Source organism: Panulirus ornatus, chromosome 7 (assembly GCF_036320965.1).
Source record: "Panulirus ornatus isolate Po-2019 chromosome 7, ASM3632096v1, whole genome shotgun sequence".
Lineage (NCBI taxonomy): Eukaryota > Metazoa > Arthropoda > Malacostraca > Decapoda > Palinuridae > Panulirus > Panulirus ornatus.
The window spans coordinates 24,417,214-24,489,302 of record NC_092230.1 but is presented as its reverse complement, the minus strand read 5'-3'; the positions used below and the strand labels follow the sequence as shown (position 1 = coordinate 24,489,302).

Below are 72,089 nucleotides of genomic sequence, written 5' to 3'. Positions count from 1 at the left end.
GCTGCTTCCGTCCCCACACTACTAGGATTCTTCATAGTCCCAAACTGGTGCACGGCACGACCCCCCCCACTACTGTACGACCTTAACTGGTGCACGGCACGATCCCTACTGTTGCACGACCTGAACTGGTGCACGGCACGACCCCCACTGTTGTACGACCTGAACTGGTGCACGGCACGACCCCCACTGTTGTACGACCTGAAATGGTGCACGGCACGACCCCCACTGTTGTACGACCTGAACTGGTGCACGGCACGACCCCCACTGTTGTACGACCTGAACTGGTGCACGGCACGACCCCCACTGTTGTACGACCTGAACTGGTGCACGGCACGACCCCCACTGTTGTACGACCTGAACTGGTGCACGGCACGACTCCCCACTGTTGTACGACCTGAACTGGTGCACGGCACGACCCCCACTGTTGTACGACCTGAACTGGTGCACGGCACGACCCCCACTGTTGTACGACCTTAGCTGGTGCACGGCACGACTCCCCACTGTTGTACGACCTGAACTGGTGCACGGCACCAGCCAACTATCTCCTTTATCTCTTAAGTCTACATGAAATTACAAAGATTTCCATCTAAGTTCATTAATAATAATGATAATAACAATAATAATAATAATAATAATAATAATAATAATAATAATAACAATAATAACAACTAAAAACAATGATCAAAAACAACAGTATAACTATTATCCATACTACTACAACTTATGATATTAATGATAATAATAATAATAGTAATAATAATAATAATAATAATAATAATAATAATAATAATAATAATAATAATAATAATCAGCTGAAATCCTCAAATATCTCATACAAGAGTGGTACAATCAACCACAGTTTCTTTGAAACGGTAGCAGCTATGTACAGTATGCACCAGGATAATATACAATAGACACAATCACCGTAAGGCGTCGTTCACTTCCACTACCTGGAAACCCCTGAAGTGCGTCGGTACGACCCTTAATGATGCCCTGGTCTCTGACCTGACCCTTAAGACTCAGGTCAGAAGTCCTGACATTATACGAGCACGCTCGAGAGGCTGGGAATACATGCGAATCTTCCCCGCTTGGTGGAGGAGTCCAACGTGCAAACAACATTCAAATTTACCATCCTTGGTTAGCAGCTTCGCCAGCTTGGGTCGCGTTTTGTACGGTCAACTAGTTCGGGCGAGACCATACACCTCCGTCGATGAACTTCCGTCAATTGTTTCAAGAGTATTTCCCTACAGTCATGAGTAAGTCAAGAGAAATAGTTACGAGTTCAATAACAACAAACTTTTCTACTAAAGATGTTTGGTAAACACATACACATGTACAACTAGGGAGAAAAAAAAAAAGAAAAAAAGTATCTCCTCGGATGGATCCGATGAATATAGAAATGATCAATATGACCCGTGTTGTATCGGTGGAGTCGGTAACCGTCACCGTGAAACAAATTTCCTAATAAGTATGGTAGTCCCACTTAGTAGTTACTGCCATGGAAATATGAAGTCAATACACACACACACACACACACACACATATATATATATATATATATATATATATATATATATATATATATATATATATACATACATCATTTTTTATTTTGCTTTGTCAATGTCTCCCGCGTTAGCGAGTTAGCGCAAGGAAACAGACGAAAGAATGGCCCAACCCACCCACATAGACATGTATATAAATACACGTCCACACATGCAAATATACATACCTACACATTTCAACGTTTACATATACATACACACACAGACATATACATATATACACATGTACATAATTCATACTGTCTGTCTTTATTCATTCCCATCGCCACCCTGCCACACATGAAATAACAACCCCCTCCCCCATCATGTGCGCGAGGTAGCGCTAGGAAGACAACAAAGGCCCCATTCGTTCACACTCATTCTCTAGCTGTCATGTAATAATGAACCGAAACCACGGCTCCCTTTCCACATCCAGGCCCTACAGAACTTTCCATGGTTTACCCCAGACGCTTCACATGCCCTGGTTCAATCCATTGACTGCACGTCGACCCCGGTATACCACATCGTTCCAATTCACTCTATTCCTTGCACGCCTTTCACCCTCCTGCATGTTCAGGCCCCAGATCACTCTAAATCTTTTTCACTCCATCTTTCCACCTCCAATTTGGTCTCCCACTTCTCCTCGTTCCCTCCACCTCTGACACATATATCCTCTCGGTCAATCTTTCCTCACGCATTCTCTCCATGTGACCAAACCATTTCAAAACACCCTCTTCTGCTCTCTCAACCACACTCTTTATATTACCACACATCTCTCTTACCCTTACATTACTTACTCGATCAAATCACCTCACACCACATACTGTCCTCAAACACCTCATTTCCAGCCCATCCACCCATTTGCGCACAAGTCTATCCATAGCCCACGCCTCGCAACCATACAACATTGTTGGAACCACTATTCCTTCAAACATACCCATTTTTGCTTTCCGAGATAATGTTCTCGACTTCCACACATTCTTCAACGCTCCCAGAATTTTCGCCCCATCCCCCACCCTATGATTCACTTCCGCTTCCATGGTTCCATCCGCTGCTAAATCCACTCCCAGATATCTAAAACACTTCACTTCCTCCAGTCTTTCTCCATTCAAACTTACCTAATAACCTTGCTTTTATTCACATTTACTCTCAACTTTCTTCTTTCACACACTTTACCAAACTCAGTCACCAGCTTCTGCAGTTTCTCACATGAATCAGCCACCAGCGCTGTATCATCAGCGAACAACAACTGACTCACTTCCCAAGCTCTCTCATCCACAAGAGACTGCATACTTGCCCCTCTTTCCAAAACCCTTGCATCCACCTCCCTAACTACCCTATATATATATATATATATATATATATATATATATGTGTGTGTGTGTGTGTGTGTGTGTGTGTGTGTGTGTGTAACACTTATCACGGCAACTGACAGTATACGTGGCCAGCAATCGACATGAAAGCATAACTGCCAATGTGAAAAAGGTCAATCGGTATTTTTCAAAATTCTACGTTGGTGGTGTCATATTGTTTCACACAAAATGTTAAGAAACTACATTTACTGTGGGTACGTATGTGGAAATTAAGATTATAAATTACCTGAAAAGCGAAAATCTATATTTACAACATTTACAAAATTTACAAGTTTACATACCTAATTATCTTCACGAAAAGCGATAAAACACATCCATTTCTCTGACTGACATGATTCTCCCGTTATTCAGCCTAAAGTCTAAACCTCCGTAAGCTCATTTAATCTTTTCAAGTTGTTCAACTCACTGACAAAGAAAACTGATTCCGCAATCAGCTACATGCCAAACGTTCGTGAAACGCTACTGAGACCATTCAACACCTGGTTTGGCGACGAGGGATGATGGGGAAATAGATATCACAGGAGGTGATCATGATGTTAACTCGGGAGAGGCCCAGCATAACAATACATGTGTGTGTGTGTGTGTGTGTGTGTGTGTGTGTACTAGAACTGTAAGGAGAGGGAGTTCGACATCCGTAGGCCCCCAGTCTTCTAACATTTTCTACCACCATACATCTTCATACATATATGAATACTATTTGTTTTAATCATGTCCTCAGCCATTCTATGCCATTCATCCATCCCTCTTAAATTAAAGAATATATTCTTTATATCTTTTCTAACAACTATCTTGCTTCATTTCAGGTTATGTCCTCTGGTTGCTCTAACACTACATTTCTCGAAGAACTGTTCACTGTCCATGTCATCAATCTATTTGAAAAAATCAAAGGTTGTGCTCAGGTCATCCCTAACTCTTCTCTCTTCATAAGTGGGCGAACTTAAAGGCTGTAGCCTTTCCCTGTAACTTAGCTCCCTTAATTCTGTTATCACCTTTGTTGCCCGTCTCTAGACCTTGTCGATTCACCCTGTGCTTCTTTCTTGAGAAGTATATTCTGGTTTTGGCTTTAAGTATCTTAGAAACAGCTTGGTAAATATTTCCTCATCCATGTAACGGAAAGCTAATCTAACATTTGCCAACAGATAGTTTGTCTCCTCAACTATTTTCCTCACATGGCACTCTGGCGACAGGTTGGGGCTAATGTCGACTCCCAAGTCCTTTTCACACACACACACACACACACACACACACACACACACACACACACACACACAATTCTAATGCTTAACTTCTGCTAGATAACAATCATGTTGAGGTGTTCTTTCACTCTGTCCCATCCTCATTACTTGAAATTTGTATCCAGGTAGAAGCTCATACAGTAGATCAAAAAAGAGCAATGGTCTCAGAACAAAAGCATGCTGTGACCCCGACCCATTTGGACGAGGATCCTCGGACATACACCTTTATTCCCTACCGTAGAAGTTTTCCCCTTATCCCTGCCAGGAGATCCATCTTCTTAATCAGCCTACGAGTGTGGCAGTGTCCAATGCTTTCTGTCAGCCCAGATACAAACAATTTAACCAGCCTTCCTCTCTGTCTCGGAGCTCTCGTCGAAATCTCACGAGGTTCGTTACAACATGATTTTCTATAACGAAAACAGTGCTATTCCTCATCCAGGTAATTATTTCATCTTTAGTTTATCACCCATTTCCTTTCTGGTTATCATTTCCAGAACCTTGTTGATGGCACTTGTCAGTAAAACCGGTCTGTGATTCAGTGCCTCTTCCCGGCATCTTTTCCATTCCCCTGGAATATTCTCTTTTGCCAACATCAAATTTCATCAGAGACACGAGACTTGTATGGGTCAAGACCTTCAATAACATCTTGTTAATGTCTAGATATCTGAATGTTTTCTAAAACCTCCTCCCCATTCCATTTCACTGGTGTTAGGGCTAAAGTGTCTTCCACTATGAAAACACTTTTGAACTTGTTATTCAGTTCCTCGTATATCCTTATATCACTCAGCCATTCTTCCACTGAAACCCTGAAACCGATTAGCTGTTCTTTCATTCACAAATAATTCCGAATGAATTTCTGAAGACTTAATTTTTTTCCCACCAAGTGCACAATAATTCTTTCAAAGTTTCACTATTCCACCTTTCTTATCCTGGTACACATGTTCCTTTCTCTCTTATTCCTTGCAAATGCTGGCTGGCAGGAGTGCACTCCACATCTTAGTCACTGCACATCTCGAAGCTACTTTGCTTTTTGACATCTTTAACTTAATCATTCTTTCATCTTTCTTAACCTTCCCTCTGTTCTTTAAGCTACAAGTACCCATGTTCATACTGCTCCAATGTAAATTTCATATACCACCTCACGACAAAGCCCCACTTCCTGGCTACTGAACTCCATTTCCCAACCTAAACTATCACAGAAACGTTCGAGGTTTTTGTGTAGCTTCCAAGATTATTTCTCCTCTCTAGGTGTTACCTCGTCCATGTCTTTTCAACATCTTAATTCATCATCATTATCCAAATTAGAATGTGTGAGAATAATGTCTACTAACGAAGATACATTAAGTCTCCCTAATTCCTAGTGTGTTGACTGACAAGTTGGTAAACGAAACGTTCCTCTATAAACTCTACAAATGATCAATTACAAACCTCCGAGCCACTTAATTTTGTGTATGTATATATAAAATGGGGGAGAGGGCCGAAGCCTGCAGTTCCCCTGTTCCTCACCTAACGGTAATTTACATCACTAAATATCATAAATGCACAAGTGGTAACAGTGATAACAAGAGGCAAGTCTAGTTACTAGCGGTAGTATTCATCTACGAACAAAAACTAAAACCTTTTATGTAATAAATATGAAAGATTAAACCTCATGTCCAAAAAATAAAAATCAAATTCTTATATTCATGAGTAAGTTTAAACCCCATATTTAGAAAATAAGAAAGATTAAAACCATATGTTCATAAAATGAAAAGACTAACCTTATACTTAAAAAAAAATGAAAATACCTTTAAGAATGATACATGACGGCATATCCTAAAGTCCTATCTCTATGCGTCCCGACCGTCACACTCAGATCCTTGTGTCGTGAAGAATTAACCACACTGAACTGGACTGCCGAGACAGGAAACAGGTAACCAAAAATAGCTCGTTCATATCTTCTTTTTATTCACTGTCAACAGTAGAATTCTGCTATTGTCGATAATAATGTCAACCCGAACAAACACCGAGAAGGAGATTCATTAAACTAACGAGGATTCCATCAAACTAACGAGAGGGCAAATCGCATATCAATAAATGGTCCGACTTTGTCCAAACAAATCCCGTTTTCTTTTTATTTCAGGCAAGCGGAAACTTACTTAACATGAAAATCCCTCGTGCATCAATAAATAACACCGCATATGATGCGTGCTCAAATGTCTCATTCACTAAAGAAAAAAAGAGGGGGTGGGCCAGCAACGTATTCACAGAGTTGAGAAAATCTACTTCACTGTCTGTATGAGAAAGCTGAAGGGGGTGTGCTGAAATGGTTTGGGCATTTAGAGAAGATGAACGAGAAGAGGATGACTAAGAGGATATACATGTTGAAAATAGAGGGGAAACCAAGCAAGAGGTGGAAGGAGGCGGTGAAAGAGACCTTAAGTGTCCGGGGATTGAATATGCGGAAGGGTGTAAAGCATGCAAAGGATAAAGCTAATTGGAATGATGCTGTATATAGGGAGTAACGCGCTGTCAATGGGCTGAACCAGAGCATATGAAGAGGTCAAGCAAAACCAAGGAATGGTCTATGGGGCCTGTTTGTGGAAAGGGGGTTCTGGTTTCTGTGCATTACACACACACCTTGAGAGTGGATGTGAACGAATGTGGCCATTTCTTCGTTTGTTCCTCACGCTATCTACTAAGGCGGGAAACGACGAAAAAGTATAATATACATACATATATATATATATATATATATATATATATATATATATATATATATATATATATATATACACACAATGCAAAAAATGCTATTTCAATGCGCTAACTTTGACAAGGACCTTTTGAGTCAACTCACCCACGCAGCACTCACAAAACGCACATTGCAAACTTTCAATAACACTGAAACTGGCAGCTTATTAATATTTGGGAAAAAATTTCCCGGTGCAACATTAATAGCATGAGCTGCATAAAGGTCGTGACACTGTTATACAGGAGTGGCATAACAAATATTGATACAGAAGTGGCAGAAACAACGGTAGTAGTTAGTTCCAGCAGCAGTGGTATGAGTGGTGGTGATGGTGGTGGTGGCATCATAGCAGTAGAGGGAGTAAGCAGCAGCTAGTTTCTCCTCTGACAGACACAGTAGCCGCAGGTGTCAATCTTGTTCTGCAGGAGTAGCAGTCGTCTTTTGTTGTTACTGCTGTTTGCAAAGCACTGATAGTTGCTGGAACAGAGCCTTTACACACACACACACACACACACACACACACACATGGGTCTCCGTGGTGTAGCGGTTGGCGTTTCTGACCATGACATGCCAAAAGCCCACCCGGAATCGGGCCTGCATATGTTCGAATCCTGGGCGCAACCTCATCCAACCGATCATTATCATTTCTCACATGCCTACCTCCCACCCTGTACATGTCATCTGCTCCTTTAATGCATGTAAGCACTACTTCCACAAATACCTCCCAGTCCTCGCCCACTCCATTAGTTTTGTTTACGCTCAGCTTCGCCCATTCTTCACTTAATCTCTTCTCTCTCACGCAAGCCTCATTTCCAAGTTTCACCATCCTCTTCCCACCCACATCATTTGTTCTTCCCCTAAAGCCTCGACAAATGTTCAGCCTCCCCTCAACCAACCAGTGATCATGCACCTCACCAGCTACTCCTCTGAGTACATTCACATCCAAGTGTCTCTTTTGCATGCCTATCAATCAGTACACAATCCAAGAATGTCCGCTTACCTTCTGATCCACTTACCCCCGTATATTTATGAATATCCCTCTTTTTCAACCAGGCATCCCCAATCATTGGTCCTTTTCATCACACAAATCCACAAGCTGGTCACCATTTTCATCTATAGTGCTAGCTATCCAATGCTTCCCAATCATCCAATCAACTATCATACCATCCACTCTCGCCATCAAATCACCCACCACCAATACTTGGTCTCTCATAAAATTGATGTCACACCCACTCAGCTCCTCCAAAAACACTCGCCTCTCTTCCTCACTCCTCTCGTACTCCACATTCATTCTTACCCACAACAGTGTGTGGGGTAACCTTTCTTACACTTTCACACACCCATAACACCCTTGGAAGAGGTGCCATCCTTTACTTAGCTCTCGCCCTCGCACTAACCCCTGACTTTATCCAGAAAATATTACCCGTTTCTCCTAAGTTTACTTTGACTCAGAGCAAAAACATCCAAGTTCTTCACTTCAAACACACTATACGCACACACACACACACACACACACACACACACACACACACACACACACACACACACACACAATTTTTAGCAATATTCAGATTGTTGTATAATTCTGGAGGTCTTATTTCATTTCAAATGAGCCCGAAATAACGCCATATGTGTACTTTTAGTTTGGCTGTCTGGAAGTACACATATGGCGTTATTTCAGGCTCATTTGAAATAAAATATGACCTCCAGAATTATACAAGAGTCTGAATTTTGCTAAAAATTAGCCCAAAAAGGATTTTTCTTTCTAGGATGATTTGAACTGGTTCGAAATCATCATGCAACTGCTGTGGACGTGGCCTGGCAGCTTTAACATTACGTACTTGCTTCCATTCCGTGGATCCCCGGGAAAACCCTCGGTCACTGATATAATAAAACATCATTCTCAAGCCATGACATCACCTCAGTTTCAGTATATTCATATTTCCGTAACTACCGACCGGGACTTTACCAGCACGTGTATCACCAGGAGGGTCCACCTCCCCCCCATAACGCCACGCTGCTGTATAGGAGACGTGGAGGAACACCTCATTCCACTGTTGCTTGTCACAATGTCACCATCACCGTATACAACCTATGGTCATTCGTAGGCCTCGGAGTGGTAGGATTTTAGACCATGGAACATCTCTCCTCTCAGGTCATCACCGTAGTAGTAATGCCATCAGTATGAGTAGTAGAAGCAAAGAAATAGCTGTAGAAGCAGCAGCATGAGTGGTAATACTCGTTGTAGTACTACTAGGTACAGTAGATACAAGTAACAACAGAGGTAGAGAGAAGGGGAGGCAATGCCGGTGGCTGTAACAACAAGAGCTGTGACAGGAGTAACTCCTGAAGTACCAGTAACAGTATGATTAATGCTGGAAGCACATGGTTCCTTGATTGGAGGAACAACAGCAACAGTAAAAGTTCAAGCAACAGCTCAAGACATATCATTATATTCTGACTATCATCATTATCATTATATCCACACAAACGCATAAAAATCATATAATAATAATAATAATAATAATAATAATAATAATAATAATAATAATAAACTATGTCATTATTTCTATGATTATCATTAATAATATTTAGAGTAGGAGAAGGATACGAGAGAGCAGTAGTAGCAGCCATCGTGAGCGGCGGTGGGGTGATAGTAAAGGAACCAGCAGCATGATAAGCTCATCACGGCGTTAACAGGGTTCTGCACGGGCCATCCTTTCGTACAGCGGGCAAGAGTGTGTTGAAATATGAAGGTGGACGGACACGCATGTGACATCAGAGAGCAAAGTACGGAAGTTCGAGGGTCAGAAACGTCATCTGGAAGCGGCACAAGGCAAAGTTTCTCCAAGTGCTTTACTCACTGGAAATGTTTAGATCAACTTTGTCATGCAATGATATAAAAAGTACGCTTCCTATAACTGCATTTCTATCTGTACACATATAACAAACATGATTCCTTTACTGACGTATGAGTTCCACATAATAACCCAACCTCTATACATGCTAAACATGGGACAGTTAAAGGTGAGTAAGACGCCTTTCCTTCCCATCTTTCGAATATTTCCCCTCAGCACTCACTTCTTGTTTGACCAACCCTCATGACCCACGATGTCCCTAGCGTGGACACAGCGATGCAATGAGACAATGGATTATCCATTAAGTGCATTTCACGATGCAGTAAATAAGTCTCAGATGGGCTATCCCTTCAAGATAGGACAAACTATCGCGTGGATACGACCTGACGTAAGAAAAATGCAATACGACGGAATCCAGCGTTTGCAATCTGGTGAGGTGCACGTCTGCCTCACAGGCTAGTGTGTGTGTGTACAAGTTTCAGCTGTTTGCTTCCCAGTCTTTCTGAAAGAGGACAGCAAAGACTCCACTGTGATAACTACTGAACAAAAGGAAGAAGAATGTTGTAAAATACAAACAAGAGAACGTGCTTGTCAAACACAGGCCCTCTGTATACGGTCCTGTACCCAACCCTGAAGCCCAATGTGAGAGCCACCTTGTGCCTTTGCCCTCTAACCCCGACCTCCAAAGCTTAATCACGTGTAGAACTCGACTCCCATTAACGTGAAATGGATCAAATGAATACAGCCTCTCAACTCTCACGTATCCTCAACCTGTGTGCAGTATATCAGAGTGACTTGTAATAATTACTAAGGCGCTTCTCCCTTCATACTCTCTTACACCACACTGGCACAGTGCTTCTCAGTTATTCATTTGGCACACCAGGATGATTTGGTATCTGCAGGACACCACTTGACTGGCGTAAGTCACCTTGGAAACCAGAAACAAATAATCTTATAGTAATGCTTCTTTATGTGTCAGCAATATAACGTATGGAGCACATGCAGGACTGATAATAAGACTCACTGTTTTTCCTAGTGTGCAAACAACGCTAAAAATTTCTATTAAGTCAATCTCGTTCCTTTAGCTGACAACATGACTGGCTGTTATTGTGAAAGACTAATGTCAGTTCCTGGTTATTTCCAATGATCATCTAATTCTGACGAAAAATAATGAAAGGCTTTCCTCGACACCTTGGCAGTTGGCAAGCCTCCCTACAACGAGGCTTCATATATACTATTAGTTCGAATAATCCTCTGGATGAAGCCGTACATATGTACTAATTTTTTCAAATTAAAAACTATATGAAAATATAGAATCTGTGAAAATCAACTAACAGTTTGTGGGTAAAACTACGGAAAAAATGGAAATCCATTTCCTTACCTTTATCTCAGGAAATTAAGTGACGTGTGTGTAGAAACACTGCTCAGAGATACCAATGAAAGCACGCGCCAAAATGCTTGTCTTCCACGATGTGTTTCCACCAAATCACAGAGAGAAAAACTTTTGTCTCTCTGTACACGGATGAGCATACGCCATTCTTGAACCGCCAAGCATAGTTATCAAAATTTTGAAAGACATAATATTCCAACGAGAAAAAATTCCTTTGGTAAACTCGAAAGAGGAAATCCCACTCGCTGACCATCCTGCCAAAAGCATTCACGGCATCTTAATATACCTAACAATCTGGAGTCGCGCCCACATAGTCTTCCTACGTCTTGTTATGGACTACTAAGAGGTCACAAACTAGCCTCAGTACAGGTGTCCTTCACATCCCTTTTTCTTCTCACACGAAGCCCAAACTCAAACAGTGATACTTCCCCACACTGACTCAGACATTTTACATTTCTTATATGTTGAAGGCTCCAGTCACGGACAAAAGTCACATCAAGGCCAGGCCTTATTAAATGAAATATAGAATCATAAAACGGAAAAAGAAAAGACTAGGGAAAGTAATTATGAACTTTTGAGAAGGTGAAAAACCTATCTTTTGAAATAAGCAGGTTATAGTTACTGGGGAAGACACGGGAAGGTAGGGGGTTCCAAAGCTTCGACGTGTAGGGAAAGAAACAGGTATCAAAACGGCCCACTCATGAGTTGCTGATGGCCACACAATGGCCATGCGACGTAGCAGCTTGCCGGGTATTGCGAGGTTTAACTAGTGGTGTGGGTACACAAGCAGCCAGCTCTTGGGGGCAAAAATCAAAGTAATACCTATAAAAGAGGAAAAGTGAACCAACAATGGGGCATAGGGCACGGGGGTCAAGTTTGGGAGTTAGCCTGGGACAGTTTATAAGGCGGACCGCTTTCGACTCAACTCTGTCAAGTAAGGATGCAAAGTTCGAACCACCCCAAATGTGAGCGCAGTACTCCATACAAGGACGAATCAATCCCTTGTGTAAACGAAGCAACTGTCCACAAGAGAAGAAGTTTCGACATCTCAATAGGACACCCCAGTTTCTTAGAGGCAGACTTAACTATTCCTGTGATGTGGAGTTTCCAAGAAAGAGTGAATGTTAAAGTAATTCCAAGTATGTTCAATGAGTCAAGAGGTGGAATTACAGAACCGTCAAAGGAGAGACGAGAGTTGTGAGAAGTTTTCGGTAAAGAGATGGGTAGAAACTAAATATTGAGGCATTAAACTTAGCAAGATTTTGCCTACCCCACTGAGATATCCTGTCGAAGTCTGAGTTTACTGAGAAAGCTGTGTCGAGATGCAGATCGAGTGAGACGAGGGAGCAAAGTTAAAGGATGTTGATGCATGCAGCGTTGAGTCGTCGGCGTATGAGTGCAATCGATTATTTGTGGAGAGGAAATCGTAGAAAAACGGAAGAATAAAATGTAGGGGATAGGACAGAACCTTGAGGGACACCGCTGCTGATGGAGAAAAAATAGGAGGCTGATCCATCAACAACCACAGAGAAAGATCGGCCAGAGAGGAAGCTAGATATGAAGGAGCAAAGTGAGGGAGGAAAGCCAAAAGAGCGGAGCTTAGAGATGAGACCCCGATGCCAAACCCAGTCAAAAGCCTTACATATGTCAAGGGCAACTACACATGACTCCCCCAAATCTTTCTGGGATGATGACCATACATTAGTAAGACAGGAAAGAATAATCACCAGTGGATCTCGCCTTGCGGAAGCCATACTGATGATCAGGGAGAAGATTGTGATTTTCGAGGTGTTTAAGGATAGGGAAGTTGAGGAAGGATTCAAAGACTTTAGAAATGGGAGATGTCTAAGCAATAGGACGATAGTTAAGAGGGGTCAGAACGATCACCTTTCTTAGGGATGGGATGTATCAGTGCATGCTTCCAAAGAGAACGAAAAGTTTTGGTTTTTAAACAGAAACGAAAAAGACGAGCAAGCACAGGAGCACGTTCAGAGGCACAATCTTTCAGTATACCGGGATGGATGCCTTATTTGTTTCAAAAGAAAGAAGCGCTTTTCGGACAGTCCGAGACGAGATTACGGGAAGGGGCATAGGATAGGTAAGAAGAGCATCAGGGGGTGCAAGAATTTTAAAGTCATCCAAGGTGGAGTTAGAGGAGAAACAGGAACCAGAAAGAGTTGCTCTGTCTACGGGAGAGACAGCTGTAGTACCATCAGAGCGGAAAAGTGAAGAGAAGGTAGAGCGACAGAAGTTATTAGAGATACCCCTCGCTATAGATCAGAAAGACCTATCAGTGGATCACTAGGAGAGTTTATCCTTTGAAGAAAGGAACACCTCGCCTCACGGATAACGTGTTTGCAGCGATTACGGACAGTGATAAAAGCTGAATGGAAGCCAGAGGAAGAGTTTTTCCAAACCCGATATGACTGATCCCTTGCCTGAATGGCCTCAGAACAGGAAGGGTTGAACTTGGAAGAAGAGCAGATAAATGCTTCTATTCCCGAAAGAATAACCTGTGCTATGCGTTTGGCGGAAGCAGAAGCATCACCACATAAGAGACCCAAGGAAAGTCAGAAAAGAAGTTACTTAAGTTATTCCAGTCAGAGTATGAACAGATGAACCAACTGGGGGCGAGATTGTGCATTTACAGCGGGATGGACTAGAGGCGAAAAACAAAGCCAGAATATCAGGAGTGGTCACAACGGTCAAGAATATGGATAGGGTGGGAGATAATTTGCCCTAAATCACTGAGAATGAAGAATGTGAGGGTTTTAATCCCTCCACCATCCGAATGAGAGGAATTCAACCATTCCCTACGGTGAACGATGAAATCCCCGATGTAGAGGATCTCGGCTTGCGGGTGAGAGGATGTCAGTGTCATGGCAGGAGTTTAAATACTCGAAGGATCTAAAATTCGGAGAATCAGGAGAGTAATAGATGAAACAGGGGAAAAGTGTGGAAGTAGAGAGACAGACCTTGAGCCACATAACATCAAGGTTAGGAGACTCAAGGTCCTTGAAGCGTGCACCAGTGAGCTGATGTTGGAATAAGCACAAACACCACCTTTGAACCGGAATCCTGGATGGAGGTTATAGTTAGATATGAAAAAGGGACAAGTGAGACCATCATTAAACAACTGGGTCTCAGAGAGAAGTTAAGATATGAGGAGAGGTATTAGATAGATGGTGTTCAACTGCTACACAATTTCAAGTTCAAGCGACTAAACACTTCACATGACTGCCCGATCCTGAGAGCAGAAACAGTGGATCGATGGTCATGCTGCAAGTTCCAGGAACAGCGTGTACACCCAACATGATAATCTCTCGGTCACACACATCCATCACATTCTAGTCTCTACCCTGAGCTGAAACACTCTACCCCTAAAACTTTATGGATATCCGGTCGAAACCCGAATTCAAATCCTCTAAAAAACATATTCTTCAATGCAACCCTAACGAGAATATCATTACATCCTATCACCACTGCATTATCAATCACTGCATTATCTCGGTCATATAGACTCGTCTCCTCAACAATGATCGCTCCCAAACTTTGTCTTGATGCATTATCATCACAATACCTTCACAATATTTCACAAGCATTCCCATGTGTACAGACCAGTTATTAATGTGTATATGAGAAGAGCAACCAGGAAAACCATGACGCACTTTTGTTTACCAAATGTTATAGGACCTGAGAGAGAGAGAGAGAGAGAGAGAGAGAGAGAGAGAGAGAGAGAGAGAGAGAGAGAGAGAGAGAGAGAGAGAGAGAGAGAGAATTTCTATACACGGCTGCTTCTCCCGTCTAAGCGAGATAGCGTCATGAACAGACGAACAACGGCCTCATTTACACACATCCCCGCTCTATCTGTCATGTACAATGCACCCACAGCCAAGCCCCACACACTATTCTATGCTTTCCCTTGACTGCTTCATCTGCCCTGGCTCAGCCCCATTTCCAGCATGTCGTCCCCCATCCCACGATACCATATCAATCCTATTCATTCTATCCCATGCTCGCTTGTCGCCCCCCTCAATAATTAAGCCCCCAATACTCCCACAGCCTCACTCCATCCCTCCCTTTCTTGGTCTCCCACTCCTTCCTCCGTCTACTTCCGACGACACATGTATCCCCTTAATCTACTTAAACAGACTGCGCTTTCTACCGCACTTCTCTCTTACACTATCAAACCGCCTCACACTACATAATGTCCTCAGCCATGTCATTTTTAAAAGATTCAACCTCTTCCATACCACACTATCGGAACTACTCTGCCTTCACAAATACCACCAGTCATTGCTCCAGCAGACATTAACCTCTCCTTCCACACACTCGCTAGTGCATCTAGGGGTTATGCCACCCCTCTCCATCCCTATGACTCACTTCGGTCCCCCTGATCCCAAACGCTGCTATGTCTATTCCCGGGTACCTAAAGCACTACACTTCCTCCAGGTTCTTTCAACTCAACTTATATACTCTAAACATCCTGACTCATTCCCCCGCTACACCTCACTACATTTCCTCATTTCACATACTCTCCCAAACGCTATCACCACCTTATTCTTTAAAGTCTGCTAACAGCAACTGATTGACCTCCCATGCAAGCCCACCCCCCGCGTACCATAAACCTGTCTCATGCTTTAGGACCCTTACTTACATTCACCTCCCTCACCATCCCCGTCCGTAAACAGATTAAACAACCACGGCGGCATCACACATCCCTGACACAGACCAATCTTCACCAGGAACCACTTACCCTCCTCCTCCTTACTCACAAACATGTATCAACAGTAGTATTAACACTACTACAATTATGTGCAGGCGAAGCTGCAGAAGCTCTGGCAATATCAATAACAAAAGAAATGTACGTTAAAGAAGCGGTTTAGCGGTTACTGCTGCTGAAAGGATAGATGAGACAATAGCAGCTGTACTAGCTAAGTAGCAGTAGCAGTAATAGTACCAGTATTACTACTAGTTACTGTTGTTACAGAAATAGTGGTAGATGCAACAGCATGGATGACAGTCCTATGAAGAGCAACGTTATCAATCACATCTGAAGGAGCAGCAGCAGTAACAGGAAAAGCTTTACGTTGGTAACACATCCGGTTTTGAAATGGCACTTGTGGTGATGACAGTGACTGTGAAGCTGGCAGTGTTGGTGACAGTGGCTGTGAAACCGGCAGGGGTGGTGACAGTGACTGTAAAGCTGGCAGTGGTGGTAATGGTGACTATAAAGCTAGCAGTGGTGGTGACAGTGACTATGAAGCTGGTAGTGATGGTGACTGTAAAGCTAGCAGTGGTGGTGACAGTGACTGTGATGCTGGTTGTGGTGGTGATGGTGACAGTAAAGCTAGCAGTGGTGGTGACAGTGACTGTGATGCTGGTTGTGGTAGTGATGGTGACTGTAAAGCTAGCAGTGGTGGTGACAGTGACTGTGATGCTGGTTGTGGTGGTGATGGTGACTGTAAAGCTAGCAGTGGTGGTGACAGTGACTGTGATGCTGGTTGTGGTAGTGATGGTGACTGTAAAGTTGGCAGTGGTGGTGACAGTGACTATGTAACTGGTAGTGATGGTGACTGCAGTACTGGAAGCAGTGGTGATTCTGGCAGACAACTTCAGCAGGTGTGGTGAGTGTGATTTGGTGAATGGAAGAAAAGTGGAGAGTTGGAAGGGGTAGTGATGGTAACTGTGGTGACGGTTGTAGTTATGGTGACGGTGACTGAGGTGACGGTTGTATTTATGGCGATGGTTGTAGTTATGGTGGTGATGGTTGGGGTTATGGTGGCTGTGATAGTGGTGACGACTTTGGTGATGGTTTTAGTTATGGTGGCGATTGACTGTGGTGATGGTGATGGAGTTATGGTGGTGCAGACTGTGATGATGGTGATGGTTGCAGTTATTGTGGTGGTAACTGTGGTGATGGTGATGATTGTCGTTATGGTGGTGGTGACTGTAGTGGTGATAATGGGTGGGGTTATGGTGGTGGTGACAGCGGTGATGGTGATGTTGGGGTTATGGTGGTGGTGACTGGTGATGATGATGGTGACTGTGGTAATTGTGATGGTTGTAGTTGTGGTGATAGTTCTAGTTATGGTGCTGGTGACTAGTGATAGTGATGATGGTTGTAGTTATGGTGGTGACGACTGTGGTGAGGGTTGTAGTTATGGTGGTGACTGTGGTGATGGTGATGGTTGGGTTATGGTGGTGGTGATAGGTGAGGGTTGTTATGGTGTTGACAACTGTGGTGATGATGACTATGGTTGGGGTTATGGTGGCCATGATTGTGATGGTTGTTGTTATGATGGTGACGACTGTGGTGATGGTGATGGATGGGTTATGGTGGTGGTGACTGTCTGTGGTGATGGTGATGGTTGTAATTATGGTGGTGGTGAGTGTGGTGATGGTTGTAGTTATGGTGGTGATGAATGTGGTGATGGTGATGGTTAGGTTTATGATGGTGGTGACTGTGGTGATAGTGATGGTTGTATTTATAGTGGTGGAGTGCAGTGATGATAATTGTTGGGGTTATGGTGGTGGTGATGATTGTAGTTATAGTGCCAGTGACTGTGATGGTTGTAGATATGGTAGCGACTGGTGATGGTGATGGTTGTAGTAATGGTGGTGCATACTATGATGTTGAAAGCTGTAGTTATGGTGGTGGTGAGTGGTGATGTTTAGGGTTGTAGTTATGGTGGTGACGATTGTGGTGATGGTGATAGATGGGGTTATGGTGGTGGTGATGGTGATGGATGTAGTTATGGTGGTGGTGACTGTGGTTATGGCTGTAGTTATGGTGGTGACGACTGTGGTGATGGTTGGGGTTATAGGGGTGGTGACTGCGGTAATGGTGATGGTTGTACTTATGGTGGCGATAACTGTGGTAATGGTGATAGTTGGGGTGATGGTGACCGTGGTCTTAGTGATGGTTGTAGTTATGGTGGTGGTGACTGTGGTGATGGTGGTGGTGATAACTGTAGTTATGGTGGTGACGACTGTGGTGATGGTGACTGTGGTCTTGATGATAGTTGTAATTATGGTGGTGATGACTGTGGTGATGGTGACTGTGGTCTTGGTGATGGTTGTAGTTATGGTGAATACTGTGATGGTTGTAGTTATGGTGGTGGTGACTGTGGTGATGGTTGAGGTTACGGTGGTGGTAACTGTGTTGATAATGATGTTTGTAGTTATGGTGGCGGTGACTGTGATGATGGTAATGGTTGAGGTTTTGTGGTGATGACTGTGGTGATGGTTGGGGTAATGGTGGTGGTGACTATGGTGATGGTTGTAGTTATGGTGGTGGTGATTGTGGTGATGTTGATGGTTGTAGTAATAGTGGTGGTGACTGTGGTAATGGGGGTCGTAGATATGGTGGTGATGACTGTGGTGATGGTTGGGGTAATGGTGGTGGGGACTATGGTGATGGTTGTAGTTATGGTGGTGGTGATTGTGGTGATGTTGATGGTTGTAGTAATAGTGGTGGCGACTGTGGTAATGGGGGTCGTAGATATGGTGGTGATGACTGTGGTGATGGTTGGGGTAATGGTGGTGGGGACTATGGTGATGGTTGTAGTTATGGTGGTGGTGATTGTGGTGATGTTGATGGTTGTAGTAATAGTGGTGGCGACTGTGGTAATGGGGGTCGTAGATATGGTGGTGATGACTGTGGTGATGGTTGGGGTAATGGTGGTGGGGACTATGGTGATGGTTGTAGTTATGGTGGTGGTGATTGTGGTAATGTTGATGGTTGTAGTCATAGTGGTGGTGACTGTGGTAATGGGGGTCGTAGATATGGTGGTGATGACTGTGGTGATGGTTGGGGTAATGGTGGTGGGGACTATGGTGATGGTTGTAGTTATGGTGGTGGTGATTGTGGTAATGTTGATGGTTGTAGTCATAGTGGTGGTGACTGTGGTAATGGGGGTCGTAGATATGGTGGTGATGACTGTGGTGATGGTGGTAGTTATGGCAAAGGTGACTGTCATGTTGGTGATGGTTGTAGTTATGGTGGTGGTGACTGTGATGATGGTAATGGTTGGGGTTATGGTGGTGGTGACTGTGGAGATGGTGATGGAGGGAGTTACGGTAGTGGTGACTTTGGTGATAGTAATATGGTAGTTACAGTCGTGGTGACCGTGGTGATGCTGATACTTGTAGCTATGGTGGTGGTGACTCTGATGATGGTGGTAGTTACAGTGCTGGTGACTGAGGCGATGGTGATGGTTGTAGTTATGGTGGTGATGATGGTGAGTTACGATGCTGGAGACTGAGGCGGTGATGGTTGTAGTTATGGTGGTGATGATGGTGAGTTACGATGCTGGAGACTGAGGCGGTGATGGTTGTAGTTATGGTGGTGATGATGGTGGTAGTTACAGTGCTGGCGACTGAGGCGATGGTGATGGTTGTATTTATGGTGATGGTGATGATGGGAGTTACGATGCTGGTGAGTGAGGCGATGGTGATGGTTGTAGTTATGGAGGTGGTGATGGTTTTAGTTATGGTGGTGGTAATGGTGGCAGTTACAGTGCTGGTTATGGTGGCAGTTAAGGTAGTGGTGACTGTGATGATGGTAATGGTTGGGGTTATGGTGGTGATGACTGTGGAGATGGTGATGGAGGTAGTTATGGTAGTGGTGACTTTGGTGATAGTGATGGTGGTAGTTACGGTAATGGTGATTGTGGTGATGGTGATACTTATGGTAGTGGTGACTCTGGTGATGGTGATAGTTACGGTGCTGGTGACTGTAGTGATGGTGATGGTTGTAGTCATGGTGGTGGTAATGGTGGTAGTTACAGTGCTGGTCATGGTGGTAGCTAATGCAGTGGTGACTGTGACGATGGTTAGGGTTATGGTGGTGGTGGTGACTGTGGTGATGGTGATAGTTATGGTAGTAATCACTGATGCTGATGGCTGTATTTATGGTGGTGGTGACTGTGGTAATGGTGATACTTGTAGTTATGGTGTTGGTGACTGTGGTGATGGCTGCAGTTACGGTGATGGTGACTGTGATGATGGTAATAGATGGGGGTGATGAATGTGCTGATGCTAATGGTTGTGACGGCTAGGGTAGTTGTGTGGTGACAATGATGATGATGGCTGGGGTGGTGGTGGTTCACTCACAGCAGTGGTGGTGGTGATGGTGGTTCTCTTAAAGCAGTGGTGGTGGTGATGGTGGTTCACTCACAGCAGTGGTGGTGGTGATGGTGGTTCACTCACAGCAGTGGTGGTGGTGATGGTGGTTCACTCACAGCAGTGGTGGTGGTGATGGTGGTTCTCTTACAGCAGTGGTGGTGGTGATGGTGGTTCACTCACAGCAGTGGTGGTGGTGATGGTGGTTCTCTTAAAGTAGTGGTGGTGGTGATGGTGGTTCACTCACAGCAGTGGTGGTGGTGATGGTGGTTCACTCACAGCAGTGGTGGTGGTGATGGTGGTTCTCTTAAAGTAGTGGTGGTGGTGATGGTGGTTCACTCACAGCAGTGGTGGTGGTGATGGTGGTTCTCTTAAAGTAGTGGTGGTGGTGATGGTGGTTCACTCACAGCAGTGGTGGTGGTGATGGTGGTTCACTCACAGCAGTGGTGGTGGTGGTGATGGTGGTTCTCTTACAGCAGTGGTGGTGGTGATGGTGGTTCTCTTACAGCAGTGGTGGTGGTGGTGGTGGTGGTGGTGATGGTGGTTCACTCACAGCAGTGGTGGTGGTGGTGATGGTGGTTCTCTTACAGCAGTGGTGGTGGTGGTGATGGTGGTTCTCTCAGAGTAGTGTTGGTGGAGATTTGTGGTGTCTGTGAAGGTATTGCCCATACTACCACTGGAGATGGCGGCTTCAGTACAACTGGAAATCATTAGTGTTTAGCCTTGTGAGGAGCAGCAAGAACGGGAAGGGAAGCAACAGGGAGGGAAGGATAAGCAGACGAAGAGAGGAGAAATTAATGTGGGAAACTGAGAGATGAGGAAAAATCTGGTGGGATGGTAACGGGAGAGGAGGAAGTGAGAGGAGAAAAATGAGGCAGCAGTATTTGTGTCCCAGCTGTGGGGAAGCGTAAATACATACAGCAGCATCAGCAGACTGACAGGCAGGTGCAGCAGATATATCAGCAGCAGCAGCAGCAGCAGCAGATATACCGACAAGTGGGAAAATTTACAGCAGTAGACGTAGACGCACGACCAGCTGTATCTGCCGTAGTAATCGTGTCGAGGCACGTGTGTATATTCTGTCATGTTTATGTGTGTGTGTGTGTGTGTGTGTGTGTGTGTGTACAGGTGTAGTGTCACCTGCAGCCGGCACCAAGGGTCAGCAGGGTCGGGGCGGGGCTTGAGAGAAAACCCGCCTATCTGCTGAGGTAGCCAATGGGCGTGAAGCTAAGCAGTGACGCCTCAATGTATAATGAGGTGTGTGGGCGCTGTCTGAAGGGCGGACGCCGACTGGCCAGAGGGGAACGTTAGCCCCGCCCCCTGCGCTTGGCCAGGGTATGTAAGGCGGTGGGGCAGCTGTAGGAAGTAGACTTGTGCAGAACTCGCAGTGAAAGAAGCAGTGTAGACAGACTCCGCATAGCAGCGGTGAGAGCACCTTAGAGACAGTGAGCATGTACTCCCACGCACTGCTAGCCATGGTGGCTCTGACCACCACAACCACCCACGTCCTCACCTTCCCCACGGAAGACCACCGCATCCCACAAGAGTACAACATAGACCTTAGTCAAGAGACCCCTACGCCCGTTCACGAAGACTACCTCTACGAGTATATGACGGAGGACGACGAAGAGGAGCAGGACTTCCGTCGAATACTATACGACACCTTGGTCCCCACCATCCCAAGCCGGGACCCCCTTGCTGAGTAAGTACCTACAACAAGGCCACAGACCATGTCACTCACCACACGCCCTGTCCCAGCACACGTGCCCACTGCCTCACCACAACCTTAGTCTCACCATTCCCCTTGGCTAAACATACGAAACCCACATGCACAGCACGCCCCTCGCCCCACGAAGTCCCCCGCAACCAATCATCATGTTGCCAGTGAGTCATCACTTGTCCCCTCCACTCACACACCGGCCAGTGGCTGACCACGCCTGTGGTTCACTAAGTGTCCCCTGACCACCTCAACAAACTCAGCCATCAGCTTGCCACACGCTCACGATGCCTCCCCACTACCTTTCCTGCATCATTACGCTTCCCTTAGTGGCTCACGGCAGCCTCCCAGACTTGACACACCACGCGCTCTACACACGCTCTTTCACTATCATTTTCATTACAGAAAATATTTACAATTACTACTCCCTAAGTGGACAGTTTCAACTCTAAATATAAAGAAATACGGAAATCACTGTATTTTCCATCACTGTAATTTGCAGCAGAGCTTCTCCCTGACTCTCCTCTCGTTCAGTGCCCCTCTGCCACTCTCTATCTCTCTCTTACTTCCAGGCATCCTCGCTCTCACAGCCGTGTCATCCTCCCCTCCCACGCCGCCTCCACACACACACACACACACACACACACGCACACACCATCCCCTACGCTACACAGTTTACTAACATCCCTCCACACTTCATTCATTCTAGTCGTAACAAACTCATATTATTTAAGCTCTGTCAAAGCCTTTGAAAGAGAGCAGGCTTTTTTCGTGCTAGGTTTATTTTGGTGTCCTATTTTTATGACCATGTACCAATAGTTCTTATATTTTTATACAATGATTAAAAATGGAACCATTCGGAACAAAAGAAAACGGAAAATCGTATTTGGTATGTTCGAGGCACGTTACGGGTTCTGGCTGAATCACTTATAATTGTCGTAATCCTTTCAATCCAACAACACGAATACAGTATAGAAAACAGAATCATAAGCCTCGAGTTCACTGTCCCATTACTTCCCCCACATGTGAACACAAGAGAAGTGTATAAATACAGGAAAATTACTCATCGTTGCTCAATAGGCAAAAACTACAAAAGTAAAATACGGTAATTATAAAAGACAACCAAATTACTCTTCAATCCATATGCGTACATACATAAATACACATTATATATACATATATATATATATACATATATGTATATATATATATATATATATATATATATATATATATATATATATATATATATATATATATATATATATATATAAGCACAACGAGTGAAAAGTCACCTTCTTACAAGGCTGTATCATCATTAGAACGAAATAATATGTCGTCGAAGACCTCTTCGCCCTAAGAAGCCCACTTAACCTTGCTCCTACATGGAGCGCAGTCTCGAAGCTGCAAAAGCCCCAAAGGATGGAGTTTGTATGTGTGTGCCCATATATATATATATATATATATATATATATATATATATATATATATATATATATATATATATATATATATATATTGACAGTGTTTAAGAAGTGACAGTATGAGAATACACTAACATTCACTCCACAAGCTTGTTGTTTAGCAAGTAATAATGTACGTACACCACCAAGAACTCATACCCGGACAGTGTCTGCAGGTGACATGACATCAGGTACTACAGCTAATCTCTCTGGTTGCCAATGCAGTGAGGCATGTAGCTACGAGGGTGCTGCTCACAACCCTCCCTCCCCCCCCACACACACACACTGTTTGCAGTACGAGGTTCATAAAAGTCAAATAACGTTAGAGACTAAATTGTCTATTTAAACTTAGACACACACACAACAAAAAAGTTAGGCACTTGTCTATAATAGTAACTCTCTCTCTCTCTCTCTCTCTCTCTCTCTCTCTCTCTCTCTCTCTCTCTCTCTCTCTCTCTCTCTATCTATCTATCTATCTATCTATCTATCTCCATTATCCTCTTCCGCAGTGCCTATTATTCTTCCCTTCCATCATCCCTCTCACTCCGCTTCTCTGTCATCTTTTACCTTTGGTACATCCCTCTCACAGAGCCTCGCTGCCACCCCGCTCCTCCTCCCCTCACTCCACGCCTCTATAGTTATTCTCGTCCTCTCTGCCATACCTCCGCCCTTCTCAGTACATTATGCTCCTCTATCTCTCCCCCAAGCCCGCTATATCCTCTCCTTCTTTACGTCCTACAATTCCCTCTTTATTGTCCTATTTTGAACGCCTCTCTCCTCTCCGTTTAGTTAACCTTCACTCTCTCTCTCTCTCTCTCTCTCTCTCTCTCTCTCTCTCTCTCTCTCTCTCTCTCTCTCTCTCTCCTTACCGACCCCTTATCTCTCCCCTCTCTAGTTATCTCCTCTTCCTTGTTATCTATCCAGTTTCCTCGTCTTACTACTTAAAAAGTCTTCTCCTATTAATCTGGTTATATCTAAACCTTCTTCCACTTCTCTTATCCCATCTCTTCTATCAGTCTCCCTAGTCCCTTTCTCTTATTTACCCAGTTCTTCTCTTCAATATTCCCATAGTTCTCTTTTCCTGTTTCCCTAGCTCTCTTCTTCGTTTCATTTTGTTTTCTTCTATTTTCCCAACTTCTATTCTGTTTCCCTCATTCTCCTCTTTCTGCTTTCCTAGTTCTCTTCTCTTGTTTCCCTAGTTCTCCTATCCTATTTCTCTTATCCCTATTTCTTCTTTAGCCTACCTAATTCTTCTGCTGGTTTCCCTGATTCTCTTGTTTTCCTAGTTATTCTGTTTCTTTACTTATTCTGTCTCTCTAGTCCTCTTTCCTTAGTTACTATCCAGTTCCCTAGTTTTCTTCTCGTGTTTCCATGGGTCTTCTCTTCCTCTTTCCCTCTTTCTTCTCCTGTACTCGTCCTCTAATGTTTCCATATTCTTCTGTTTTCCGTTTTCTCGTTTTCCTTGTTCTGCTTCTGTTTCCCCAGTGCTGCTCTTGTTTCCATTGTACCCCTATTTCTCTGGATCTTCTGCAGTTTCCTTCGTACTTCTGTTTCTCTGGTTTTCTTGTTTCTCTAGTTCACTTCTCCTCATTCCCTAAGTCTTGTACTGTTACCCTATTTTCCTATTTCCCTAGTGGGTTCTTCTGGTTCCCTAGTTTTCCACTTCCTTTTTCTCTAGTTCTCACGTTTCCTTATTTCTTCTCTTCGTGTTTCCCAAGTTCTCCTGCTTCCACATTTCTTCTCCTACTGTTCCCCTTAATTCCCCTATGTTTACTCTCGTCATTAATGGCTCATACTACCCATTACTTTCATCCTACTGTTCTCTTCATCATCCCTCCTTCTACCTACTTCCATATTTACCCTATCTTTCCCTCGTACTCCTGAGTCCTTCCTCCCATCTTCTCTCCCAAGTTCCTTACTTCCTCCCATCTTCTCTCCCAAGTTCCTTACTTCCTCCCATCTTCTCTCCTAAATTCCTTACTTCCTCCCATCTTCTCTCCCAAGTTCCTTACTTCCTCCCATCTTCTTTCTCCCCTCTCCAGCATCATTGTCTTTCCTCTGCTCTCAACCTCACTTTCTATCGGCCCAAGGTCGTCCTGTACAGATCTCTTTCCTTCAATCTATTTTTCCTTATCACATCTTCTTTTCCGTCCCTTTCTCCATTTAGGTCTCCATCTCTCACACCTTCCCTCCCACCCTCTCCCCCCCGCCTCTCTCTCTCTCTCTCTCTCTCTCTCTCTCTCTCTCTCTCTCTCTCTCTCTCTCTCTCTCTCCCACTTCTCTTCCCTTTCCATCCATTCCCTCCCCTTCCCTTCTATCTCCCACCCTCCCTCTCCTCTCTCCCGCGCCTTTCTCCCCCCCCCCCCTCATCTATTTCCTTCTTCCCTACTCTCTCTCTCTCTCTCTCTCTCTCTCTCTCTCTCTCTCTCTCTCTCTTACCTACCTTCTCTCTCTCTCCCTTCCTTTGCTATCATTTTTGCTACTGCTGTTATGAGGACTGCATCTTTTTCAGTATTGTTAAGGCCAGTCCAACTCACTTGGACACTGGGTCTGTCTGGTCTGTGCATGTATATAACTCCCCCCCCCCATACCACCTCTCTCTCTCTCTCTCTCTCTCTCTCTCTCTCTCTCTCTCTCTCTCTCTCTCTCTCTCTCATCCCATGAATCTTTTCCTCCCCATCTCTTACTCCTCCCCGCCCCTCTGCCTCTCGCCTTCCTTCGTCCTCTTTTCTTCCCTCCCCTTCTCTCCCCACTCCCACCCTACTAGCCCTCCTTGCATCCTCTTACTACCAGTCTACCAGCTTAGTCACACAGACACACACACACACACACACACACACACACACACACACACACACACACAATGCATACAGGTACATTACACATGTAAAGACGGAAACATCTCATACATATGTGTGTGTGTGTGTGTGTGTGTGTGTGTGTGTGTGTGTGTGTGTGTGTGTGTGTGTCCGTAAAGAAATAGAAATGTTCTACATAAGGATGACAAGCCCCCATATCTCAAGCCTTGATTAAAAATAATAAAATAACGAGCACAATAAAACCAGCCGTCCAGACACACTCCAAGTCTAGAGGTGCACAGAGCACACGCTCATGCACACACACACACACACACACACTTCTCACGGTGTCAGCTGTGAACCAGTCGGTCGGTCGGCCGGCAATACAGTAACCACGTCTACCACCCAATATCATGCTCACCACTGCATTCCCGCTATTGCATACCTACGAAAACAAAAGACTTCAGGCGTCAGCTTGTATTGTTAGCGTAGCAATATTCCCGCACTGGTAATCACGTGATGTCAACAATGACGTTGTGACCCTAACGTAACGAAGACGAACCCGGTTCTGTCGTGTTTGTATGACGCGGTCCGTTCCTACGTACCTGGGTCTAGGACACTCCTTCCATATGCAACAGGTAATTTTTTGTTCTCCTTCTGCCGCGTTCGGCCTACGATTAGATAGCAAGACTCCCCCTGGCGTCCAAGGCTGCACTTTATCTCTCAAGGTTAGGTTTTACGTAAAAGTTATATTTAGTAGCGTATTATCTCCGCCGTCGTAGTATTTCTAGTAACGTTCTATCTGTTCAGACAACCAACTTTTGTGTATAACTTTCTGGAAAAACAATGATTTCTCGCAGAGATTCACTGAAAGTGTAGCGTGTATGCCAAACAACAGTACTACCAATGAACGGGTCACCAACACAGCTCATCATAACACCTTATGATGACAGTCACGTAACTAACATTGAAAAACGTGAAGTTTTCCTGTAAACAATAACTTGTGTTTGTGGCTCATTTTTTTTTCTCTTCAAATTTCAAATGTTTAGTCTCAAGAGAAGAGATATACCCTCAACACGAGTAATAATAACACGGGGAAAAAATATCATGATTCACTTGGTTTTCCCGTCTTACATACGATGCATGTAAACCAACGACCACCTGTGGCCACATGGCTGTCCAAGTGTACGAGTGCAACGTCACGTCTTGGATGTCTGGCACTGACCTGTAATGCCACGTTCGCCTCCAGTAAGGACAACTGCATGAATGGCAATACAGTTGTGAATGGTAGAGGTGACTACTACAGGGACCAAGGTCACAATCTAGCCTTTATACACCACTGCTCTCACGTGGAGTTCTCACACTTCACTAGAAATGTCAACTGTTGTTGCACAAACGTTCGCTCGCGACCTCAGAACTCTTCACCCGACACACAAACGTCACTAGTGCAAAATCTGGTGATGCGAATGACTGGTGTTTTTTTCCTCGTTGATAAACGTGCAGTTACGATGAAGAAGAAAGACGAAAAAAGAGAGAAAATCAGTTGCCACCAGAATACGAAAATGGTGCTTGGTCATGGCGAGACGGTAACCATAGAGAAACAAGGGGGCAAAAACTGGTTCAGCTGTTCTCCTGGCCGTGGCAACACAAGTTCCTGAAACTCAGCAGTAAAAGTTACCATACTTACTCTATATATATAAAACTTCCCACTGAAACCAACAGCAGCCACACGGCCTACCCAGGCCATCATTAACGATAAAACCTGCCTAACGGGACAGTGGATGTATTCTGACCCGTATTCAAGTAATGATAGGTTAACGATAGACGGCGAATCAAAAACCCCCTTCGGCACGACCTTTGACCTGACCCTTTTAAGGGCGAGGTCATAATCCACGGCATCAATACCCAAAGGTTGTACCATCGTTCGGGCTCAGGTGGTTAAACTAGCTGGTATGGCCAGTCCTAAACACATGAGACTGCTGTATGGTCGCTCCCACGAGACGAAGTGTCAGCAGCAGGTGGGCTGTCCCGAAGCACGGTCGCCCTCCTACAACCGCAGGAGAGCGCGTGCACACACATCACATCCTCAGTGTTCCAAGAAGAATTTACGATCGTAGGTCCACTTACGACACTGCCTGTGATGAGGCCCAAAGTTGCGTGCCACGTTCGCAATGCAATCGTACGATGATGATGATGATGTGGCAACTTAACCGACACATTGTAGGAGAGACCTAACGAAAGCTACGCAGAAAAAAAAAATAATAACGAATGAAGAAATATGAATAAAAATATATAGTTATCCGTCGTTGACCAGAGTCAACGAGTTGTACTGTACCACATCTACGATGGAACACTAATCTAGTGTTGATGAGACACGGGGAGAGAGCTGTAATGTGGGACGAAAATGTGAAATGACTCAACTAGCACAGTAGGAGATGCCAGCGGGAGAGTGAGAGAGGATAACATAGAACTAACGGAACGGCTCTGACCCCTGCTCTCTCTCTCTCTCTCTCTCTCTCTCTCTCTCTCTCTCTCTCTCTCTCTCTCTCTCTCTCTCTCTCGCTATACCCCGACTCCTTCGATCTCATTTAATGTGAGTTGTTCTAACAGTATCATAATTTATTACCTCCGATCAATTACCTCGGCTCATGATATTGAGGAACTTGGGCAGCCACCCACCTCTATCATCCAATACAATGTTCCGGAACTCTCGTCCACACATAAATCCTCTCCCGGTCACCATATAAACTTCTGATGTATATTGCCGAGTATCCCATAAATACCAAGTTGGAAAGTGACAACCTATTCCGCCTATCATGCCGTCCACAGATATCCACTCGGATAACGGGGAGAGAAGTTTACAAATTTCGAGGCTCCACCACAATACGTGGAGCAGGTTCCAATATTACAACCCTCAACCATGTCTATTACCACTCTCAAGACACAGCCTCTCACATCCTCCACATGTCGAGGATTAGTAATGTTAATGATGTCCAATATCTATCTATCTATCTATCTATCTATCTATCTATATATATATATATATATATATATATATATATATATATATATATATATATATATATATATGTATATATATAAGTGCACAACCCCTGGACTTCTTTTATGAGGTTTCTCCAGGTTCGAGGGTGCACTCCAAATAGGAGTAGGGAAACTATGGTCTTTCGAGGGAGAAGTTTCTTTACGAGACGGTGAAGAATTCCGTCATTTCCCTGCCTCTTCCTGTAGCGCAGCCTCAAAGTTGCAGGAACCCCATTAAGGGAATTCTGATTTATATATATATATATATATATATATATATATATATATATATATATATATATATATATATATATAACCACTCAAAATCTCAAGGCTTTAAACCAGACTGATGATGTAGACAGTTAACATTTCTTCGAGACGTGTCGAGATACAACAGAACAACCATACAACATAACATGATATTACGTAAGAATCTTCGTGAAAGGAAGATGTAAAGAAATACTTTAAGAGTATGAGATGAGTGGATGAATAGATTAAGCTGAGTGTGGAATAAGTAGCTGCATGACCGAATGTTTAAGAGATAGCCCCCCCCCCCCCAACGACTATGAAATACCTTCCCCTTACCGTAGGTACACACACACACACACACACACACACACACACACACACACACACACACACACACACACACACACACACACACACACACACACAAGTCCAATAGGCTTAAGACAGACACGGCAGACCGTCACAGCCCCGGTCCCACACAGTCTCTCTCTTCCTCTACAGACACAGCATTCATCTTACACACATGTGGGCTTCCGTGATGCAGCGTCTGGCGCTTCTGAACAAAAGTCACGCACGGGCCAGCCCCTGGCAGAATCGTGGTCGCGGCACTCGGCCCACAACCAACCCAGCTGTTTATCCTTCCCTCGTGGACAGTCGATAAATGGGTATTTGGCTTAGGCTGGGGTATATGTATGTATGTATGTATGTATGTATGTATGTATGTGTGTATGTGTAATATATATAACCCAAGATCCCTAGTCCAATGACGATGATACAAACTCGCTGATGGAGACTTTCCACTTGTGGTGTAACCTTATGAAGGCGGAGTCCGGTAACAACACACACACACACACACACACACACACACACACACACACTGTACGTTCAGTGATACAGCCTCGCTAAGGGTGAATTTTCGCACGCGGTGTAACTTGGAGCAGGTGGAGTTCAGTAACACACACACACACACACACACACACACACACACACACACACACACACACATCATATATATATTAAAGAAAATACTTAAGCGACGGGGCTCCCAAGAATTTACCAATAGGTTAATACAGAGATGTATTGACATACAAGAGGGATTCTGCATCCCACTTCAACAACACTTTTAATACTTTTAATGGTAGTTACTGAACTCTATTACCATAAAATCACATTATCAATCTCTAATAAACAAACAAATATTCATATGAAAGACGTTAACTCGTTTCACAACGTTTGGAAGCAAATCCTCGGCTGAGCACCAAAACAAACGAAGCATTTTTGAAAACGAACCAATGTCTGTGACACATCCCAGGAGATCACTTTGCCGCTAACTCACATAAGAACGAGTAACGGGAGTCGACTCTGCGTTTTATCTTTTTTTTTTTTCTTCAGTGACATTCGCTGGTTTTTGTCATCTGGATTAGGTGTCATGGCGGTTAGCAGTATTCGTGTGAGGCTATAAGTAACACAATTACGAAACATCGTGCACGTGAAGCATTAGTGTTCGATACTGGAAACAAAACCCAACGCCTTGCTCGCGTTTCCTATACTCAGCACCAGAGAGTAACACGTTGTCAGAGGAAGCAACATATATATTTCATCTGTATTAAGGGAGTGAGGTACACAATGATAGAACAACTTATGTCCATTATAACGCTACCGCACAACCGTTGCTGAACCAACCAACCCAGCTGAACTTTGGGGACATGTCGGGGTGAAATCCTCCATCATCAGGTCTACAGAACGAAGAAGAAAAATAGTGGTTTCTCTCCCTGACTACTCTGCCATCTGGCTGTAACTCCATAAGGTTTATATGTCAGCGGAGCTGGTCATTAACGGATGTAGTGTCGACACTCTTGCGTGGTCTGAGCACTGTGGCTGTGTGAGTCAACTGGCTCGGCCGAGAACCACTTTAACTCCCGCATCATACGGTAGTGGGGAGGTCTTCATGGCGCTCACCACCTCGCACTCCACCTACGTGGGCTATGTACATAGTGGCAGGGTATGTGGTCTGAAGAAGGTGTTCAGGATTATTTCTTTTTTTCCTCTTTTCTGGAGGTGGTTAGAGAAGACAGGCCTAGAAAACAATGGGCCAGCAACCCAACCAGCCCAGGCTCCATTCACAATAATTAAGTCTGTTTATACACTGTTCATATAAAGACAGATAAGAGAAGCCATGTGTGCATGGGAGATCATAATCCCTTCACAAATCGTCATAGTTCATGACAAGCTGGCGCCCCTACAACTGTTATCAACCACACCCCCAGACGACACCCACCCCTCCTCCACCCGACTATCCAAGGTGCAGAGACCAGAGGTAAACCCCCACCACCTGTTGACCCACAGGAGTATAAGTTCCAACACTAACCACGTACGTTCTTCAAGGGAAGGTGAACCCCAGATCATGATATTACCTACGTCATCACTCGCATAAAGAACACTTCAAGATGTGAACAATGCTGTCACTGTTCTATACATATTGTGACGTTTTCATTTTTGAAGGAATATGATTGAAGACGGGCAGCGTTTGTATGTCCGAAATGTGTTGCATTTCAAGAACAAAGTGAAATAAACATGAAACAAAACGTGTTAAAATAAAGCTATTCAGAGTTAAATATGCACTGGGGTTCAATAATAGTATATATATATATGTATATATATATATATATATATATATATATATATATATATATATATATATATAAATACTTTTCGCCATCTCCCGCGTTAGCGAGGTAGCGTTAAGAGGAGAGGACTGAGCCTTTCGTTCTCTGACGATAGGTAATGCAGCCTCTCCAAAACTGAATTTTCACACGCGGTGTAACCACATGCAGGAGAGTATGAATAGTCTGATGCATATATGAGTACATGTAAAGAGACGGGGCCACGCGAGTGTAAAACTCTCTCCCCGTAACACACTAACAGTAATCACACATAAACGCACAAATGGGTCTCCGTGGTGTAGTGGGGCTAGTGTTATTGATCATGAGTCATATCATGGGTTCGATTGGGTTCGAATCCCCTGGGTGCGGCGATCTGCCCACAGTAAATCACGGTTGTTCATCCTCCCAGTGAGGTTGGTCAATAAATGGATACCTAGCTTAGGCAGGTGAATGTGTGTTTGTGTGTACACACAGGAGTATATATATATATATATATATATATATATATATATATATATATATATATATATATATATATATATATAAAGGGAAAACGTAGATGCAACAAGAAGAGATACCTCCCTCATGGATACGCGTGTAAGAGAGAGCAGATTGCAACGTGGAAGAGGAGAGTCCACAGTAAACCACCAGCTGTGCACCTCTGCCCCGACCCCCCCACAACTTCCTCCCACTTTCAGAAACAATAGACCACGACATGCGTGAAGTCAGCAGGTGGCTGGTCCGCGGGCGAGGAAATGAGCTAACACATGTCCCAGTTCAGCAGTCACACCCGTCTCGGGGAGTGGCCAGAGGGTGGTGAGGTGTGCAGCTTTCAGAACCACCACCTCCTGACGTCGAGGTATATCCATCTCAACAATGCAAGTCTCCATGGTGGCCGGGTCTCTAGCCCTTAGTGACAAGGGGACTCTATTTTTTTTTCTTCTTTTTTTAACCCGTGGGGCACACGACTCGGAGCACGACGGTGCGACCCTTGAGCACGAAAGTACGACCAGTCAATCTTGCTGACCTGGCTCTTAAAAAAAAAAAACAAAGGTCAGATCAAAGATCATGCCATCACACCCAAAGATCGTACAGTCGTGTTCTGAGATCAAAATTCCGTCGTGCTATAAAAAAAAAAAGTAAAATAAAAAAAAAACGCCATCTTACTCGTGGAGTTTAAAAGATCGCTGGTTTATATGCATTCTAGCTTATGGTCAGAACTAACCTTGATATTTGTTTGAATATTTATCTGTTTACATGTTTATGGTGTACTTCCATTTTCATTTCTCTCTATTGTGTTATTCCCCGCAGCAACGAGTTTCAATTGCGAGAAGACTCCAACCTGACAAGGTAAGAATCCGAGAATATAATTAGTCAACTGCTTTGAGAAAAAAAAAATGCTTTCACTTGTCGACTGCTTTCAGACCGGCTTTTCACTGATCGATGCTTAAAAAATATATATATGCTTCTTACTGGTTGATAATCTTTTAATTCAATGCTTTTTATTGATCGCCTTGCGTAAAGAAATACAGCTTTACCTTAAAGAAATACAGCTTTACCTTAAAGAAATACATCTTTATCTTAAAGAAATACAGCTTTATATTAAAGAAATACAGCTTTACCTTAAAGAAATACAGCTTTACCTTAAAGAAATTCAGCTTTATATTAAAGAAATACAGCTTTACCTTAAAGAAATACAGCTTTATCTTAAAGAAATACAGCTTTATCTTAAAGAAATACAGCTTTACCTTAAAGAAATACAGCTTTATATTAAAGAAATACAGCTTTACCTTAAAGAAATTCAGCTTTACCTTAAAGAAATTCAGCTTTACCTTAAAGAAATTCAGCTTTATATTAAAGAAATACAGCTTTACCTTAAAGAAATACAGCTTTATCTTAAAGAAATACAGCTTTACCTTAAAGAAATACAGCTTTATCTTAAAGAAATACAGCTTTACCTTAAAGAAATACAGCTTGATCTTAAAGAAATACAGCTTTATCTTAAAGAAATACAGCTTTACCTTAAAGAAATACAGCTTTATCTTAAAGAAATACAGCTTTACCTTAAAGAATTTCAGCTTCATTTTCAAGAAATACAGCTTTACCTTAAAGAAATGCAGCTTTATCTTAAAGAAATACAGCTTTACCTTAAAGAAATGCAGCTTTATCTTAAAGAAATAGAGCTTTATCTAAAAGAAATACAGCTTTATCTTAAAGAAATACAGCTTTATCTTAAAGAAATACAGCTTTATCTTAAAGAAATGCAGCTTTACCTTAATGGACAACGCAACGAAACACTGCTGCTTCACTGATCGACTGCTTCGCAAACACTGCTGCTTTCATATAGACAACGTGCAGAACGAAAGATGCTTTGTCGATTGCTTTCAAATGCTTTCATTAATCAAAAATCGTTACGTGAAAAAAAAATGCTTTTCCCTAAAATGCACCGAAAAAAAATGCTATATACTGCTTGACGACATGAAAAAAAAAAAAAAACTGCCTGCTGTTGGTCAATGGCAAAAGGATTACTGTTTTGGTTGCTTTCAGTATTTCCAGTGCTTGCCAAGACTAAATTTCATGAAGGTGAATGCGTACAGCTATCACCATAGCGTACAAATCTCAAGTGGAGACCTTCTGAGCACTACGTGCGCATGCCACATAAAACCTGCAGAGTGGAGTTGGCAGGGAATGAATACTGCTGGCCTCGTAAATATCACCAGGAGCCAACTCCCTTGAGCACGACGGCACGACCACTGAGCACACGACAGCACGACCCTTTGGTTTGATGATGTGACCTTTAACACAACCCTTTAAGAGCTAGGTCAAAGGTCAAGGGCTTGACAAAGAAGGTATACTAGTCGACCCCAAAGGGTCGCTAAGCCCCTTGCATAGGGGCTGACGGTCTCAATTCCATTTCTGCCCTGATGCAGTCACAAAGCCATAACAGACACATAATCGTTTCCATACAATCATACACTGGGGCCTCACTGTCAACATGGGCTGAGGGTCGAGTGTTGGTGTTTTCAAGTAAAGTAAAAGGAGGGGAAGGGAGGGAGGGTGGGGGAATACATAGTGAGAGTGTATGTGGACTTAGAAATATCCTAACTCCTGACGAAGGCGTTAAGAGACTTTCCGGTTGGCGTATGTAACTTGGCACTGACGGCGTTAATGAGCCTGGCTACTGACAGGTGTAAAGTCTAAACACCAGTCAACCAACAGCATCTTTAACCAGTTAAACAAAGGGCCAGTCGATCAATTATCTGTCACCTCTGAGATAATTACAGCTTATCGTCAAGCTGTGCAGAGACATTGTCTAGCTTGTTCTGGGGGGAAAATAATAATACAGGAACAATATATTTCATGTCAACCTTGTGAATAAACCTACGTAAAGAATACAAACAAACCACTCTTACCATTATCATTAAACAACCTGCAAGACGCCAAAGAACAAAAACAAAAGATAATCTGGTTCGAGGTGTACCTTTTCATTTCAATAAGCAAGAGACGGGTCATGATGACCTGGACACAGTCACCCACACGATAAAGCTTGATGGAGGAAAAATGTCTCCCTTTTTCTAAACAATCAGACAACTTTATAGAGCAAGAGATATGTCAGAGCTTGGGAGAAACGTGAGGAAGCAAAGAGTTGTACAGTTTAGCAAGGGAGTAAAGGTCGACCAGTGTCTACCGTGAGATATACAAGTTACAAATATCATTAGTGATAACGTCTTTTGTAACAAAAGATTGTCTATCCATCGTTCAGACACCACAATCTATTATCTCGTCTGCATTACTGGGTGAGTGAGCCACTACTTGTGGGTTATCTTATCCAGACTAAGTAGCAAAGGGATTGCGACCCGGGGACCTTACGGCAAGTGGGATAAATATAACCAAGTAATCACCATCGCTGAGTGTTGTGTGGCGATAAAATGACGTTAAGGTGAGCGACCGACCCCCTCAACCCTGGCTCTTCAGCCCGGGTCGCACACACCACCACTGCCACCGTCCTCCACACACACACACACACACACACACACACACGACAGCCAGCTGTAAGCTATATGTGCCATATACACGTGCAGTACTCACATGACCCATTACAACAGGCACACAGGTACAGACAAATACGTATACAGTATATGAAGGATCACACCATGCTAGTCCCCCATTATCAGTACGGCAACACATTACACCAGTACCTCACTATCTGTGTGGTGCCTAGAAACAAGCAGGCTCAGTCACGGACGGTGTGACCAAGTTAAGACGCTACAGCAAGGCATCATTAAGGTCCAGATGCAATAGGTACAGTGTTCGCTCTCTCCCCACCCTTGCCCGTGTAGCTTACCGTAACCACACGAGGAAAGCAGACCACAAGATGAGGCCAGAATACGACTTATTTACTGAAACGAGAAGAGTCATACAGGAATGAAACAGGGGAAAAAGAGAGTAAGGAAGTACGGAATAAAGAAACTGAGGAAACGAAACCTGTTAACAGGAACAAGAGAATATCAGGTGTGCCAACAGCAGAACACTAGTTGAAGGGTACACACCCGTGTCCCTAACACCACCACTGCAAAATATAATTTGCGTGTCGCAATCGCAGCAGTTTTCTCATAGAGAAAACTGTCGAATATGGTCGAAATTTCTGGTGCATCATTAATTACTACCGCCACCTTCTTATACCTCTCTTCCTATATTTGGCCGTAGGACAGTTCTGCGGCTGAGTGGCATCATCTGGGGCACAGACACCTCGACTGGCGACCACCTTCACTACACTGTCATGCTTACCACACAGCCAGACCTTGCATATCACAGATATCAGCATTACCACATAATATCCAGATAACCAGTAACTTCAGCACCCCTGCTTATCGTCCACCTTTCCTGGTATCAGTTCCCTCAAATGTCAGGCAGCACAAAATGAGTCATAATGAATCACATCAAATATGAGTTGTGATATGGTCAAGTGCTGCCGGATGAATGCAGCCTCAAAATATGATGAAGCAATGCAACATAAACATTAAACCACTGAGCGCGAAGGTACAAATCCTTGAGCACGATGTTGTGGTCAACGCTGACCAGTAGATGTGGGCGGTGCTGACCCGGTGTTGTGGGTTCCGTTGGCCCGGGCGTGGGCGCCTTCTACAACAACCTAAGGAGAGCACACACACATCAAGACACCTGACGAGGCTGCGTTAAGACACATTCTCAGCGATGATCAAGAGTCACCTTATCAAACCTGAGCTAACGAGATGCCAGCTGAGTCTCCGACTAACTGCTTGTTGTGGTCAGTCATGAAATGTTGAATTCATATCAGCCGGGCTTAGTGAGTGGACCTAGATGTTGGTGGGTGGCGGGGCGGCGGCGCTGAGATGGGCGTGGTGGTTGGTGCTGATCTGGGTGTGGTTAGGCGATGCTGACCTGGGCGTGGTGGGTAGTACTGTCCTGTGTGTGGTAGGCGACGCTGACCTGGGCGTGGTGGGTGGTGCTGACCTGGGTGTGATGGGTGATGCTGGTCCGGGTGTGGTGGGTGTTGCTGATTTGGGTGTGATGGGCGACGGTGGTCTGGGCGTGAAGAACAGTGCTGACCCGAGCGTGATGGGCCATGCTGACCTAAGCGTGTTGGTTGGGGCTAAACTGGATGTGATGGTCGAGGTTAACCTTAGCGTGGTGGGTGATGCTGACCCGGGCGTGACGGGCGGCGATGACCGGAGGGGCAGTGGGTGGTGCTGACCTGGCCTGACTGTGGTGAAGACGCTGACCTCGGTGTGGTGGGTGGTGCCGACGTGGGTGTTGTGGGTGGTTCTGGCCTGGGTGTAGTGGGCAGCGCTGGCCTGGGTGTGGCGGGCGACGCTGACCTGGGTGTGGTGGGCGGCACCAACGTCTGCAGGTGACGTCATCAGTTCCCGGGGTGCAGTAGCAACTGCTTCATCACAGCCAAGATAATGCCATCATTCACTTCCTATATTCAGTGTTCTACACTTAAAAAAGGCATTTTCTCTTCATTATTTCTTCCTTCGCAGTTTCGGTTCCTGTCCCCACTTCCCTACTACAGAAAACGGACGTGAACAAGTAAACGTTTTCTTCAAGTGAAGGAATACGAACACCACACGACGGTATATACGTAACTGTGTTAAATACAGTCTATCAATTACTGGTTGTGCTTGTTTGTGAGGACTATGTCGGCGGGGCGAGAATAAAGAGAATAAGTTGGTTAGTTAGAGAGTTGATTAGTGACACCCCGAGAACGCAATCACCAAAAGGATGTTGACGTTCTTGTACCCAAAACATCCATGAAGTAAACAAGAAAACTAAGCGAAACATGTTCAGTTCTGACGTCGAAGAAAGTTACTAAATACTAATTTCGTGTTCGGGGTACGACTGTACGAGTTACTCTCCAGCAGAAGCAAAATACACATTCCGGGTGAGGCAAAGAATCAGAGCAGAGTCGAGGGTCCGCGGCACCAGAGGTCAGGACGGGTGGCCACGGGTCACACAGCAGCCAACCATTGAGGACCACAATGCGCCTGCCTCGGTCGTCTCGCTGCCTGCCTGCAACACTGACACACATGCACCACTTCTCAAAGCAGGAGATGTGGATCGTGTGTGGACGTATGTGCGTGTTTGAATTTATGTTCTATCCCTAAAATTGAATTCTTTTTTTGTTTCTATGCATGTATATGTACGGAAACGTCTGTAAGCATGCGTTGTGCTAGAATGTTTTTAGAGTGGATATATGAATGTCTCAGGCGTATGTTTTGACTTCCCTCCTGTGTGAATGCCACCACCAGAGCAGTCTACCGTCACGCGTCTTTCTCTTGGCCACATGGACGTAAATAAGATTTGCATGTCTCACTATCACCTGGATATAACCAGTAAAGAAAGATCTGTGACTGTATGCATTTATGGAAGAGCTTGTATTTGTGAGCGGCTGAATGTGTGTGTGTGTGTGTGTGTGTGGTTACCACTGTACTCGCATGGCCCCATCTTTCAAACTTTCTCTACAATCATACAGCTGTTTAAACTTAAGTATATTCTCAGGACTAATAATTTCGGTCTGCAGTTTACTCCATTCATCCAAAACTCTTGCATTATAGAAATGCTTCTTTACATCTTTTTTAGAGAGTTTCTTGCTTGATTTCAAATAAGTCCTCTGGTTGTTCCGTCATTCCATCTTTTGAACTACTACTCACTTGTGACCCTCCTCAAACTGACTTAAAAACTTAAAGGTCTCTACCCTCTCACTGTACACACTCAGCTTTCTTAAGTCTAGCACCGACTAGGTTGATCTCCTCTGAACCTACTCTCTCAGTTCTTCGTGTTTCTTTAATTGCAGTGATGAAACTTGAGAAGCATATCCTAGTTGTGAACTAACAAGATGTGAACAGTTTGCTGAACATTTCCTTATCAATCATGTCCTTGAATGTAATTGTACTATTCGCCGGCAGTTTGTGTATGTGAGAGGATTGTATGTATGTGTGCGTGTGTGTGAATGACTGTTACCCAGTGTTTTTACGACGTGAGGGAACGTGTGCGTGCATCTGAGAATGCGCAATCAGCAGGGTAACTCTGCAAGGATTGGTGGGTGGCCGGTATGTGGGTCGTGGTGGTGGAGCCGGGACTCACCAACACCAGGGCCAGTGTCAAGGCGAGAGGGGTGTTAGCACCACACACCCTCTATCCCCAACTCTACGTCCTCCCACTTCCCGTGTCTAGTACACTCAGGGAAAGGACTTCCATCACTTCCCTGTCTGGCAAGCCTTCTCGTTTCCGTCTCACTTTGTGAACACTTTACCAAGCCTGTCCCGTCCCACCCACCGTCTACATGATGGCTACCCTGTCCCGTCCCACCCACCGTCTACATGATGGCTACCCTGTCCCGTCCCACCCAGTGTCTAGACGATGGCTGAACCCTCCCTATCCCGTCCCATCCACTGTGCACACATGATGGTTGACCCCTCCCTGTCCCGTCTGACCCACCGTCAACACGATGGCTAACCCCTCCCTGTCCAGTCCTAGCCACCCATCTACATGGCTGATCCCTCCGTGTCCTGTCGTCTACACGATGACTGACCCCTACCCTTTCCCGTCCCATCCACCGTCTACACGATGCCTGATCCTTTTCTGTCAATCTTTTCGTCTAATGAACCCATCCCCCCCTCATCCATTCTGCACAACCTGCCACCTCTCTCTCTCTCTCTCTCTCTCTCTCTCTCTCTCTCTCTCTCTCTCTCTCTCTCTCTCTCTCTCTCTCCCGTATTCCACCTTACCTAACCTTCCCACCATCTGCTTGACCTGCCCCTTTCCCTACCCAACCCTTACTTGTTTTTCTCCCTTCTTATTCCATTACTGTATCTAGCCTGCCTTTACTTCTGCTTTATTTCGTCTGTCACTACACTCCCCCCTATTCAACCTTCAGTGTCCCCTTCCCTTCCATTCCATTCTTTTTTCCGTCCACGTTTAAACCATCCCTTCTCTCATCCTCCACTGTATAGCCTAACCTGCCTCCTCTATCTTGCTCCACCCTACCTAACCCATCTCTAGTTCTCTGGGGCACCTTACCTACCACCTCTCTCATCCTTACCTATCCTGCCCCGTGTCAAATCCTCAACTCCATATCTAGCCTAACTCTTCTAACCTACCCTCTGTCTTCCTCCAGTTTATCTCTCCTACTCTGTCTCTCCCTCTCTACCTAACTCCCCCCCAACCACCACCACCCCTCCCGTCCCCGACCCTCGACTCCTGTAACCTCCTCCATTCGTCATGACCCGCTATCAACACAACTCGTCACCTCCTCGCACGACCTCTCATACTCTCCCTTGCCCAAATAAGCACCCTTGGGGCCTCCTGGTGTGCCCCTTAGCCCATGGGAGGTCGGGGGCCCCTCAGACTGATACTGAACACGTGGCCCTCTTGTGCCCTGCTGGGTCGGGGGCGCGGCGCAATGGAGACCAGGCGGGGAGGCCCAGCTGAAGGGAGCGCAGGCGGAGGTGGACTCACTGGTCGGGAGTGAGAGTGACTAGCCAGGTGAGGCAGGCGGACACACTGGCTATGAGGACGACACACGGGCTGGCCGAGTGAAAGATTCGATTTCTGAAGCAGACAGACTCGCTCATTAAGGAAAGGTAGACCAAATCACCAAGTGGAAGAGAAAAAAAATTAGCGGTAATCTGAGGGGAAACAGAGTGTGCCATACACCGTGGAAAACGTGGTAACAGCAAGGCAACAAAATGCAAGACCATGTAAGCGGTCAGACCCATGAAGGTACGACTGCCCGACGGACACTCAGGGTCTGTCTGGTGATGACATTCACCGTCGTCACCCAACCACCAAAGCTTGGCTTTCTGACCCCCGGCAAGGATGCAATACACTTGCTTCTTATGCTCATCCTACTTCCACCTTTCTCAAAGTTTGCTGTGGACTTTTCCATTCCTCTCTCCCTACTTCAGCTTTGGTGTCTGATCTTTTTTTCTTTATTCATATTCATCAGTGTAATGTGTTCAACTCCGTAATGTTTTCAGTGAATATAGGATGCACCGTATTTAGCGCTGTGCACTTTATGCATAAGTGAGCCATATGCTTGCCGGTACCAGGTTAAACCTCACCATTAGGCATCGACAAGTAAACATTGAGCACCAGCCTCAGCACCAGGGGTGCACTGACTTATAAGAAGTATTGCATTATCATCCACCTGATGAATTATTGTCCTACCCTTGACCACCTGGGCTGCTCTTGGCGCCCCTAACCAAGGCTGTCTCTTGTCTTTGTCTAGTGCGCGGGAGATGGCCAGGCTGAACATCATGGACCGCATTCTCATCGCCCTGGGTCCGCCCTTCGGAGATATGCTACCCAAGGCGCCCACCAACGACACCCTCGCCACCGTCCCCACACCAATCAACATCACCGCTGAGCCCTGCCCTTACAAATACAAGGTGAGTCCATACCATGGTGTTCTCCCCTTACTCTCCCTGTTCAACAGGAACCAGCATTGTTCAGCGGCACTTCACCCCATCTACATGACCCACATGGGACCTTATTATGTCACTGTGTATAGAAGTATTAGGCCGTCAACGCAATTCACCGTAAGCGACAACAATGTTTCCCCTTGCACGGCGGAGCCAGCCTTAGGTATAACGGCATGACCCTTGACATGTCCCTTAAGGACCATATCGCCCTGCTTAAGGAGCCTTCCTACGTTAGGTTTAAAGTGTGAATCATGAGGACGGGGAGTGTCTGCACAGTGACTGCATACAATATATCGTTATCTAACTTTGGTGGAGGCGGGTAAATATTCATCTACACGGCTGAAATAAAAGTGTACAGTTGCTATTCTGTTTGGTTTTGTGTAATTACTTATTTGTACTGTACGGGGAAGTTAATAAACTTAAAGGTTGTGATCAGGTCACCCCTCACTTTACTTCCTTCCAAGGTGGACAATTCTGGTACTATCAATGTCGCTATCATCTGGACCTTCTCTCTTCGCTCTTTGTGCTTGTCGAGGTGCAGTGACCAAATGTCAGAAGTATATCAATTAGTTTTGGTCTCGTGCAGGATGAGAGCAGCCTGCCGAATATCTTCATATCCATATATTTGAAAACTAATGTGACACTCTGGCCAGTGTGTGTGTGTGTGTGTGTGTGTGTGTGTGTGTGTGTGTGTGTGTGTGTGTGTGTGTGTGTGTGTGTGTGTGTGAGTTTAAACCAGTCATATCGACTCATGAAGACAGCCACTACGAGTAAGTATTAGATTTTTCACGGTAAAGGAAGCTTGCTGACGTAGCAGGCTAGAGTCACCATGAAGCGTCACCAAGCTAATGTTGCTGTACGTTGGTCCACAGAGGTGCTCCTCCCAGACTTTCTTCCCGTCGTGCGACATCCCCAGGAACACCGACCCTGAGATCTGGCCTCAGCGGTTCAACCTTTACTTCAACCTCTCCGCTGACTTCGACAGCAAGCTTGATGTGATCAACGCTACTCTCAGACTCTTCAAGAACAGTTCTCTCCCCCTCCAGAGCCCTAAGACCTTGCTGATCAAGGCCTACGTCTATACCAAGAGCCTTACCCGCAGACGAGGTAAGTTGTTGAATTCCAAAACACACTGACGAGCTACTTGTGAAAAAAAACTTTTGACATCACTTTAGATTTTCCATCGTAAGGTTAGCTGTGGTCAGGCAGCACGACTCATCTCAAGACTATCACTATCGACCATCTTCCAGCAAAGACCACGCTCGTAGCTGACGCGCAGGTGTCCAGCGACTACCTCGGTTGGGTGTCCCTGCCCGTGGACAAGATGGTCCGCCGGTGGAAGAGAGCGAGGAACAACTACGGCCTCCTGATCACCGTCAACGACATCGACCAGATCCTCTGGGATGCTCCACGACTCTTTGTCATCATGGACTGCGCCTCCGGTAATAACAGTGCGTACCGCCCACGCTTCCGCTGTTATGCATACACATCCTACAGCGGATCTAACAGCATACAGTCATTAATACATCATCTCAAAATCTAAAGTAAAAAAAAAAAAATCAAACTCTTGACACAACCCTCCCTTTGGAAATGGTTTCTTTGAACCAAACAAACCGTGCACCAGAATCCGCTGTGGGCTGTAACCTTCCCCCATCTCTTAATATAACCTCTGCTAAATGCCAGGCAACCGCTTCTTTACTTGTCGAGAATTACACGTTTACAGCACTAATCACCTACCTATCCTGTAGAAAGACCACACACACTACCCACAGACTTGTACACCTGACATTATACGACTCATATCATGAGCAATAACTGCAGCTTCTGTGAACTCCAGCAAATACCCATGAAGCTACAGCTTACTCATGTCACAACCACGACCCAACATCTTGAATCTTCCTGCATGCCAAAGAGCTACAACCTTCCACCGACACACCACACACACACATCCTAAACCATTATTTGTAACTTTTTTTAGCACGGTGCATGTTAAAATATTCACGTAGTTTTGTTGTTGTTGTTGTTACTTATTCTTAAACGAAACAAGCTACAAAAGGATTGTGGAGGCCTTTGCTGCTACTCCATTTGAAACATTTTGTTGGAAGAATCGCATGCACAGTAAAAGCCAAAAGTCTGTTCCTTGCATTTGGTGAAAACATCTCGTGAAAAGCGAGCATTCTGGCGCGCTCCTCCTCCCACAATACGATCAGCTGATATATCTGAGCAGTGCCTCCACGCGTAAGTCTATGAATTTCCCGAGATAAGGTTAAGCAACGTCTGAAATTTCTTATTTTTCCGAATATTCAACTACAAATTTTTAGTTGATCTAAACAGATTGTATTTTCCTCAATATGATCAAGTCTAGAATTGTGTGGCATCGGCCAGAGGGTTCACTCGAGCACTGATTCGAAGCAACAACACAAAAGCTTCCTTGTAGTCAGGCTTGCCAACTGCAAGATGTGGTCGAGGCGCGCCTTCAATTATGTTTCGCCAGATGTATGCAATCATCGAACAAAAGGGGAATAAACTTTTGTTTTTATTATACATGTGTTACAAGTAATAACTAATACCCAACCAAAGACGAACCAAGAAAAGGTAAGAGATACAAACACATGTAGATACGCTTTTAAATCGTCTCGGTGGCACGTAAACCATTTCACAACCGTTGAAGCTAAGCTCGATACGTTCGAGGTCCATGGTCTGTGAGAGACAGCAGTCTACGTTACTTCTTCCAACACTAGATGTTCTTTTACCGTCATGCACAAGTGTCCACCGTGTGGTGAATGAATGTACAAGCACGCTGAATTATGTACTGTCGTGTCTCTAGAATAATCTGCATGGGATATCCACTATGACTGTAAGAATGACATGCTGGTTAATGATTTTTTTTTTTTCAGGACAAAAACTCCGTTCTGTTTCCTTCACTGTTTTATAGTCATATATGGTCCTAGCATTCTTTGGCCACAGATTTTTTAATCTCTCTTCGTACAGCACCCAAACTAAATAAAAGCTTATCATATAAGGGACAAGAACTCACGTTATATGTGGATTAATGTAGAAAACTCGGGCTAGAGTAAAATCTATTCTTTGAAATGTCTCATTCGAAGAAGGATTTTAAAACAAGTACAAATTGTACTGTAGGACGTAGACTTTACAACTGGAGGACCTGTGATCAAGCCTGCATGCCGGAATAGTTATGAATGTAGATTCTGATCCCACTGATGAGATCCAATGTCCCTCACACCATCTAACTATCTTATCTCGGAATCAGATCCACTCCTTGGAAACTACTGTGATTAAATATCAATTTCTATTAAACATTACACTGGGTGTTATCGGGCAGGACTAACTTCAGCAGTTTAACTCTTATATGTGGTAAAGCCCATGGTACTATCCGAGGCTTGTGATTTACTCAACACGTCTTGATGTTGCAGGTCTTGTGCCGCTACCCTTCGAAGTACAGACTGACGAAGAAGGCCAACGGTACCCTGCCCTTAACGTGCGCCTTGGAAGCCCTGATGACGAGGGGGAGGTTAACCTGCCGTCCCCAAGCCCTGCGCCCGTCTTCCTACCGGAGGGCGTCACGGTGGTGATGCAATCCGACGATCCCACCGTAACAGACTCCGATATGTATGTACCTCAGACTTCCCACCATCACCTCGCCGTCTCCAGCCAACCAACCACGCTCATACACATGAAAAACCGCGCTCACGCTAACACTAACGAGGGCATGCACGCCCACGGCATGGAACACTCTTTCGGGAATGGTCACAACATGGCCGGTAGCGAACATGCGGAGGGCAACAACCAACGTCTCATCGCCGCCCAGCCACACGGTCATAACCACCATCTGACGAACAGCCATGTCCTCACCACCAGTCCAACCCACACCAACCATCAAGACAGTCATGGAATAGCCAGCCACTACGTTGCAAACAGCGAACAGGAAGAATTTCAACACGACGTGGTAACAGAGATATACCCTAGATATTACAGTACACAGGCTACTTTCACGGCCAACGGTCGTAGCCTGAGCCTGGGTGAGCGAGGGTCGTCAGGCGAGCGAGGTTCACCATTCGAGCGAGGATCATCTGGAGAGCGGGGGTCCTCGGGTGAGCGGGGGTCATCATCTGGAGAGCGGGGGTCATGGAGCCAGCGGACACCCGCCACAGACGAGACCCGCAGTCAACGTCAGCGCGGAGCCAGCAAGGAGAGGCGACACCGCAAGAAGCACCGCTCGCACCAACGCCGTGGCTAGGAGCGGCGAGGCCTGGACCACCACTACGTCCTACCTGAGTCCCGCCCGCCACTGTACATAGCACTGCTGACGCTCCAGTTCCTTGTCTCGCTTTATTTATGAGGATGAATGTATCCGTTTTTATGAGCTAACGTCCGTCAGCCCAGTCTCACAGTGTTGACGCTGAGCCCTCGTTGTATGTAACGTATGTATGTCTCTGTAAATTACGAGGCACCCTCTCAGGAGGTGCCACAGTGCCAAGGAGAGGCCCGCACCTTCGGGTACCGTATGAATGTGTTCGAGCATAATGTGTCGTTGCGCCTTCATTGGCTTCGAGTGAATGTGTGATCAGTGCCACACGATGCCTGTGTCTTGTGTGGCACTGCACGAGTGTGGCCACGACCGGCTCGCCGGTATGCTGTGGTAGTACCGCATTCCAAGTCAGTTTGTTTAAGTCAGTTCGTGTACCTTGACTAACATGTGCCATACGCCAAGTCATATAATAGTAAGTTTTTTTCATATATATATAAATATATATATATATACACGGCCAACAACGTGGCAGCGACGTGATGACGTTACTGCCAACGTCTCTACCGTGAGTTCCTGGCAAATCCAGGAGCAGCACTCGTCATCCTCACTATGGGGCCACAGCACACTGAACCTCCGTAACCCACCAACCTCACCGAGAGATTTATTCCCCCGGGTGCACAACAACCCACCACGCTACCTATAAGTATTTACCTGGGAGGTTCCCTGTCCTGAGACACCCTGAGCGTTCTGAGCCTCACCGCGACGTCCTTGGATCCCGAGGCTTCATTATATTTAGTCTCGCAAAGATGTCCCACGTCCTCAAGGCTATATAGCGTACTTTCAGCCTTACTATGTGGTTCAACTTCCCCAGGGCTTGAGAATAACCTCAGCCTTTCAGCCTCACTGTTCCACATTTTCACTTACGAGTTAAGTTGAGTGTCGGGAGCATGTACACATGTTCCGGCCTAAAGTAAGGCTTGGTTACAAACAATTTTTTTTTTTTCGTATAATATTGCTAAACTTTTTTATTTACATTAGATAAACGTTAGTGTAATAAGTTTAAACGGGTATTACAGTCAGTCACATGTGAATACAAAAGTACCTGCTATCTGTCTGAGGTTGTTGAGCTGCCTTAGCCTGGAAGGCTTGCAGCTCAGGGTAGAGTAGAGAGGAACCATCTATCGCCTTCATCGTCACATATACCGAGACAGTTTTAGAAACCTCTTTTATAACGTCAGTCAGACTGATTTTTACCTGTCCTGTATCTGTTAAGTCTTGCTTTTATAGATGCGATATATAGGGGTTGTCGTCACTTGGGATGCTAACGATGTATATGTGCCGCCATTTCACTGATGCTTGGAAATCGTTTATAAGTGAAACGCTTAACAAAGTTGTTCAGTTTTTTCTACACTGTACAATCGGTATACAATAGGAAGTCTCTCAAAAGCAGTTTAATAATATTAACAAACAATTATGGCGTTGTACTTCCAATGGTGCTTTTGTAGAAACCTTAATAGCTTATCGTGTGGTGTGTCACTAGCATTATGGCCTGATCTTAGCATATAATTTACGTTGTCTGTACTTCACTGGTCTAACTCGACCTGATATTGTTCGTCCAATAATACCAATATCCAGGTGATAACTGGGGGTAATGATTAGAGAGTAGGCTACGCACAGCAATGCTGTAATAATCTCGGGCACGTGAAAGACAAGTCTGGTCTTTACCATGGGCGTGAATACGGTCTGACATATCTTCCATTACGTACTAACATCAAAACAGCAATCTCACTGCCCTTATCCCTGGATCTCTATGTTTTAAACACACATCTGATATAATACTCAGCAGCAACACTTCGAGTTTTGATGTATTTGTTTTAACACTGAACCTTATCCGCGTTACTCTGTCATCTCATTTCCACAAGGGCACAGTCGTGTCCCGGTGTCTGGTAAGTGTAGTTAATGTATGGTGAGTTATCAGTACGATGCTAACATGAAGCAATGATCGGGTGCGTTCATTCTTTGTCTTGAGATGATGATTTAGCCTTATGTTGCTGGGCATCTTTCACATGATCACTTGCTGACCTTCAGTGTCATGATATAAAAACTCACAAAATTTTGAAGCACGTGATTTTCAGAGATAACAAAAAATTTACAAACGTATTTGGAAACTAGACAATAAATCCTGTTGTATATTCAGTTACTTGAGTTTGTCGGGTCTGTACTAAGAAAATCTCAAGAGACATTTGAATGGACCTCCCTAGCTGTCAGTACTAGGCCTTCCTGGGTTGAATGCTAACTGCCACACTAGTGTTATTAATGTTTATTGTATAACTATGTAAATAGTAATTTTATCGTGACTGTACATATAGATTTATTTTATTTCAGTAAATAATTTTCTAGCCATCTAACAATGTCTTTCAATTACCATCCACAACCATGATGATTCCTAAGCACATAACGGAAGATCACCGGAGAATATCCTGGCCCCAGGTCCCATTGCATTACATGACAAGTTCTCCTCCAAGACGACATGGTACTCCTCTTAGAGGCTTTCCTTCCACACACCGAGTACTGAGGGAGAACGAGGGGCAACTACTCCTCAACACGGTGGACACTAGACTAACAACATTATCAGCCTCATGAAACTGAAAATACATTTTCTTCGTCATTTTACAAACAAGTAAAGGAAGCCTAAAGCAGCACTATCCACCAAACGGTGCGACAGAGCATAACTAGAGACAACTGGTGAAAACCAATGTGTACAGAAAAATCGCTCGTACACAAACCTAACACTTAACCTTTTGGCATTACACCTCAGGCGCAACTGGAAGGCAGGAATAAAACGAACTATATCATCACCCTGCCACATACAGAACAGGATCTGTTTACTTAAACAAAAGGACGTTATAAAAAACGTACACTTTGAAAGAATAAACTGTTAACACTGTTACAAACGTATGCTTAATGTTAAGTGGCAAACATTCAAAGAAAAGTAACGGAATTTTTTCCACCCAACATATGCATAACGTCGCTACTTCAAAGCACTTACTCCACAAGAGTAAGACCAGGGCGTTCCCTCATGACCCTTCTTGAGCTGGGAATGAAAAACTTAGAAAATCAATGATCACAGACTACTGCTGCTGCTGCCACGGCTACACTGTGATCAGATGTTTCACGTACCATCAGACACCCACCGGAAACTGTTGCCATGACCCGAAACTGCTAGTACGACGGAGGAGGCAGATCCAACACTACGTCTGATCTGCCTCCGCCGTACGAGCAGTGACAACAGTTTTCCGAGAAATCGCTGCTTGTACCAGAGATACCCGACCACACCGTAGCTTTACCGTTCACTAACTCAGACCACTAATTATCTTCACACAAACACCACTCCCATTACAGAAGCCTCCACTAGTCTTCCATATACGCTAAACTTAGAATCTCCAAAGTATCTTTCTATCACTTTTATCATATGCTTTTTTTTTTTTTTCTAAATAAAACGACATATCATTTCTTTCTCCTAGAAACTTTGACATGCTTGAGAGAAAGATGAAAATGATATTATCGATCAACACGCCCCTACCTACCTTCCCAAATTTAAATTTACATTTCGTACTCCGAAGCAAAAGTCCAGATCTACGAGCATTCAAATAAGCTTTCTGTTTCCACGTTCACCACGTAAACCAAATTCAAACTGGAGCTATTCGATTTTTTCCGCCAACAGCGGCTAAGTGATTACGAAGTCCAAGCCTCAACCTGTGGGAGGTGGAACAAAAGGATCTCTAGAGGGCACCAAGGACCTTCGTCATACCCACAAGGCACATAACTACATCAATATCTAATACGTGCAGTCTTCCCACGTAATGCCCAACTCATTCACTTAAAACGAGATGCAGACAGACTCAAAATTTAATGCATCTTTATCCTTTACAACAACGTACTGCGCCGTTACTGGCTGGACTAAACTCGAAATTCTTCTTCCCCAAGTAAGGCACCACAACCCGTTTTCACTAATTACCAGGCTATTCTTATGGAATATGAATAAGATCCAGCCGTATTCAACAAACTACCATCTCTTTGTTTCTGTGTCCCCCACATTTCTATTCCTCTCCATCAATATATATCATTAGTTTTTCCACCTCAGCCTCAACAGAATCAGCTTGTTACCTCTCCTCTACATCCAATGGTCTCTTATCAACCTTCAGTTGATATATCTCAGGCAAAACCACAGGAGACCCCTCCTGACTTTTTTCTCCGCCACATAAGACCCTCCCGACCCTTTTCTCAGCCATAGAAGACCCTCCTGGCCTTTTTCTCTGCCACAGAAGACCCTTCCGACTTTTTTCTGCGCCACAGACCATCCAGACGTTTTCTTCCAAAATTTTCAAATACATGTGCCTTCTTTCCCCTGGTTGCTCTCCTCCTAAAGTCAGGTTCTTTGGTTATTTGTCCGTTCCCAGATTTCTTTACCCACTTGCTGACATTTTTCATAACCTATGACGGCATTCCTCAGAGCAGTCATTTCTTCACCTATCTGCTGTAACATCCGATCCAAGACCTCTGTTACTGACAATGACTTCCACACGCTTCTGGTCACAACTGATTCCTGCTTTGATTATCATCATGAACTCCAATTCTTCGACTTCGTCATACTTCTATAATAACTCCCGTCAGCCATATTTTTTCTACCAGACTTGGTTGTGACAACATGACCATGACAATGATCACAAAATGTCAATATCCTTCTCATCACTAATGGTCGTACCCTCAACTTAGTGCCTTTACTGCTTTACTTTATTCTCCTGATTTTCCCTTAGCACGTCAGCTTCTGCTAGCCTCGTCCCGAAGCTTCGTTATCAACCGCAAGTCTCTCCGTCTCCCTTTCCTGTCCCTATTGCGAATTCCTGTTCTTGATGTCTATCAGTGAAACTATATCTTTCCTGTCTGCTTTCCTTTGTAAATCTCGTTTCCTATTCTCTTTCTCTCCTGCCCTGTCCCTTCCCCACTGAACGTGGTCCTTATCCGACACTGTCGTAAGTGAATCGTATAAGTCGTATCCCGTATTATTAAGACGGCGCTGGGAGCTCATGGCCGTCCACCAGATGATGATCTCTTACCCATACCAAGGAGCTCCTCTTTTTTCTTCCCACATAGTCCTCGACAATAGCATGACGGGCTCTCTCCCTGATCGTCTCTAAGGATGATAAATTTTCTCCTTGGTGTCTCATGGGTCGTCGTAACCGCAATGCCCCTGCACACCATGAACCCACTACTACTACTACTAACCTCGCGTAGCCTTTTGAATTTCTTATCATTTCTCCATATGTAATGACGTATGTTCCCACACCCCAAACTGTTCTCAAGCATCACAAACTTATTCCTCGTGCAATGTCTCACAACTCATGCATCATTCGTGGTTTTTTTTATAATTACTTCAGACAGATATTCTACATTTACAGAACTGCCAAAACTGAATAAAGTCACCTGAAATATCCAGCTGGTCATCCCAAAGTGATGAAATTAAAATCTAAATCCGTCGGCCTGAAAACCCTTCAAAAACTACTAACACATCCATTTTTCTTACCGCCATCGCCTCAACCTTGTCTTCGTTTTCAATCACACCGTTTTCTCCTTTGCTCTATTTTCGTCGTAAAGCCTTCACCTCCGCCACTAACGGTTCTATATTTACTTGTCATACTTCCTATTTTTCTTGTCTTTCATTTTTCACCAAAATCATTCACATTATTTACCTATATCATTCACCTGCCTATATAACTATAATTCATCAGACTATTTAACTATATCATTCACATGCCTATCTATTATAATTACTTGCATCCTATTTACGTATATCCTCGATTTGTGATATATCTATTAGTCCTGTATCCTAGCCAGTCCGACCTGTTTACTATCCAAACTTCAAGATGATGGCCTAGGTTTCAAATAAATTGTCCAAGGTGCTTTGACTTATTCTGACATTGTAGTTCCTTCGTGCCACATACAAGTTCGTATCAAATAACCTTTTAATCATTTGAATCGTCCTTTTAATAACACTTTCCTACGTGCAGCTCCTGAGGTCTCAACAACAGTCCCTAATTCCTTAAGAAAATGTTTCAACACTGTCCCAACTCTGTTAACCGACTTGTGTAGTCTCATCAATCATTTCCAATTCCTCTCAGCGCCACTCTCATTCCGTTATTTCAGTGTAACACCTCCGATTCACTGTAACACATCTTGTTCACTAGAATCATAGATAAATCATTTGTTCTTCCTTCCCTCTTACATCCGGCAGTGTCATTTTTCTCCCCCACCTTCAATCAAACTCCAATGATTTTCTCCTCCCACATCTACACTTCCGTGGCTTCGGAGAGATTATCAACCCCTGCCCCAGATGCAGTAAACAAGGCTTAGATAAAGTTGGTTACATCATAACTGAACAAAATTTCAGAATGCGAGGCCACCTCCTCCTACCCTCAAACAAAGCCTGTCTGTTCAATAATGTATGTACGTTTTCCGCGGGTGACGCTACGGGGACCGCTTCTGTGACAGACACTTTATTTTCTCCCATTTTCTTTGTCGCTTTCTGTTCCCCGCCCACTTGAGACGAGAGAGTGGTCGGTAGAGGCCATTCAGTCCCACTCCCTACCTCCTTCCCTTTATCATATATATATATATATATATATATATATATATATATATATATATATATATATATATATATATATATATATATCCATTTGCTTTTCTAAGTATTTCTCACATATATTCTTCAAAGGAAACACCTGATCCACACATCCTCTACCACTTCTGAAACCACACTGCTCCTCCCCAATCTGATGCTCTGTACATGCCTTCACCCTCTCAATCAATACCCTCCCATATAATTTCCGAGGAATACTCAACAAACTTATGCCTCTGTAATTTGAGCACTCACCTTTGTCCCTTTTGCCTTTGTACAATGGCACCATGCAAGCATTCCGCCAAACCTCAGGCACCTCACCATGAATCATACATTTATGGATCTGGAGAAGGAATATGATAGAGTTGATAGAGATGCTCTGTGGAAGGTATTAAGAATATATGGTGTGGGAGGCAAGTTGTTAGAAGCCGTGAAAAGGTTTTATCGAGGATGTAAGGCATGTGTACGTGTAGGAAGAGAGGAAAGTGATTGGTTCTCAGTGAATGTAGGTTTGCGGCAGGGGTGTGTGATGTCTCCATGGTTGTTTAATTTGTTTACGGATGGGGTTGTTAGGGAGGTGAATGCAAGAGTTTTGGAAAGAGGGGCAAGTATGCAGTCTGTTGTGGATGAGACAGCTTGAGAAGTGAGTCAGTTCTTGTTCGCTGATGATACAGCGCTGGTGGCTGATTCATGTGAGAAACTGCAGAAGCTGGTGACTGAGTCTGGCAAAGTGTGTGAAAGAAGTAAGTTGAGAGTAAATGTGAATAAGAGCAAGGTTATTAGGTACAGAAGGGTTGAGGGTCAAGTCAATAGGAGGTACGTTTGAATGGAGAAAAACTGGAGGAAGTGAAGAGTTTAAGATATCTGGGAGTGGATTTGGCAGCGGATGGAACCATGGAAGAGGAAGTGAATCATAGGGTGGGGGAGGGGGCGAAAATTCTGGGAGCCTTGAAGAATGTTTGGAAGTCTAGAACATTATCTCGGAAAGAATGGGTATATTTGAAGATATAGTGGTTCCAACATTGTTGTATGGTTGTGAGGCGTGGGCTATGGATAGAGTTGTGCGCAGGAGGGTGGATGTGCTGGAAATGAGATGTTTGAGGACAATATGTGGTGTGAGGTGATTTGATCGAGTAAGTAATAATAGGGTAAGAGAGATGTGTGGAAATAAAATGAGTATGGTTGAGAGAGCAGAAGAGGGTGTTTTGAAATGGTTTGGTCACATGGAGAGAATGAATGAGGAAAGATTGACCAAGAGGATATATGTCTGAGGTGGAGGGAACGAGGAGAAGTGGGAGACCAAATTGGAGGTGGAAAGATGGAGTGAAAAAGATTTTGAGTGATCGGGGCCTGAACATGCAGGAGGGTGAAAGGCGTGCAAGGAATAGAGTGAATTGGAACGATGTGGTATACCGGGGTTGACGTGCTGTCAATGGATTGAACCAGGGCATGTGAAGCGTCTGGGGTAAACCATGGAAAGTTGTGTGGGGCCTGGATGTGGAAAGGGAGCTGTGGTTTCGGTGCATTATTACATGACAGCTAGAGACTGAGTGTGAACGAATGGGGCCTTTGTTGTCTTCCTAGCGCTACCTCGCGCACATGAGGGGGGAGGGGGTTGTTATTTCACATGTGGCAGGGTGGCAATGGGAATGAATAAAGGCAGATAGTATGAATTATGTACATGTGTATATATGTATATGTCTGTGTGTATATATATGTATACGTTGAGATGTATAGGTATGTATATTTGCGTGTGTGGACGTGTATGTATATACATGTGTATGTGGGTGGGTTGGGCCATTCTTTCGTCTGTTTCCTTGCGCTACCTAGCTAACGCGGGAGACAGCGACAAAGCAAAATAAATAAATAAATAATATATATATATATATATATATATATATATATATATATATATATATATATATATATATATATATATTATGTGTGTGTGTAATTAACCAAGGACCAATTTCTATGGGAGTCCTGGTGTTACAAAGGTCTTTTTAAAGGTTCCAGCAGCCCATGTCTGCGTTAATTCTAGTATCAGGGATATGTAGACTCCTTTAGAGCGAGAAGCTCTTCGACAAGACTGTTCTCCCAATGATACAGCCTCTCCAAAGATGACTTTTCATGCGGAATTAGGTAATACACACACACACACACACACACACACACACACACACACACACACACACGCACACATACACACACCTCACACACACACACACACACACCTCACACACACACACACACACACACACACACACACACACACACACACATACACACACACACACTGTCTCTATAGCTTACGACCTGTTGCCATCACTCCAATCCCCAGTCTAATTTGTGTAAGTTTTGTGTTTGACTGGGCCTATGAGACACTGATGATTCAGTAGACCCTCAGCACTTTGGTAACATGGTCTTCCTCTACAAATCACTGCCTTGTCAGAATTAAACTTCATTTACCGCTACGTGGAGAAGCGCAAGACCTCAATGGCACTCACCTTCGTACACTTCATTAAGACTTTCGACTTGGTAAACCATAACACCATCTTAAAGAAAGCTGTCGACCTGGGACTACGTGGCTGGCGGACTTCCTGGCCGGGCGACACCAAACGTCAGCTTTTGGGGAGCCACATCGACCTCACTAAATCCTAACATGCAGCATACCACAGGGCACTAAGATGGGACCGCTCTGCTTCCTCACCCTTATCAATGACGCCCTGAGGGACACAAACCACTGCCGGAAGTATGTAGACGTCTCCACCTTTAGCATCACTATCAACAACGCTCCTCACTTCAGTGCCCTTCAGCACTTCAGGGGTGGACTACGGCCAACGACGTCACCATCAAATCACGCTGAAACTGTGATGAATTACATGAAGCTGGGTGCATCCTGCCCCCTGACAACACACTACGCCCTGACATTCTCCGGGAGAGACTTCAAACTTCTTTGTGTCCCTAAAGATGACGGTTTAAACTAGGAGTCAAGCCAGCACTATCAGATCTTCCTTATACCGGCTGTGTACCTTCTCCACCGACTGAACACACTAGACGCCCAACCAGTTGGACTCAAGAATGCTGATACCATATTCATTTTACCTAACGGACCTACGACTCCCTAGCCTGATCATCTTCACTAAAAGCTACACAGAGGGACCAGCTAGAAACAGCACAAAAAAAGATCATCCTGGACCCATCTTCCAACACCTAATAAGAGTCCAGCCTCATCTTGCTGAACCTGTCCACCAACTTCGACTAACAATGGCAGCTCACACGGCAGTTTGGCAATAAACTGCTGACACCCCCGTCACACAGATCTCCCCCCCACCAATGCCGTACCCCCACGGACAGCCGTTCCACACCAAAATCTACTTGTACAGATATTAAACACACATATAAGAACAGTCCTATACGTACCATTGTAAACGTCAAAACAGTCCATGAACAAGTTCATAACAAAACAAGTAAGCAGTCCAGGTTTCTTTTATTCGGGTTATGTGGTATTTCAAGTATTGTATTACTGTGAATATTCATCCCTCAAAGTTTAATCAAGTGCATAGTGTATAAATCATAGTATTTATTCTGTATACATCTATATTCCTGTTTATTTGTTGTCCTTACTATGCAAATGTACCTTATTTTCGTGTTTATCCAAAACGTGGAAATATCTAGCCCACCCTGATCTTAAGCTTTCATAATTAGTTAACTGGTATACTATTATGACCCTGATCTGTAGAATTCTTAATACCTAAACTGTGTATATTCAGCCGAATGGCTGCCTAAATTCAAGAAACCATTATCTATTTACACACGGGCGCGCGCGTTTGTGGTGGGATGAGTGATGCCCAGAGAACAGACTGGAAAGTGTGACTAGTATCTGTCTGGGAAGACTTGTTTTAAAAGGATGTATGCCTGGCGTGGTCGTGCGTAAAACTTAGAGGGGATGGTGGTTGTTTGGTAATTATGGAGTCACTTTATTGTTTGTATGTTTTATCCATGTTACGTTTCCTTAGGAGAGGGAAGGAGGGCGGGGAGGACTGTTAGTACAAGTTGCTAAAGTGTGAGGCGTAGGTGAGCTTCTTATTTCTGCTTGGGAATTAGTGATTAGTTCTGGAGTGGTTTGGGTGAGAGGGGTGGACTGATGTTGCCAAGAACAGTGCCGAGCATGTTGAGATGAGGGCTGTTTTGGGAGGATCTTTGTTTCAATGTGTCAGTGTTGACTGTCTGTGGTTGCTATGCAGATGGTGATTCTGAGCGTTCTATTGTGTCGTTTGCAGCTTTTATGTTTGACTTTGAGGGGGTGGAAGACCAGGTTAATAAGGCATAGTTAGGGTGGAGCGGATTCATTTTCTGTAAAAGATGCCAAGAATTTCTTTTCTAAAGCTGGTGCTATCTAGTGATCGGAGGGCATTCAATTTGTGCGTTGCCTTTGTGTTAATATTACTGGTGTGGGGAACAAAACGTCATGTGGGTGTTCAAGTTAGTGATTTGTTCGTGGGCAGCGATTACCATTTCAAGGTGACTCGTAGGTGTCAGATGGCTTCGTGTTTGTCTGGGGATATTAGAAGTGTCACGGTAACTCCAAAATCCCCTTTACGAAGCACCTCTACTCCAGGACTACCCAACCAAAAAACAGTACAGCCCCGCATCCCCTCAGAAAAATACACCATTTTTTCACTTTTTAAGCCACGTTTCCTCAAGAATTCCTCATTTTCTTACACAAAAATATTAATATATAAATGTCGGTAAATATAATGGGAGGAACTGTTGGTAAATATCAGAGGAGGAACTATCGGTGGGGGGGTTGAAGTACCTAGTATCCCAGTGAAATCATAGTACTCTTTCCCAACTGTTAAATTTAAAAAAAAAAAAAAGTATTAGATAACAAAGACAGACAGCTTAAAAACACATACACTATCGATCTAAAACTTCCCTGGTCATACCGCGTACACTGCTATCATTTGCGAAACAATCTAAATACTGTCAACAAACGAAGGTACGTAAATCATGTAGTATCTCAAAATATAGGGTGCATTTAGAGTAAAAGAAAATATGTGTATGCATATCACACCTGGATACAATGAACTAAAAGATCCTAAATCAATACAATACTGACCTAAAAATGAAAATATTGAAAGCAGTAAAATGTTTCCAAAGCTACCACAATCTAACCTAAATCAACCCACAGTAACCAGCATGATGGTTTTGATATCATAAACCACTTCGTATCTTTATGTTCCACTTCAAAAGTTCAGCGGTAACGTATGGAATCGGTAAGACCACTTATGGATCTATCTATTTCGTTCACGTGTTGGACACAAAAAACTTTAAAGGTGTCTTGCTTACACAGTGCAAAATGCGATTTTATCCATTAAAATGTAAATTATTTGTAGCTGAAGCATCCTCCCCTAAAATACGTATCTGAAGAAAAACCAAACATGAGCCTACCTGGGGCATCGCAGTCAAGTTAGACGTATTCCTGGCTCAAAAGCATTTGCAATGGATGAGCCTGAACTACAACCACCACAAACAAGATAGTGGACGACGTGACACTCAGCGGCTGTAACACTGTATACACTTATCACACTTGAAAGTCTTTTCGTCTACATATCCTTCGTTTAAACCATTACACAGTTACTGTCCATCAACACGGAAGTTCCACAATATTCAAGAATTTATAAGTAAACTCGCACTGTTGACACCACAACACCATCGTCAACAGCTTCTCATTGGCGTAGAACATGACGTCACATTAAAAATGACGTCATAACACACTACGGGCACATCAAATTTTCAGACATTTTATCTATTTATTCACCTTTACACCAAGAAAACACTTTTCGTTTCAAGGAGTCAGGTATCATATTAGTATATAAATGTTCCCTAGTTCCAATAATCTAGTAATAACTATACTTCAGTTTCTGAAAACAAGCAAAGCATCAGAGCCTGAAAAGAATATCGCTTGTACATTAACTTTGTTGAGTATTCCTGGTAAATTATATGGGAGGGTATTGATTGAGAGGGTGAAGGCATGTACAGAGCATCAGATTGGGGAAGAGCAGTGTGGTTTCAGAAGTGGTAGAGGATGTGTGGATCAGGTGTTTGCTTTGAAGAATGTATATGAGAAATACTTAGAAAAGCAAATGGATTTGTATGTAGCATTTATGGATCTGGAGAAGGCATATGATAGAGTTGATAGAGATGCTCTGTGGAAGGTATTAAGAATATATGGTGTGGGAGGAAAGTTGTTAGAAGCAGTGAAAAGTTTTTATCGAGGATGTAAGGCATGTGTACGTGTAGGAAGAGAGGAAAGTGATTGGTTCTCAGTGAATGTAGGTTTGCGGCAGGGGTGTGTGATGTCTCCATGGTTGTTTAATTTGTTTATGGATGGGGTTGTTAGGGAGGTGAATGCAAGAGTTTTGGAAAGAGGGGCAAGCATGAAGTCTGTTGTGGATGAGGGAGCTTGGGAAGTGAGTCAGTTGTTGTTCGCTGATGATACAGCGCTGGTGGCTGATTCATGTGAGAAACTGCAGAAGCTGGTGACTGAGTTTGGTAAAGTGTGTGAAAGAGGAAAGTTAAGAGTAAATGTGAATAAGAGAAAGGTTATTAGGTACAGTAGGGTTGAGGGTCAAGTCAATTGGGAGGTAAGTTTGAATGGAGAAAAACTGGAGGAAGTAAAGTGTTTTAGATATCTGGGAGTGGATCTGGCAGCGGATGGAACCATGGAAGCGGAAGTGAATCATAGGGTGGGAGAGGGGGCGAAAATCCTGGGAGCCTTGAAGAATGTGTGGAAGTCGAGAACATTATCTCGGAAAGCAAAAATGGGGATGTTTGAAGGAATAGTGGTTCCAACAATGTTGTATGGTTGCGAGGCGTGGGCTATGGATAGAGTTGTGCGCAGGAGGGTGGATGTGCTGGAAGTGAGATGTTTGAGGACAATGTGTGGTGTGAGGTGGTTTGATCGAGTAAGTAATGTAAGGGTAAGAGAGATGTGTGGAAATAAAAAGAGCGTGGTTGAGAGAGCAGAAGAGGGTGTTTTGAAATGGTTTGGGCACATGGAGAGAATGAGTGAGGAAAGATTGACCAAGAGGATATATGTGTCGGAGGTGGAGGGAACGAGGAGAAGTGGGAGACCAAATTGGAGGTGGAAAGATGGAGTGAAAAAGATTTTGAGTGATCGGGGCCTGATCATGCAGGAGGGTGAAAGGAGGGCAAGGAATAGAGTGAATTGGATCGATGTGGTATACCGGGGTTGACGTGCTTTCTGTGGATTGAATCAGGGCATGTGAAGCGTCTGGGGTAAACCATGGAAAGTTGTGTGGGGCCTGGATGTGGAAAGGGAGCTGTGGTTTCGGGCATTATTGCATGACAGCTAGAGGATGAGTGTGAACGAATGGGGCCTTTGTTGTCTTTTCCTAGTGCTACCTCGCACACATGAGGGGAGAGGGGGATGGTATTCCATGTGTGGCGAGGTGGCGATGGAAATGAATAAAGGCAGACAGTGTGAATTGTGTGCATGGGTATATATGTATGTGTCTGTGTGTGTATATATATGTTTACACTGAGATGTATAGGTATGTATATTTGCGTGTTTGGACGTGTATGTATATACACTGTGTATGGGGGTGGGTTGGGCCATTTCTTTCGTCTGTTTCCTTGCTCTACCTCGCAAACGCGGGAGACAGCGACAAAGCAAAATAAATAAATAAATATTAACTTTCTTGGGTATTATGGACATTATGCATAAAGTTAAGGAATATTCTAAACTTTGCAAACTTACTATATGAATATTGTACTGATTCGTTTATCAATAGTCGGTTACGCAAAAAGGGCATAAATACAGGATTACAAAATGTTAAAATGGGTTCTTTAGATAATAATGATATAGTTCTAAGTTGATTTATGCACTTGTATTAGTTTATAGTATAATGGCCATATATGGCATTGGTATCAACTATTAAATGCTGTTTCGTGCTTCATGATGGAAAGGAAATCCTACAGATAGATTGGATGGTGGTGGTTCATCAAGTGGCGTCACAAACGAAGGTGTAAAACTTTGAAGGTGTCTTGATCGAATTCTCCAATAGGCCCACTGAACACATCGTATGTAACTCATACTTCTTATACTGATGGTAAGGAGAACACGCATTATAATGATCACCATCAACTTAGAATATCTGATTTCGGGAAAAGGTATATCACGTTTGATACCCTTTAATATATAATCTTAAAAACTGATACGATTCAATGAAATGTACGCCTTAAATGCATTAAGGGGAAATTTATACAGTCAGAAATACAAGCGAAATTCTTCCATGGCAAACTTTTGCATAATTCGGACAATGACTTGGTACCGTATGTCGCTCCATATGTAACCGTACATGTGTGGGTGTGTGTGTGTGTGTGTGTGTGTGTGTGTGTGTGTGTGGGAATACATCAAACGGATACAATTCTATATCAAATCCCTTTTAACATATGAAACGGATATTAGTTTAGGCTAAATACACGGTAACACATCATCCGGATGTGAGGCTTTACCAGATACCTGGGAACATAAAAGGGTGTGAGGCTATACCGAGGAACATCAAATTTTCGGGAGATTAAGCCCGATCCCCAGGGACAGATCACATGGTTCCACGGCTATATCAAATCCCTGCAACAAACCAACAAGGAAGACCATCCAAATTCCTTGAAGAAAAACAAAAAGAAGAAAACCTATATCAAATTCCTGTAACCAACTAACAAGAAGCAAGGCTACTTTAAATTCCGGTAACATACTAACATGAAGCAAGGTTATATGAAATTCCTGCAACAGACCAATATGACGAAGGTTGTCAAATTCATGTAAAAAAAAAAAAAAAAAAATAGAAGCAAGACCATATCAAAATCCTGTAACAAACTGACAATAAGGAAGGCCATATCAAATTCCTATGACAGACCAACACAAGCAAGGCCATATAATATTCCTGTAACACTTTAACAAGAATGTAAAGCCATATCAAATTCCAGTAACAAACCAACAAGCAAGGTTATATCAATTTCCTGTAACAAACCAACGATAAGCAAGACCATATCAAATTCCTAAAACAAAGTAACAAAAAGGAAAGCATTGCTATAATGAATCCCTGTAACAAACTAAACTGAAGATGGGCTTCATTAATTCCTTGGAAAACAAATCAAACTGAGCGAAAGTATATCAGATCTCTAAGAAAAGAATAAGTTTGAGGCTGTACTAAATCCCTTTGAAAACATTCTTTTAAGAAACTACTAAATCTTTCACATCAGATCAAATAAGAGCTCATCAAACATGTGAGGCTCTTTTTCTAATAACTTCAAAATGTAGCTGAACCGATCCTACTAATTCCCATTCTTAGGTGAACCCCAAATACTGGCGTGTGCAGATGTGGTGTGGTTCAAATTTTTGAAAAGTTGTATGACAAGCAAATTAAACTTAACCAAGATGACACAAGGTTATACATGATTTGGCCAAACGAAAAACGAAAGTTTCTTGTGATGGATAGGCTTCATGAAAATCCTGCAAGCATACTATTCTTAAAATCATGAAAATCCTGCAAACATATATATTTTTCAAACATGAGAGACTTCATGAAAACCCTGCAAACGTATTTTTTTTTCTTCAAATCATGAAAATCCTACAAACACTGTTTTTTCAAACATATTAGAGAAGTACAACCACATTCAAGTGATGTCAGCCATGTAGCATGTAACGGCCTATTTCTCTTTTCTGCTAGTGCAATGAAGTCATTATTTATAACAAACACATTACTGTGCAAAGTGCGAGGGTTAGGGAAAATGATTTGGTAAACAGAGAAGAGGTAGTAAAAGCTTTGCGGAAGATGAAAGCCGGCAAGGCAGCAGGTTTGGATGGTATTGCAGTGGAACTTATTAAAAAAGGGGGTGACTGTATTGTTGACTGGTTGGTAAGGTTATTTAATGTATGTATGACTCATGGTGAGGTGCCTGAGGATTGGCGGAATGCGTGCATAGTGCCATTGTACAAAGGCAAAGGGGATAAGAGTGAGTGCTCAAATTACAGAGGTATAAGTTTGTTGAGTATTCCTGGCAAATTATATGGGAGGGTATTGATTGAGAGGGTGAAGGCATGTACAGAGCATCAGATTGGGGAAGAGCAGTGTGGTTTCAGAAGTGGTAGAGGATGTGTGGATCAGGTGTTTGCTTTGAAGAATGTATGTGAGAAATACTTAGAAAAGCAAATGGATTTGTATGTAGCATTTATGGATCTGGAGAAGGCATATGATAGAGTTGATAGAGATGCTCTGTGGAAGGTATTAAGAATATATGGTGTGGGAGGCAAGTTGTTAGAAGCAGTGAAAAGTTTTTATCGAGGATGTAAGGCATGTGTACGTGTAGGAAGAGAGGAAAGTGATTGGTTCTCAGTGAATGTAGGTTTGCGGCAGGGGTGTGTGATGTCTCCATGGTTGTTTAATTTGTTTATGGATGGGGTTGTTAGGGAGGTGAATGCAAGAGTTTTGGAAAGAGGGGCAAGTATGAAGTCTGTTGGGGATGAGAGAGCTTGGGAAGTGAGTCAGTTGTTGTTCGCTGATGATACAGCGCTGGTGGCTGATTCATGTGAGAAACTGCAGAAGCTGGTGACTGAGTTTGGTAAAGTGTGTGAAAGAAGAAAGTTAAGAGTAAATGTGAATAAGAGCAAGGTTATTAGGTACAGTAGGGTTGAGGGTCAAGTCAATTGGGAGGTGAGTTTGAATGGAGAAAAACTGGAGGAAGGGAAGTGTTTTAGATATCTGGGAGTGGATCTGGCAGCGGATGGAAACATGGAAGCGGAAGTGAATCATAGGGTGGGGGAGGGGGCGAAAATTCTGGGAGCCTTGAAGAATGTGTGGAAGTCGAGAACATTATCTCGGAAAGCAAAAATGGGTATGTTTGAAGGAATAGTGGTTCCAACAATGTTGTATGGTTGCGAGGCGTGGACTATGGATAGAGTTGTGCGCAGGAGGATGGATGTGCTGGAAATGAGATGTTTGAGGACAATGTGTGGGGTGAGGTGGTTTGATCGAGTAAGTAATGTAAGGGTAAGAGAGATGTGTGGAAATAAAAAGAGCGTTGTTGAGAGAGCAGAAGAGGGTGTTTTGAAATGGTTTGGTCACATGGAGAGAATGAGTGAGGAAAGATAGACCAAGACGATATATGTGTCGGAGGTGGAGGGAACGAGGAGAAGAGGGAGACCAAATTGGAGGTGGAAAGATGGGGTGAAAAAGATTTTGTGTGATCGGGGCCTGAACATGCAGGAGGGTGAAAGGAGGGCAAGGAATAGAGTGAATTGGAGCGATGTGGTATACCGGGGTTGACGTGCTGTCAGTGGATTGAATCAAGGCATGTGAAGCGTCTGGTGTAAACCATGGAAAGCTTGTAGGTATGTATATTTGCGTGTGTGGACGTATGTATATACATGTGTATGGGGGTGGGTTGGGCCATTTCTTTCGTCTGTTTCCTTGCGCTACCTCGCAAACGCGGGAGACAGCGAAAAAAAAAAAAATTACTTTCAAATAAACTTCGAAAAATGCCTGAAGTTAGCGTCACACTAAAACCTTCCAGCAATGATCCTCTAAAGCGGTGATTCATGTAATGCATGGAACACCCGACGCTCTGCTCCATTTCAGCACATGGAACGAGAGGCAATTGAAAATACGACGTTAAACAGCGCATGCTACATAAAGCAACCAAAAAAATCATCCCCTAGGTTAATTTTGGTTCAGAAAATGGGTGAAAGAACAAATGTCATATCATACACACTTAAAAAGTTCACTATAAAAATATATTACATATAAGTAATAACAAAGAGAATGCTTCGGATCGAAATTCCATTTACAAGCAAATCAGTGGGACAAAGGAAAACAGCCATCCGCTGACTCGCCATGGGGTCATCCTCATTTTTCAGGAAAATTAAATTTTTTTTTCCACAAATCAGTCCGTTCCTTGACACGTGTAAGTCGACAAACCAATAATTAGTTGGCCTATGTTACAATCAAAATAATCTGTGTACGCAAAAGTTAATGCATACGGGTATTGCATTACTTATTGATTAAAGCTCCTGCAGCATGCAATGGAATGGCATTAAATTGCTTAAATTACTTTCTTTAAAATTGCTTTAATTACTTTCTATCAGTTTCTCATTCACTTTTAATTATCAAATAAAAATCATATATGCAAATATATACTTCGTTTGTTTCTGTGGTGAGTTGGCTGCTTGGTAATACGGGCTGTCACCTGCACGTTTCATTAAGGCCATGTAGCTACATTTACCGACCATTCTTTTAAAATCTAAAGTCTTCAAATGTTAAGGATAATCCTAAGACCATGTATACTTTTACTATGCGTGTGGCCCATGTACGCGAAATATTCCTCTAAATAAATGATTCAATATCACAGTTTGGTTCATAGTCCTCAGGTCTCCGATGCACGTAAAAAACAGCATTTGTTTTAAGCCACATTTTTACTAAAACTGCTCATTTATTTATATATATATATATATATATATATATATATATATATATATTGGAAAGAATCACGATTTTGCGCGTGATCAAGTATATTCCTATGAGTCCACGGGGAAAATGAAACACGATAAGTTCCAAAGTGCACTTTCGTGTAATAATCACATCATCAGGGGAGACACAAGAGAGAAATTAAGTCAGTTCATATACAACGAAGAGACGTAGCTAGGACGCCATTTGGTAAACAAGCAATTGTCCAAGACAGACAACGAGCGTATCAAACTTATTATGTGGACAAAGTGAATCATTAAATCTTATCAACAATAAAGCTATCCAATTTGTATAGAACTTTACCAATATTAAGATTATAATACTTTGTGTATTTAATAATAGAAGATTCAATGATATTTCTCTTGGCAATGAAGTTAAGAGCTGATAAATGAGATGGTATTACTCCAGTCGGACAACTAACAAATTAAATTTTACGCAATTTCTCCCGCAAATTATTACTTCCCTGAGCAATTACTATAGTTGGAAAATCGTATTTTTTCTACGTCCATTGTTAAAGGGACCATCGTCCGACAGAGCTCCTGGGTTATCTATATTCGTGGCTAGGTTGCTATGAGCATGATCAAGAGTGTGACGCATGCGCTTTCGTTCTCTGGACATTAACTGGTCGATATGAATTTGCATCGATATGAATTTGCATATCATTACCGTTAAGTTAGGTCTTTTCCATGGCTTGTGATCCCTCTGAACGATTATGACCTTAACTTCAATGACAAATTACTCCCAAACGAAACCTCGGTTCCCGCCATGAATGTCCAGCTCTTTTATTTCATATAATCATAAACTTGAAGGATATAATGCATTATATAAAACTTTTTTTTTTATTCTTGAAGGCCGCCGCGCGGTCATATTTAACCAGAAACAGCTTATTTCACGTCAAAGGACTAAAGCCCAAAAAACAAATTTATCCAAGACGATACTTCCCTGTGTCATAAATTAGGTTTGCCTTATGTTTTGTTTAATACATACGCTTAATTACGTTCGGTTACGTTTAATTACGTTAGGCTGGGCTAATTTGATTATGTTAGGTAAGGATTGGCTTGGCTTGCTTAGGTTACGTTACGCTGGGTTCATCGGTGTCGGTGAATGGTCGGGGACGACGCAGTAAGTAGCTAAGGGCCAAAGTTTAAGGAAAATACTAAACTGTTGGTAGAAGCCAAAACGTCCGTAAATACTAGGAACGAACTGTTTGTTGCTAGGGGCCGAGATGTTCTACACGCCCTCACACACACACAAAACTTATTGTTTGAATAATAACCCAGGTGAAAATTCAGTTAGTTTCCTTAAATCAGTATGTGTAAAATCGCTCACCAAAAAATCTATGTGGAGTGTAAACTGTATTACCAAGAAAAAAAATAATAAAAGAAATATCTTTGCTACTCCTGCTCCCATCATCCTACGCAATCCATAATAAAGATTTCTGTCATTCATGACAACCCACTTTCAATTTACATTATATTCAAAACAAAGGAAAAACATGGGCGCCACCTAGTGGTCCCTCTGCAAGGGCCCTTAATGTCTTACTTTCATACTTATTTGAATAATCATAAATCTTAACGATGCATTGCATTTTCAAAAGAATTTCTATAACTACGCCGTGTTATCAAATAACACAAGCAAACAAAATATTTTTCACCTGCAGTTAACACGTCAAGTTCCTATCACAATTAAAGTCACCTACACCAAAAACCTTCAAAAGTACACTGACTTAACCAACGCTTCAGCCCCCTCTACGAAATACGAGTTGGTCCCATACCTTTGCTTAGGTATGATTTGGTGCGGTTAGATTAGGTTACCTAGTTAACTATATCGTAGTATATTCAAATATTAAGGGACGGACTTTCGGTTGGGGCCGAAATACCCACTAGTATCAGAGGGCGAACAGTCGATAGGAGGTCGAAGTGAAGTGAAATATGCGAGGAACTGTCCATAAATATCTGAAGATGAACTGTGCGTGGGGGGGGGGGGGGATCAAAGTGTTTAATATCCCACAGGTTTCTGTAATGCCCTTTCTCAAATGCTAAACTTTGAAAAGGTATCAGACGAGAAAGAAATCTTGAAACACATGTCTATCAATTCAAACTCTATTCATACCGTGCACAATACTATCATTTGCGGATCATCATGCAATATATTACCAACAAAATAAGTTAAATCATAAAACCATCAAAAATAGGGCGTACATGTATAAAAGTGACGTAACAAATATAATAATGCTCTAAAATTAATGTCTATCAATACAGTGAAAGGGGGTTCCAAATCAACATTACCTAAATTAATTAAGATCATCAGAATGAATTTTGAAATTGTAAACAAAACTGTATCCTTAATTAACAATTAGCAAGTCCAGCGGTCAACAATGCCGCAGAAACTTTAACTTTCTGACGAATTTACATTAGAAAATACCAAATTATCCTCTACCCTAATCATATTCATTTCAATTTTGAATTTTCATGGAAAAGTACGAAACTTGCATGACCACATAACAGACCTTGCTTCGTTCATATGTAAATGAAAAAAAAAAGTAAGGGTGTCCTTTTAATGCAATGTAAAATGCTATTTATCTATGATGTAATAATGCCAACTATTTGTAGCACTAACATCCTACCCTATAACATACTATCAGAAGGAAAACCAAACATGAGCCTACCTGGGGTATCGTAGTCACGTCAGACGTATTCCTGGCACATTAGTATATGCAATGGATGAACTTGGACGACAACCACCTCAAACAACGTAGTGGTACATGTGACACTCTGCGGCTATGACACCGTAAACACTTTATCAGACTTTAAAACACGTTCTTCTAAATATCCTTCGTTTAAAAAGTTACAGAATTAATAACGACTACACGGAACCTCGGTGATATTCGGGAGTATTCACTAACACTCGCTTTGTTTATGTCAACGTTCGACACTCGTCCCAGGATTCTTCTTCTTGCCGGGGAACGTGACGTCACAAAAGACTACGAGCGCATACTAGTCTGATGTTTATCTATTTATTTATGTATTAATGGTGGACACAACAGACAACTCTTTCCGCACAAAGGGGTACGATATCACATTAGGATTTAGCTATGTCCTAGTTGCACAAATGAACTCTGTATAATTAGAAAACTCAAACCTGAAAAGCAACTTACTCGCACTTGAAGTATATCATTTAAAAAGAAAATGAGGTTCAGGAATATTCTGAATTTTGGTAAATAACTACGAATATTGTCTGTAATTCGCTTATCCAAAGCAGGTTACGAAAATGGGCATATGTACATGCTTCCAAGTGATTGCTGTGTCCATGCAAAGATATACACAGTGACATAGTCCCATACTAAATTATGCACATCTTTATGAAATATATTGCTAATTCCTTCAAATGCTTATCTGTTGCTGTTAACTACTGGTGAAATGCTTTTCCGCACTTTAAAATGAAGATTTACAAACACGAAGTAGCTTGGATTCGACCCAAAGACAATCTATCATTGTCAAAAAGCTTCACAAATGATGGTGCACATTCTGGAGGAATATAGTTCGTAACTCAAACTATCGTAAAGATCATTCATTGTGATGTTCAACGTCAAGTATACCTGATTAACAGGAAAGTTATGTCGTTTAAAATCTTGGCAGCGAATGGAACCATGGAAGCGGAAGTGTCATAGGGTGGGGGGCTCTGAAGAAAAATGTATGGAAAGAGAGAACATTATTTAGGTGAGCAACAATGGGTATGTTTATAGGAAGAGTAGTTCCAACAATATTATATGGTTTCCAAGTATGGGTTATAATATAGATAAGGTTGTGCAGAAGAGGGTGGATGTGTGGGAAATAAAATGTTTAAGGACAATACGTTTTGAGAGGTAGTTTGATCGACTAAGTAATGAAAGGGAAAGAGAGATGTGTGATAACAAAAAGTGTGGTTGAGAGGGCAGGTGTGCTGAAATGGTTTGGACGTATGGAGAGAATGATGGTTGACAAAGAGGATATATGTGTCTGAGGTGGAGTGAATAAGGAGAAGCAGGAGACCAAATTGTAGGTGGAAAGATGAATTGAAAAACATTTTGAGCGATCGGGGGCTGAACATGTAAGAGGGTGAAAAGCGTGCACATATGAGTGGATCAGAACAATGTAGATCGTACTAGGGGTCGACGTGCTATGTAGTGACAACCAAGACATGTGAAACGTCCGGGATAAACCAGAAAAAGGTCTGTGGGGCCTGGATGTGGATGTGGACTGAGCGGAAGAGGTCTTTTTCGTCTCTTTGCTGGTGATACTTCGCTGACGCAGGGGGTGGCGATGCTGTTTCCTGTGGGGCGGAGCAGCGCCGAGAATAGATGAAGGCAAGCCAGCATGAATATGTACATGTATGTGTATTATGAGTGGATGGGTCTTTTTTTGTCTATTTCCTGGCACAACCTCGTTAACACAGGAAGCAGCGGTCAAGTATCATAGTATATATGTACACATGTATATACATATACGCCCACACACGCACATATACATACATATACATTTCAACGTATACATACATATACATACACGGACATATATACACATGTACATATCCATACTTGTTGCCCTCATCCATTCCCGTTGCTACCCAATCACACACAAAATAGCATCCCCCCTCGAGCGAGGCAGTTCCAGGAAGACAAAAAACGCCACATTCGTTCACAGTCTTTAGCTGTCATGTGTAATGCACCGAAACCACAGCTCCCTTTCCACATCCAGGCCCCACAGACCTTTCCATGGTTTACCCCAAATGCTTCACATGCCCTTGTTCAATCCAATGACAGTACATTGACCCTGGTATATCACATCATTCTAATTCACTCAATTTTTTGCTCGCCTTTCACCCTCCTGTATGTTCAGGCCCTAATAGATCAAAATCTTTTTCACTCCACCCTTCCACTTCCAATTTGGTTTCCCGCTTCTCCTTCTTCCCTCCCCTTCTGACACATACATCCTCTTTGTCAATCTTTCTGCACTCATTCTCTCCAGGTGTCCAAACCATTTCAACAAACCCTCTTCTGCTCTCTCAGCCACACTCTTTATATTACAACACATCTCTCTTACCCTTTCATTACATACTCGATCACACCACCATACACCATATATTGTCCTCAAACATTTCATTTCCAACACATCCATCCTCCTCAGCATAATCCTCTCTATAGCCCAAGCCTCACAACCATATAACATTACTGGAACCACTATTCCTTCAAACATACTCATTTTTGCACCTCCAAGATAATGTTCTCGCCTTCCACACAATCTCCAACACTTCCAGAGCCTTTGCTCCCTCCCCCACCCTGTGACTCACTTCCGCTTCCATGGTTCCAACCACTGCTAAGTCCACTCCCAGATATCTGAAACACTTCACTTCCTCCAGCTTTCTCCATTCAAACTTACCTCCTAATTAACTTGTCCCTCAACCCTACTTATTCACATTTACTCCCAACTTTCTTCTTTCACACACTTTACCAAACTCAGTCACCAACTTTTGCAGTTTCTCACATGAATCAGCCACCAGCGCTGTATCATCAGCGAACAACAACTGACTCACTTCCCAAGCTCTCTCATCCACAACAGACTTCATACTTGCCCCTCTTTCCAAAACTCTTGCATTCACCTCCCTAACAACCCCATCCATAAACAAATTAAACAACCATGGAGACATCACACACCCCTGCCGCAAACCTACATTCACTGAGAACCAATCACTTTCCTCTCTTCCTACACGTACACATGCCTTACATCCTCGATAAAAACTTTTCACTGCTTCTAACAACTTGCCTCCCACACCATATATTCTGAAATATATATATATATATATATATATATATATATATATATATATATATATATATATATATATATATATATATATATATATATATATATATATTGCCGCTGGCTCCCGCGTTTGCGAGGTAGCGCAAGGAAACAGACGAAAGAAATGGCCCAACCCATCCCCATACACATGTATATACATACGTCCACACACGCAAATATACATACCTACACAGCTTTCCATGGTTTACCCCAGACGCTTCACATGCCCCGATTCAATCCACTGAAAGCACGTCAACCCCGGTATACCACATCGATCCAATTCACTCTATTCCTTGCCCTCCTTTCACCCTCCTGCATGTTCAGGCCCCGATCACACAAAATCTTTTTCACTCCATCTTTCCACCTCCAATTTGGTCTCCCACTTCTCCTCGTTTCCTCCACCTCCGACACATATATCCTCTTGGTCAATCTTTCCTCACTCATTCTCTCCATGTGCCCAAACCATTTCAAAACACCCTCTTCTGCTCTCTCAACCACGCTCTTTTTATTTCCACACATCTCTCTTACCCTTACATTACTTATTCGATCAAACCACCTCACACCACACATTGTCCTCAAACATCTCATTTCCAGC

General features: G+C 43.4%; 1 protein-coding gene across 4 annotated transcripts; it reads left to right on the top strand.

The window, feature by feature from the left end:
• Nucleotides 1-21,605: 21,605 nt before the first annotated feature.
• On the top strand, nucleotides 21,606-48,835 carry LOC139749456 (uncharacterized). 4 transcript variants are annotated; one of them, XM_071663348.1, is made up of 6 exons: nucleotides 21,606-21,959; nucleotides 33,501-33,539; nucleotides 41,962-42,121; nucleotides 43,027-43,261; nucleotides 43,405-43,605; nucleotides 45,589-48,835. In XM_071663348.1, the coding sequence occupies exons 1-6, from the start codon at nucleotides 21,709-21,711 to the stop codon at nucleotides 46,410-46,412; spliced, it is 1,710 nt and encodes a 569-aa protein (XP_071519449.1). In that variant the 5' UTR covers nucleotides 21,606-21,708; the 3' UTR covers nucleotides 46,413-48,835. The 4 variants fall into 4 exon arrangements, with proteins under 4 accessions (XP_071519449.1, XP_071519452.1, XP_071519451.1 ...); XM_071663350.1 differs by having other exon boundaries at nucleotides 21,607-21,959; nucleotides 43,405-43,596; XM_071663351.1 differs by lacking the exon at nucleotides 33,501-33,539.
• Nucleotides 48,836-72,089: the final 23,254 nt, after the last annotated feature.

Excerpts from the sequence above, each read along its gene's own strand:
- LOC139749456 (XM_071663348.1), top strand. The coding sequence starts at position 21,709 with ATGTACTCCCACGCACTGCTAGCCATGGTGGCTCTGACCACCACAACC. Across the intron at positions 33,540-41,961 it reads GAAGACTCCAACCTGACAAG|TGCGCGGGAGATGGCCAGGC; the intron begins GTAAGAATCCGA and ends GTCTTTGTCTAG. Across the intron at positions 43,606-45,588 it reads CTGCGCCTCCGGTAATAACA|GTCTTGTGCCGCTACCCTTC; the intron begins GTGCGTACCGCC and ends TTGATGTTGCAG.